At 46.9% G+C, this 60948-nt stretch overlaps 1 long non-coding RNA gene across 1 annotated transcript; it reads right to left on the bottom strand.

The window, feature by feature from the left end:
* Positions 1–8793: 8793 nt before the first annotated feature.
* On the bottom strand, positions 8794–25159 carry LOC129385916 (uncharacterized). The gene is made up of 3 exons (XR_011895384.1): positions 24976–25159; positions 20599–20739; positions 8794–9089 (listed from the first exon to the last, which is right to left on the bottom strand). It is a non-coding gene; the product is annotated as an uncharacterized lncRNA (long non-coding RNA).
* Between the last annotated feature and the right edge of the window lie 35789 nt (positions 25160–60948).

Below are 60948 nucleotides of genomic sequence, written 5' to 3'. Positions count from 1 at the left end.
TAAGGCGACCACGAAACATCTAAGCGGCAGGCTCTGTGAAATATTTGTGATACACAGGCATCGCTCTCGCGCATTTGAAGTCTAGCAGGCTTGAAATCACTATCTACGTCTACGCTAGCCTCCTGCATGAGGCCGATGGCACTGCTCAACACAGCCATCATTGCGGTTGGTGAACTAGCATGATGCACATATAAGCTATGTGCTTCGGCATTGCCTTTTTGCCCTGTAAAGCCATAATATAGAAAGGATACGATGGCTATTTTTGAGGACAAAATTTTCCTAATACGTGTGAGTGCGTCGTAGATAAGGGAACGAACACAACCGCAAAAAAATTCGGTTATCATCCTTCTTTCTCGAAAAAGAAAGAGAAAATGAGCTAACTCCGCAATACGACTTCGCATAGTCACGCCGCACAACGTCTATAGATCTATAAACGTAGACGCCGTATGCTTGAACCATGCGCTATCTGTAGAGGATATATATCTGTAATCCAGTACCTACCACTGCTTATAGGACGCTCGCGCAGTTCGTAAACAGTCGCTTTGCTGGACAAGCTTAATCCACACTGTAAGGTGTGCTGTTATTACTAACCAAAACTGTTTTATTCGTGTGTGGAAACCTCATCCACCGAACCAAATATTCACGCAATGTAATCTGCAGCTAACAGTTTGAACGCTTACCAATCTATAACAGCACAGCTCCTATCGTAGCGGAATGGTACCTGCGCGCTGTTACGATCGTCGCGTATGTTTCATTGCTCTTAAACCGCGGCTTAGAACTAGAGGAGACTACTGCAATAAGGTCACATTAGTGAATGGAGCACTCAGAAATACACAATTGATCTCCGAGGCTGAATGTAGGCTCGAATATGCGCGCACACATCGCGCTGCGTGCTCCGTCCGCCTCAAATCCAGCAGAAAGTTAGGCATTACCGACTTAAACCGCTCCAGTACGCCTCACAGAAACGTTTTCCACCTAGAAGACGCCACGTCATACTAAATAGACCGCACGAGTGCGAAAACGAACGCCAGAGAATACTGTCGAGCGTACACCTGCCATGCAAGACGGAGCGCTCGCCCAAGTCAGCATGCCGACACTGCCCATATAGATGGCGCCACTGCATAGCAATATGGTGGCGCCCATGAAAGAACGGCCTATAGATCCGCCAAAGCGCATTAGATGGATATAGCGTGCGCAAGGTTTGTTTCTATTGCTAAAAGGAACAAATGGAACATACGTTCCGGGCGCACCTATCTACAGAATAAAAGTGCGCAAAATTACAGTTCCATGTGCACCGTCAGGGTTTCCCGGCTTCGAAATCCCCCCTTCCCGCTCCTACAGCCCCGCTACGTTTATCAATGCGTCAGCGGCGTGTTCTCATGATGCCGCGACCATCACACAGCGTGAAGCCCTGTGACGAGCTGCCCCCGCTAGGTAAACACGTGTATGCGTGGTTATTCGATTGGGAGCGCATGAGTAGCGGCGCGCGAGCGCGTATCTATTTCGTATTTCGGATGTCTCACGCGTTTTTGTTTTTTTTCTCGGAAAAACCAACGAGGCAAAGCTGAGCACGAAACAAGTGCTTGATTCGGAGGTTATTTGAGGTGCTCTACAACTTTGTAATCGATATGTTTGCGATTCAAGCAATGATTAGAAAGTTCACAAATTAAAAGCAATTAATACTTCGTGATGAAAATATACTGGCTGTAAGTACACACGACTGCGGTGACTATGCAGTCGGTATGATTTCTCTAGAGCTTTTGGGTTTTTAAGAAATCTTGGTACAAGTTAACGGGGATACTTGGTATAACCCTGTTCATTTGTTTATTTATCAACACTGCAATTATTGGGGATTTTAGCAGGGTGGGAAACAATACGTATGTAAAGAACACTATAGCATAGGCAACGAAAACAATACAAATCAGCTTAAGAGAGCTTGAAGATAGCAGTGGCACAGCAAGATAACAAATTGTTACTCAATACTTGAAACAAACGCCAAAAGTGATGATTTTAAAACTTGGTCATTGGTTAGATGATTCCATTCAAGCACTGATCGGGGAAAGAAGGAATACCTAAAACAGTTATTACGTGTACTAAATGCGGTTATTCTTTGGCTATGTCGCTGCCTAGTAGCATAACCAGATGAAAAAGTAATTATTCCCGTGAGATCTGTCTTATAATGACCGTTAATAAGTTGAAAAAGGAATCTTAGTCGTGATACACGATTTCTTTGCATTAATGACGGAAGGTTTGCTTTTGTTAAGAGGTCTGTCACTGAAGTGCGCCCGAAGCAGTTATAAATGAAACGAGCTGCTTTTCTTTGCACCATTTCTATCTTGTTAGTGCAAGTATTCGTAAAAGGGTCCCAAATTACACATGCATAGTCTAGCATCGGCAAAATTACAGCTTTATATACGAGTAGGCGTACAGTGGGAGTAGAAAGTTTCAAAGCCCTCCTTAAAAAATAAAGCGTGAGGTTAGCATTAGCTACTACATATTCAAGGTGCTTAGCCCAAGTGAGGTCATTTGTGATCCAGAGTCCTAGATACTTATAATGTGGTACTTCGGAAATAATTATGTTATTAAGACCGTACGGAAACGTTAGTTTATGCTTCTTATGTGAAATGGACATAAAAACTGTTTTCTGAAAATTAATTGACATTTGCCAGGCATCGCACCAGTCGACAATTTGTCGAAAATCATCGTTCAGCAACTGCTGGTCAGTAATATTGTCTATCTCTGAGTACAGTACACAGATATCAGCATAAAGCTTAACCATAACTGGAACACCATGCAGAATATCATTAATCAATAAAAGGAACAAGAGAGGTCCAAGGACCGAACCCTGGGGAACACCAGAGTCTACCGGAAGTCGTTCAGAAGAATGATTATTAAAAACAACAAATTGTTCTCTGCCATCAAGGTATGCTGTGAGCCAATTAATGAGTCTGGAGTTTTTCAGTATCTTGCTCAATTTGTAAAGTAGTTTTTTGTGAGAGACCCTGTCGAAAGCCTTTGAAAAGTCCATGAAAACAGCATCTATTTGTTTCCCATTGTTAATTGCTTTCGCAAAGTCGTGCACTGTTGAAACTAATTGGGTAATTGTAGAGTAGCCTTCTCTGAATCCGTGTTGATGCTTTGTTAATACATTATTGTTTTCCGAGAATTCTGAGATATGATAATGGATTATGTGTTCCAAAAGTTTACATACCGTAGATGTTAAAGAAATAGGACGGTGGTTTTGAATGCGGTGCTTTTTTTTCTGTTTTATACAGTGGCTTCACTCTGGCTGTCCTCCAGTCACTCGGTACTTGTTCCTCGCACAATGACCCTGTGAACAGAACGTGCAAGTACTTTGATGTACATTCTGCATACCGTTTTAAAAATGTGTTTGTAATGTTGTCCGGACCACAAGATTTTTTAGTGTTGAGTTGTAAAAGCATGTTTAGTATACCTGGTTCGCTAATTTGAGCATCGGGTATAGGCGGCACAGACATTTCGAAAGGTGGCATTACATCATTGTCATTTGTATAGACGGACTTAAAGTGTTTGTTAAACGCATTTGCTATTTCTTTGCTTTCGTGAACTGCCTTACCATCAGCATGAAAAAAATCACATTCCTTGGAGGTTGGAGAAATAGAACGCCAAAATTTCTCTGGAGCCGTGGTTATGAAACTTGGTAGTAGCGATTCACCATAGTAGCGTTGTTTATCGGAATGCACTTGACTTTTGAGCTGAGAAGAAATGTCGTCGATCTTTTGTTTTACCGACTGAACGTTTTCAATTTAAATTTTTTTTCTTTACACGTTTCAGTTTCCTTTGGAGCCGCAATGTCTCGCGGGAGATCCAGGGATTATTGCGATTTTTCTTTTTAGTCGACAACGGGACAAAGCGATCAATGCACTCTTTAACTATTTTTTTAAACCGGCACCACAGCGACACTACGTCTTCCGTGCTACTTGAAATGTCGTCGAAATTAAACGAAAGTATATCAATAATTGATACATCATTGACTCGAGAGAAGTTTCGGTAAGATGAACATTCAGATTTCTTATCTAACACGGTGTCTTTAACGGTGAGTAGTACAGCCTCGTGATCCGATATGCCAGGTACTATCTCGCAATTCGTTTTGGCACTAATTGATCCGCTGACAAAAAAAAAAAGGCAAGCATTGACTGAGAACTGCCTTCAATTCGTGTATTTTTTTCCACAATTTGCAATAAGTCAAAGGCAAAAGCAATGTCCAGCATAGCTTCCCCTAGAGGGTCATGTTGTTTAAGTGAGAATGTTTGCAAGTCGACATTAGGCAAATTAAAATCTCTTGATAATACGATTGCCGGGTTTTACATTCGCATACACAAATTGCCTAAGCTCGTCACATACGGCAGTGGTTGAATTAGGGGGTCGGTATATTGCTGCAATAACATGTTTAACATTTGCATAGTAAGCTGTACAGAAAATACGCTCTACATTGGGTATTTCAGGCATTAAAAAGAAAGGTAATGTAAACACTCGTCTTTTTAGTTTTTGTTTGTAATTGCTGTATGTCTGGTAATCGCTTTTTTTCTAGTTTTATATTTATCGTATTCCATTCCCGCTTGGGCCTGCAGCATTGTGAAATAAATCACATAAATAAAGACAGTATCTGGATGAACAGGTAGCAGCCAGTGAAAACTTACGCTTAACAACTTGGTGGCCGGGATTTCACTCATCCCTATGGATGTGCGAATGTTCAAAATTTGGATTATTTCAACAGTACTAGTTCAAGTATATGTACTATTCCATACTCCAATATTCGCTTCTGCTCCAATATGAACACCCACTCTTCTTTGATCTGCTGTTGTAGCCTAGTGGCTATGCCGTTGCGCTCCTGAGCCAGAGGTCGTAGTTTCGATCCTGGGCATGGCGGCCTCATTTTTACAAAGACAATAAGCAAGGCACTCATGTACGTTTTACGTATACGTTAGAGAAACCCAGGTAATCAAAATCGATGCGGAGTCCCTACTACAGCGTACCTCATGATCTGATTGCACTGGCACGCAAAACACCACTTGTCATTAATAAAATTTGTTTGAGCCCGCTTGATACTCTTCTGTGCAGTCATACAGTAAATATTCCTCACCTGTAGACGGGGGACCTAGAAATTCGCAGTGTTGAACAAAACAACTGTTTAGCCAGTCTTGCTAAGTTTGCTTGTTTTTACAACTATGTGCAGGGCTATATTAAAACACTTAGCCTTTTCAGTGAACATCTGGCGATGTGCTGTTCCTTTGTTTCACTGATGCTATTGGCATGGTGCAGCAGATACGGTCACTTACTTTTCCGATTTCCTTACAAGCTTGTCACTTGACCGGACCCCCCGTTATCAACAGCGGTACACTTATCTAATCAGGCACGTACCCAGGATTTCTTTTCGGGGGGGGGGGGGGCACCACCTCCATCATCATCATCATCGTCATCATTATCATCATCATCATCATCCTGTTTTATGTCCACTGCAGGACGAAGGCCTCTCCCTGCGATCTCCAATTACCCCTGTCCTGCGCCAACCGATTCCAACTAGCGCCCGCGAATTTCCTAATTTCATCGTTCCACCTAGTATTTTGTTGTCCTCGACTGCGTTTCCCTTCTCTTGGTACCCATTCTGTAACCCTAATGGTCCTACGGTTATCTAACCGGCGCATTACATGACCTGGCCAGCTACATTTTTTCCTCTTGATGTCAATTAGAATAACGTCTATACCCGTTCGCTCTCTGATCCAAACCGCTCTCTTTCTCTCTCTTGACGTTATGCCTAGCAATCTTCGTTCGATCGCTCTTTGCGCGGTCCTTAACTTGCTCTCAAGTCTCTGCCCCATATGTCAGCACTGGCAAAATGCACACATTGCACACCTTACTTTTCAATAATAACGGTAAGCTTCCAGTCAGGAGCTGGCAATGTCTGCCGTATGCGATCCAACCTATTTTTATACTTCTGTGAATTTCCTTCTCATGATCAGCTTTCCCTGTGATTAACTGACCTAGGTAAACGTACTCCCTCACAGTCTTTAGTGGCCAACTGGCGATCCTGATCTCGTGTTCCTTTGGGCGGCTACATTAACCTCATCTTCTGCATATTAATATTCAACCCCACTCTTACACTCTCTCTGTTAAGGTCTCCAATCATTTGTTTTAACTCGTCTGCATTGTTGTTGAATAGAACAATGTCATCGGCAAACCGAAGGTTGCTGAGATATTTGCCGTCGATCTTTACTCCTAAGCCTTCCCAGTTTAATAGCTTGAATTATTGTAAGCGCGCAGTGAATAGCTTTGGAGAAATTGTCTCTCCCTGTCTGACCCCTTTCTCTATAGGTATCTCCCTGCTTTTCTTGTGTAGAATTAAGGTAGCTGTAGAACCTCTGTAGATATTCTTACGCGAAGGACGAGTCAGTAAGACGAGAAACTATTTACAGGTTATATTTACAACAACGGTTGCAGCGCTGACCGGTTAGATTCACAGTGCGAGCCCAGTTCGTTCTTCCTCCTCTTTTCTGGAGTGATGGCGCCCACGCGCCTCGTTCAAACAAACAAATACCACACGCATGTAGCAATATTTTCCAAGCTTTTTACGTAAGCGTTCTGTACTCCTTGATTACGTAGTGCCTCTATGACTGCTGGTAGCTCTACTGAATCAAATGCATTTTCGTTCTCTACATAAGCCACATGTAGAGGCTTATTGTACTCTGCAGATTTCGCGATAACCTGATTGATGACATGGATGTCATCCATTGTAAATTATCTCTTCCTGAAGCCAGCCTGTTCCCTTGGTTGACAAAATCCAGTGTTGCCCTTATTCCATTAGAGATTATTTTGGTAAATATGTTATATAATACTGGGAGCAAGCTAATGGTTCTATAATTTTTCAATTCTTTAACGTCTCCTTTTTTGGGGATTAGTATAATGTCTGCATTCTTCCAGTTTTCTGGGACCCTTGCAGTCGATAGACACTTGGTATAAAGAACCGCCAGTTTTCCAAGCATTATGTCGCCTCAATCATTGATTAAATCAACTGTTATTCCACCTTCTCCTCCCGCTCTTCATCGTTTCATGTCTTGCAAGGCACTTCTGACCTCATCGCTAGTTATAGGAGAGTTTCTGTATCCTGTTCATTACTGTTTCTAAGTGAGGTATCGTGACTCCTCTGGGTACTGTATACAGGTCAGCTTGGAATTTTTCCGCCGCTTTTACTATATCTTCGAGATTGCTGATGATATTATCCTTCTTATCTTTTAGTGCATACATCATGGTTTGTCCTATGCCAGGTTTCTTTTTTACTGATTTCAGGCTGCGTTAATTTTTTACGGCTTCTTCAGTCTTTCTCATGTTATAGTTTCGAATATCAGTTATTTTCGCCTTGCTGATCAGTTTTGACAGTTCCGCGAATTGCGTAACGCTGTGCGGCCGCCAGTCCCATACAACCGCGTAGAGCGCAGGACTCTGCGATTCTAGACGTACTGCGCTCACCGCGAAAGGTTCGAAAAACACCCACATAAGCAGAGCAGAGAAGTGGTTACGTGAGGCGGTTCGACCGATAACTGTAGAAGAGTCATTCAAAACAAGTAATTGTTCTCCACTTCCGGCGGCGTTTTCTCTACTTCGTTTTTAAATAAAAAGATGTTGATCCATAAATATTCTCATAAATAACGGTTAACTTTTTTATTATTCGCTTTTGCTTGCAGTTTGGTTGTTGCATTGGCTCTCTCCCTTAGTAGATCGCTTAATTTCTCAACTCCTTGCGATTTTTTGTTCCCAGTTGCCAATTTTGCACGAGAAGTGCTATACAATTAGGGAAAAACAGACGAGGTAACGGGTGACAGTCATCTTGCTTATGGGTTTAAGGGTCATTGCAGGGTTTCATGATGGACGCTCTTTCACATTATTTTATTTCCCACCTTATCTAACCCATATCACGTGTGTATGGTTCCTGGCATCTGCCAGCGTCGCGGCGAGCCGTAACTTAAGGAAATAATGAAGCAAAGGGAAAATTTAAACGCAATTGGCGTTTTCTCCGGCAGCAACTCGTTCCATGAGAGTACAGACCAGCTGAGTAACAGCCGCATCCATCTCCTGGTCCCAGGATCAGCCTAAATAAAGAAGGTTGAACTAACAAAAGCAACATCTATGCGCGTGACTATTGAATAGATGGTGACAACTGAACGCATCTCGAGTTAATCTCGCGGCTGCGGAATCTATGAGAAAACTGTCCTTCACATTACAAGAGATGCCGATAACTACCGCCATCTAAAAGGAGTGAAAAAGGCAGCATAATGCTGACCGATGAACAGCTGCCAAGTCTCAACATTGATCTGGCGGCGCTTTAGGAATATGTGAGGAGAGGTGGCGTGGGTGGGGAGGGGGGTATGCCACTTGATTTCGGGGGGGGGGGGGGGGCGGCCCCCCCCCCTGGGTACGTGCCTGTATCTAATAATGAAAATATAGCTTTATACCAAACAAGGTCTATGTACCCTGATCATCAATGCATATATAAAACTGACCATAATTATGAAAGTATCCAAAGGTTATCTTTCTTGGTTGTATGCACCACATTTGAGAAATATTTTTGCTTGAGCACCCCTATTCATTTCCCAGTCACCCTGGAGACTGTGTTTTTGACTGCATGCAATTATGCGTCATTTTCAGATTTACGTAACAACGTCTGCACACCATATGCACTTGCCGAGGCTTCATAATAAAACAATACAAGCTGGGAGATTCACTCACATACATTTTTCAGCACGAAAACAATCCTGGCAAGCATAGGTACCCCCTCTGCCATTAATAACCACGATACGCAACCCGGGACATCGTTAATATATACTGTTTACAGCATTTTGCGAACATTCAAGACATATTTCACACTATGTTAGGTTAATCAAGGAGTCAGACATATTGATGAGCAAATGTAAAGTAGTAGCACAGTGAGGTCGTTCACGGTATGTCCATCATGAGCTCCATGCAGACACACGTATTCTGGTTGCAGAAGAGGCCAGGCCCACATTCTCGGACATCGTGAAGGTCTGAAGGCCTGTTGGAGCAGTCCGAGTTCTTCCCTACGTGTGGGACGACACAGTTTGACAATTTAGATTTCACAAAGCCTAGACTCTAGGGTACTATCTAGTTCAGGTCACGGAATGTAGGTTGAAAAGCAGTTGGAAGTTTGTCACTCCCCAGATAATCATTTATGTTCCATAGATGTCCATAGAAAATAACGTTTTAGACACTGTACACATCCTATAGATATGTAGATTTGTCCAAACAGCATTAGAAATACATGCCATCGATACTCTAAAGTCCCATTCAAATCACGTTTCTGTAACATTGCAAGGGTATCACAGCTGGACATATAGGACCTCTAACAAATGCTCACTTTAGTCATGCAGATGTCTATAGAGCGTCTAGTGGGCATTTTCCAGTGCACGCTAATGAGCTATACTTGCAGGTGCCACAGCAGATGTACTGTCAAGAACAAATTCAATATTAGATTCGCAGCAGACGCGGCGTGACCAGAGCTTAAAGTCAGGGAGAGCACGGGGAGGGGCGCATTTCTTAAGGATGGGCTCGGCCCCCCTCCCTCTCGGCAAGTCAACTGTAGCACTGCGGCCCCCATTCGACATGCTCTGGAGGTGATGTTTTTTTTACCAGCGTTGCCTTGCAAAGGACAATTCTAATACTCCAATTTATCGATTTATGGCCTAATCGCGATTAATCGGTTGATGTGTCATGATTAAAAACAGGAAAGCAGGTATCATCGCACACACCTGAATCCATTTTCTCGAGGCACTGCACATGGCGGTCGCCACCTTTGTACGACTAAAATTCTTGGCACAGCTCGCATACTGTTTCATGAGCCACCTGAACGTGAACCTATCTGCTCGTGAATTAGTGAAGGCTCATCTTGTTTCTTTGGGTTACCAGTTAATTTTCATTCGTTTAGTTGTGCATTACGAGCGCTGTGTTATACCAAAGCTGCATGCATTTTGTCCACTTTTGTAGGTAAGTAGGTGTGAAACCATAAAATATATTGTTTTAGTGCCTGATATTTTCAGTGAAGCAAGGCATGTAATGGTCTGTGTTGCAGCTCGATTCTCGTATTTGCTTCGAGTTCACGTATGTTTACGTGTTAACGTCCTTGAAAAACATGAAAAGAATGTATGTTGCAATAGTGTTCATTCTTTGTCATTTTTGTCTCCTCTACTGCCGCAATCCCTTGATGATGGGCTTCACTTTATATATATATATATATATATATATATATATATATATATATATATATATATATATATATATATATATATATATATATACACACGCCGGCCGTCGGCTCTAGTACGGCTTTTCGCCGCCACGCGCCGCTGCCGAAGTAGGGTCTCGTCGCTCACAAGAACGCCGGGCGCGACTGTATTCGCAGCTGTTAAACAGTTGAGCTTTCGGCTGTATTCGCGTTGTTTCAAGTACAATCCAAACTTTTGTAAACGCGAACCCTGAAGCACTTGTCGCTCTGGGCAACCAGCACGTTTAAGAGGCATGCGTCCCTCGCGGCTATTGCTGTTCGATGTGATCGCGCGTCGTCTGCTACGCCGATACGAGATTGCGCGCCAGTTGGAATCCAAAGCGTGGAAAATTGTTCTGTCACGTTATGTTCGCTTATCTGAAAGTCGATTCTTGAAAGCAGTGTTCGCCAGCATATGATCGGAACGCTTGGGCGCTGAAAGAGCCCCGTTGCGTGCTACCGTCTACTCGTGTAGCAGACTACACGCAAGCCGGGAGTGCATGCGCTAAACAGAAAGTTTTAGTTACACGTACGTAGAGGCTTCACGTACGCAAACGTGAAAACCCTACGTACCTTACGTGCACGCCATCTGAAACGCTTTTAGATATATGTACACGTATGCGACACACGCGAAGAGGGACCCCGTAGCTCCATCTATCGGGAAATGTGAACACGGCGGTAGCCAATTCAATCCTGTCGCCGTGTTTCGATGCGAGCCGTCCGCGCACGCGCGGCCCGCTATCGCTTGTTCGTGATCTTGCGGAACTCCCGCGCGAAGCTGTCTACGTGCGCAAGAAACGCACGCAAAGAATTGAATCTCACGTACGTCCGTGAGACGCGCGCGCGCCCGCTACGTTCTACGCATGCGCACTGCTCACACGTAGATGCTCTACGTACGCAAAGCCTCTACGTACGTGTAACTAAAACTGTCTAATGTCCTTAGACTGCTTCTAAAGCGGTACGTGATGCTGCGTTCCCTTCGTAACGTTTTGGGAATTACATTTGTTGCCACCGCAAGAAAGCCACAGCTGGCGCCAGAAAATGAGGAGCTATGGCGTGTGATTCCGTCATTTAGGAACTCAAAGCCGTTAAACAGTGTTTGTGCAAAAACTAAGAAAGACAGCGCGGTATGCCGCGCGCTTCCTGCAACAAACGAAGCTCTGCAGAACCATCATTCAGACATTACTCCGCAAATAGAGAGGTTCATGTTTTTTCAAGATCAATGCGTTGCGAGTCATGGCTTACATTGATTCTTACCATTTCAATGGCGGAAAGAAAAGCATTTATTGCGGATGCAAACTACCACATGTCATTGAAGCGTGTGCCACTCTCCCAGTTTCGCGTACTTTCACGAAAGGGGCTTTCTTGCAAGATATTTAACTGCGTCGTGCCTATCAGCAACATTGAATGCGTAGTTGCAGAGGAGCAGCCTCAGGAAACGAACCGATATGAGGGTCATGAGCCTGTGCTCGTTGCTGTCATTGCTCTTACACTTAGCAACATTGAAGCACAAAGAGCGTAGTTTCAAGCTGTATTAGGCGACCGATTACCCCGCCTAATTGCTGCAAGCCACCTCTCTGGTACGCCAGCGGCAGCTGGTATTTCATAGAATGACAGCCCGGCAGTCTTTTTCTTTCCGTTCGATTTGTGCAATGGTACACCAGAGTAAGAAAAGAAAGCCTCAGAAAAAGAGTGAATACTATCAAATACGAATGCAAGTTTCGCACCGGCAGCGCGGCCGGACAGACTGCGTGCGGAATACGCACCTGCAAAAGCCTGAGAAAAACAGGAATGCAATCAAACATGCAGACAAACACGAATTCGTTAGCTTCGCACTGCGGGCGGCTGGTCAGGGCCAGCTTCCTGTGGATGGATGGATGGATGGAACGGAGGTTCTTTCCCAATGTCTCCTGTGGAACGGGGCTGGGTTGCGCCACCAATGGATGAATGGATGTTATGAGCGTCCCCTTTCGAACGGGCCTGTGGGTTGCGCCACCAAGCGCTTGCTATTATACGGCCTAATGTCCCACCTCGGTAAAAAAAAAAAGAAGAAAAAAAGAGAAAGAACTCTATGAACTTCCAGAACCAAATTTTCTGATCCCCGATTGCGAACTTTGCTTTTGTGCGTCTCCGTTTTTTGTCATGTCCCTACTTTTCTTCCTCCAGTCATCCAATCGCCTCTTACTAATCCTTATTGCAGACATGTTTACTTTCCCCCTGCTCTCGCTGAACCTAAGGGCTTCAAGGAGTCCAGTGTTATCTAAATCGACCGCTGAACAGATATCTTCAGCTTCTAATAAAACATCCTCCATCCTTTCCCTAGCCTTACCGCAGCAAGCACACGCTTCTTCTTCCTTCTTATATCTCGCTTCATAGGTGCGTGTTCTAAGGCATCCTGATCTCGCTTCGAAAAGTAATGAGCTTACCTTTGAGTTATCATAAAATGTTTCTTTCCTGATTTCGTTTTTTCCTCTAAAGTAGTTACTCATGGCAGGTTTCTTTTCCACTGCCGCCACCCATGAGATTACTTCGGCCTCTCTGACTTTCCGCTTGACGTTCTTTGTTGCTGTGTTGCTCACCCTACTGACCGCATATTTGGTGGTAAGCTTCCTAGTTATTTTCCTCCACTGTGAATCAATGTTCTTTCTGTACAAATACCTCAACACTCTCCCAGCCCATTTACTTTCTTCCATATTCCTCAGCCTTTATTCATAATCAATTTTACTGTGAGCTTCCCTTACTTCAAAACTTGTCCAGCCCATATCACCCTGCACAGCTTTATTTGTAGTATTCTCTTGAGCGCCCAATGCGAGGCGTCCCACTGACCTTTGGTTGCCACCGAGTCCTGATTGTACCCCTGATTTCAAGCAAACAATCGCATTTCGAAAAGTAAGTCCTGGAATCATTACACTTTTCCACATACCGCAGAGCAGCTCGTACCTATTGTATCCTCATAGCGCTCTGTGTTTTATTATGGCTACATTTCGCTTCCCCTTTGCTGTTATTGTTTTTTCCTGTGTTTCCATACATCTATTGCCTTCGTTTATCCATATAACAAGATATTTATATTCTTTTACCTGAGGTATTTCCTGGCCCTGTATTGCCACTCTCTGTTCACTGCTTTCATTGAATACCATGACACCTGATTTCTTAACGCTAAATTTCAGACCTAACTTATCGCCTTCCTCTCCACAGATGGGCCAGACGTTGGACATCACTTCGCTTGTTAGCCAGCAACACAATGTCGTCCGCGTAAAATAAACCTGGAAGCTGTTGCTCTACTACTGTACCCGTCTGAATGTATGAGAGATTAAACCCGATATTACTTCCTTTTAGCGCCCTCTCCATCCTCACCACGTACATAATAAACACCAGTGAGGAGAAAGGGCATCCCCGCCTCAGGTCCTAGCTTGTTGATATCAACTTCGTCCTCGCTCCTCATCTCTTCCCATTCAACGGAAACGGTATTTTTTTTAGGTAAATTTCTCTCAAAAGCTGTAGACAATCATCGCCTAAGCCTTCTCTTTCCAGAATATCCCGCAAAATGTTGCGGTCTACGTTGTCATACGCTCCGGTAATGTCTAAAAAGGCCACGTAGAACGGTCTGCTTTCTACTCTTGATATTTCGATAGATTGAGTAAGAACAAATAATTTATCATCCAAACTCCTACCTATACTGAAGCCATTCTTAAATTCTTCCAAAATGGTATTAAACTCTGCCCATGCTTGCACCTTTAACTTGATTGCCTCCATTGCTAACCTGTATATTACCGATGTAATGGTCAACGGTCTATACGAGGTCTATACCTTTATAAATTAAATTCATTCTACTTTGCGCCAACTGTCTGGTATTCGTCTATCTTTCAAACTTGTTTTTGCTGTTTTCAACAGAGCTTCCTTACTTTTTGGTCCTAGTTGAATAATCAAACTAACAGGAACTCAGTCCGGCCCTGTAACTGTGCGCTTAGGAATTTTCTCTTCGGCTCTCTTCCAGTTGAAATTTGTAAGCGTCACCTCTATTGCCATCTGGTTCTCCGTGCTCCTTTTTTGCTCAAATAGAACCTCGTCATTGCCTTGGAAAGATTTGGCTGTTATTTCGCGGATGTAATTTAGTGACGCATCCCCTTCCAGTTTGTTTCCATCTTCGTCTAGGATATGTTGTTGTATTGTTGTTGACTTCCTGCCTAATAATCTTACGTGGTTCCAAAATATTCTAGGTGCGGCCTTCTTTTCTCACGTATTTCTGACAACCAGCGTTCACTTTCACCTTTTATCTTTGCTTGCACCAGTATTTGAACCGTAGACTTTTTCTTCCGGTATATTTCCCATTTACTGGCCACTTCATCCTGCGGCAACTGCGCCATTGCCTGCCTGTGCTTTCGGGATGCTTTCTGTCGTTCGGCGATCGCTTCTCGTATCTCGCTGTTCCACCAGCTTTTCAGTTTCTTTTTGCGGAAAGAGAAACATGTTGTTTCTGTTTCCGTATTTCTGTCCTTATTACACTTAGAAGCTCACTATATTCCTACTCTTGGCCATTTGCAAAGTTCTTCCTCGACTCTTGTGACTACATTTGTTATTTGTTCAGCGTTCAAATTTGGACTAGCGATTCTGCACTCTTCGCTTTCTTTCCCAACTACATATCCCATTTTCTAAATGATGCGTTTATGGTCACTCCCTATGCTGCTAGACCCTTCCTCGTCAATGACCATTTCTCTCAACTTATCATGAATTCCTTCTGTCATCCGACTATAACCAATGGTTGATTGCCGGTTTCCCACTTCCCACGTGGTCTGCCCTTCACGCTTACGCTCTGTATTCCCGATAAGCTCCAAACTCCACAAAGCTCTACTCACATGGCGCCGCCACGCGGCAGCTGCGAGCGGCGACGACACGGGAGCCCGACGCCCTGGGGAGAAGCGTTCGCCCAGGCAGTGGCGGCTCTTGCCAGTTGATTTGTCTGTCTGCACCCATGTTGAGTGCGCATCGATTGTGCGTTTCGTGGATCGCTATTAATTAATAATGGCTTCTCCGGGGCAGCTTGTCGTTCTGTGAAGCCATGTAGCACTCACCGGCTACTGGGTGAGCAGTCTTGATAGAGTTCACTGTTGTGCTAACAGAGCGTCCGATAGGGGCAGCCGAGTTCCGTTTGCTGCCTTGGATCGTGTTGTCGCTGATTTCCGCACTTGCGCCTCACTTCTTGTATTCCCTTTGCATTGTTTGGCCATTTCGCATATTCAACAAGTCTTCCAGTGCAGCTATCCGCGTCGGTTTGCCAAAGCGGGGCATTTGCTTACATCGACATCTACAGCCATAGATCGCTGTTAGCTTCAAATGTTGTGGGAAAGGCGCATCGCTGATAGTAAATAATGTCAAAACGTAGCAAAACCTACATATCTGCGCGTATGAGCCGTACTGTTCCACCCTGCTTGAGACGAGTCAATAAGAGAGGCTGAGCCACTTTAAACTGCAACTGTGATCAAGATACATGTATGTTAGAGGCTCCTCTCGCTTTTCTTTAACTTGATCACAGTTACAGTTTGCGCGTGCCATCAAGTATTACCGAAAACTATGCTCCCATAAGCGCTCATTTGTAAGCCGCCTAGTTCTCTCGCGAAAAACGCGGAAGCCATCGCTGACACCGTTGGTATAACTGAGCCTCGTTGTTTATGCTACTGTACCGAATGCACAGTTTCTTGTTTCCAGTTTGACGCAGAGGTAATCAGTGCCCCTCTGGAATTAGGAAATGCGCCAGCATAACAATACGTACAGAGCCACCTATCTACGTAGCCAATGCGACCGGTAGCGATCGGGAACAGTGACCTATACAGGTGTTGGCAGAGTGCGGTGTCGTCGCTTGCCGCTTATTGTGTACGTGCCGTGCGAAATAAAGATTAATGTGTATTTCAAATTGCTCAGGCCAGAACTGAATTGTATAATTCATGTGACTGGACTTTGGGTTTACTTTAGTGCACATGTGTGACTGGACTTGGTGTTGTATTTCTGAGTTGACTTTCAGTTTTAGTAGGGCATTAATGTACTTATTTGACTGGACTTGCTATGTTTATTATTGGGAGTTGACTTTCAATTATAGTGTCGCGTTAGTGCACTTGATTATGATTTCATTATTTTTTATTATGATTCATTTTTTTTCAATCCCTATGTGAAAAGGAGTAGCTGGTGCCACTTAAAGGCGACAACATCTCCTAAATGTCATATAATTAAAAAAATCCATAATCAAGAATGGGGCTGACAGATGGAGTAGCACACTGTGGTATAAAGGCTATAAACATGGATAAGATGCCTCAGAAATGCTGGCCGACGTTTCGGTAGGAGGGTCTATCTTCGTTAAAGGCGGCCTCGTCAGCCTCGGCATCATAGTTTCAAAGGGTTAGTAGAGTGACGTCACGTGCGGTTGTTGTCGTTGGCGGCTGGTTGTAAAAAGAAAATGAGCGCTGTCCCTGACGTCTGAAAGCGTGGTTCCTAAGACGAGAGGACAAGAGCGGGAGAGTGGCGAAGCGAGGAGAAAAAAAAAGTAACAAAGGCAGAAAAAGACCAAGATGAGAAAACAACAACAAAAAAGAAATTGGCCGACGATTACGCTTCTTGATAATGCGATCTTTGAGCGCAGCTGCTGCCTTATTTAAACAACTGGCAACCTCATTCAGAAGACGCAGCGCCGAACGGAGGTGATTCTGCGTTTAGGATTGGGCAGCACTTACCGCAATCCACCGCTATCGGGTCGGCGCTCCGACGACGCGCCATCTTATAGTGGGTCACCGCCAAGGACAAGGGGGGGGGGGGGGATCAGCAACTAATATTTAATGTTTCTTCTGAGGTGGGAAGAGGAAACGGGTGGAGAACAGGGGTATTGAGTAGAGGTCACGCACTCATTCACTCACAGACAGGCCTCAGTGGGTCCGCATAAAGTTGGGGCGTGAAGTAGAAGTAAGGGGACGAAACGTTATAACTGTCTTTCGAGTCACCGCCAAAGCACTGTGCCAGGTAAGGGGAAGTAAAGGGTAAGAGTGGAGGCGGGAGAAGGACAGCCAGGCGCAAGCGCTGCCAGAGGCGACAAATGCCACTGAGGAACGCGCCTCGCAAACGGGGAAGCGAGAGACACGGCTGAGAGCCGTGCAGCCACGCGACGCGGAGAGCCGTGGAACACGCGTGAGGCGGCAAGGAGCACCCGCCGCCGACACCGCGGCAGTGCCGCGACAGCGGGATAAGGTAAAGCGCGGGCTACATGGAGCGAATTGTCACGGCGAACGCGGTGCGGCGAACAGGGGCGCGGCGGCAAGACGTCGAAGATGCGCTGCATAGCAATACATGAGGCGAACAGCGGGCGGACGCCGCCGCGAGTTCGCCGTGTTGGCCCCAGCGTTATCAGACTTAGCATACGCGTTGTAATAAATGATGAAACAAATATAAGCGCTGCTTAAGGTGGCATATACCGCTTTTATAACTGAAAAATACATCAACACTAGCGCAGACACCAACGTGGTTGCAGAAGACGAGAAAAGGCCCGCACGCGAAAAACCAGCATGCCTAGCGACCGGAACTGGCGCCTCCCGATTGGCTGTCGTCCGCCGCTGCGCGCTCGACGCTTCCGGCGGCCCGACGAAAATATTTGGACAGGCAGGTCGGCGGCGGCCGTCAAATTTTTGGACGCCGGCCGTCGGGCATTCGCCGCCCAAGGAAGTTCGTCGCTCGGACGCCGGTTATTCGTTCCATGTATTCCGGGCTTTAAAAGGCGAGGGCGGAGTGGACGGCAGCGGCGAGACTTACCGCAACGGAGCTGCGAGGAGAAAGGGGGCGAGAGGATAGGCGAGAACACGTGATCCAGCTTTAGAGGACAAGGGGAGAGCAAGACTCGCGCCGCGCGCGAGAAATGGCAGCAGGAGTGCGCGCGGATCATGACCTTGGTTACGGCGAGGCCGACAGCGAAGCGCGGGAACGGGCGCCAAAGAGTTGCGCTCTAAGAGAAGGGCATAGGAGGGTGTTGGGGGAGCGAGAGGTTAGGGAGCATTCAGGGGTGTCGTTGGCGGCATGCTTTTGTAGCTTTAGAAGAGCCGGTCAGCCGGTCACTGCGTGAGTAACAAAAAAGACCAAAGAAAACATCACTTGTAAGAATGACCTGAGTAGCGTAGCAGCAACGCGTCGGGTAATTTGAAGGAGTTAAGACGGCGACAAAGAGTCCGGGTGCAATGCATGGGATAGCTGGAAGGCAGTGGCTTGGTCTTTCAAGGAACTTTAGCCCCAGTAGCTCAACGTAGGCGTCGTCACGGCGGTATACAAAAGGTCGCGACACCCTCTGTGGCTGAGGCGCTGAAGAAGGTATCCTGGCGCCTGGGACTTTTGGATGTGTTTATGAGGGTGTTTAAAAAATAAAATGAAAAACAAACACAGAAAAGGAAAAACAAGGGGGGAACCGAAACCGGAATAAGAAATAGAAGGGTGGCATAGTAAAAGCGGGAAGGGGCAGGTGTATATGAGAAAAGTGGTCGTACAGTTGATATATGGGTAAAAACGCGAAACAGTATATTAAATTGCAGGGGAAATTTGGAAATGGAGGAATAGGTGAGGTTAAGAATTAAGGTTAGCTGGTGGCACAATGTGTTTTGTTCCTTGGTTGATGATATGAGAAATTCAGATTTAAGTTACAGCTTTTAGCGATTCTAAGTTGCCACGTGCCAAGCTCCCGCAGGGTGTAGGCATTTAAACTTGTGTATGAGGTGTGATTTCGTATACTTCCTCCCGCGAGGTGAACGGGAATTTGTTTGTAGTAGATAGAGCCTTGCTTTGTCGAATACATGACCATGTTCACTGAAGCGGCTGGTCACTGCTTTAGGTATATTGTGTTTTGTATCGGCGCAGTGACCGTTGAGTCTTGTACGAATTTGTTGCCGAGTCTCACCTATGTATTGTTTGCTACAAGCGGCACGTTCTAGACAGTAGACTACGTTACTTGATGTGCAGGTGAAACCCGAAGTTACGTTGTGTGAGTAATTCGACGCTGTAATTATTACTGTAGTTGTAGATTGAATATGTTTGCATGTAGAGCACCTTGGGCGACCACAGAGACCGGTTCCCAACTTCGTCTTTGTCCTTAGTTTGGCATGCGCAAGAATATCTGTAAAATAAGTGTTGCGTCTGTAGGCTACTCTGGCTCCGCTATATATCGGCCATTTGCTGAGCAGGATAAACGTCGGCTCAAACTTCATGTGCACGATTCGAGAGGGCTGAAGCTTGTGCTATCGACGCATTGTCGGTTCAACGGCCGATCGGCCGGCACGCTGATTCTGTCCGGTGCCTTCGACAAGAAAGCCCGTCGCACTACAACTCGCGCTTGTCGGTTGCGTCCTTGTCGTGGTACGATAAAATGGTCTCAGCGACAAATTGTGCTCAATGGTCGGCCAATCGTTGGCGTCAGCGTTTTGTCGGTGTCGTATCGACGAGTATTACCGCGCCTTATGCCGGTGTGCACGGCCACTTTTAATCGCGATCGTGTAAGTTCAAAAGGGATCGAAATTCTCAGCTTGCGCGAAGGAGCCAGTTGCGACCGAAAAATTCGATTCCGATCTGGCTCGATCGCCACCGAAAGTGCGTCGCGTGACAACCGTGATAAATGAGTACGTGAAGTGAAGCTTGTGCTGCCACCACCAGCAAGCGAGGGCCGATGGTATACAATAAGACTTCGTCAGCGACGTGATGTTCTTGAGGTGGAGCTACACGGTTCACGGTGCAGTCCGGATGAAGCCCTGGTCGCTTCCTGTTTTAATGTGGACTTGGCACGTTTTCAGCACCGCATCGATGTACCAGTGCTACCAGCGGAGTTGCAAATCGGTACCCGGCACGAGTGTTTGCGGTAGTGCGCGTCTGTGCGCTTTATTTTTTTCGGGGTACCTTCCGCCAAAATCTTGCAGGCTCACCAGCTACGATTTGTAAATTGCAATATGTGCTTTAAACTGAATAAGAAGTTGATTAGTTGCTTGTTTGTTAATTAGTTGAGTATGTGTTTCGATTTCTCATGCTAGTAACATCCACGTCTTTAAATAATCCAGCTAAAGAGCAAGAATCACGCTATATGCCACAGGCTATTTTTAGGAAAGTACGCAAAACTTAAAAATAATCACCCCTTATAGTGGTAACGTGCAATTCTGTAGCTTAATTTACCTCTAAACAAAGTGAAGACTAAAACACAACTGTGCGAGAAAGTTCCCCGACGCATTGCTGCTCTGCGTCGGGGAATCGCGCATGTTTGAGTTCCCATCCGGCCACGGCTGTCTCACCCAGGTGCAGAACGCAGGCCTCGCAGCAGCGGCACCTGTCGGCGTACGCTCGCACCACACCGCGGCAGGTGTCGTTGTTCACCTGGTCATGGACGCACTGGGACGCCGTGCATATCTCGCCCGTGCACTGGTCCACGCGCTCTGTTGTAAAGAGACAGGGAAATTGTAGTCGAAAATGTTATCGTTGAAGACGGCACTGCCGCTTGGCATATACAGGATGTTTCAAGGAAGACTTTAAGTAACATTAAATAATCGGCTTTCGGAGGTCAAATTGTTGTTCTTGCGCGAAGGGATCAGGGGCCGTGGCGGGCGCTATCAAACGGGCCGCCAGTGCTATTTAGGGGAATTTGTTTTATTCTGGTTCCCTATTTAGGGAACTAGAATTTGTTAATGAGCTTTTCAATTATTCTAGTTACGTGCTTCATTGTAATGAGGAAGTTTTAGTGAATCATGAGTCCAATCCGTATCGATTAATTGTTAAATGTGCGAAATTGTAATTGTGCGCAGAGCTATAGCGCTCAGAACCTTAGCTCTCCCGACGTGCGCAACGGGCTCCGTGCGGCCGCTGAGCGCCGCGAAGCCACGCCCAGGCTTTGACGTCACTCGGAGCGGTGCGCTTCACAAACATCGCGCTCTTCCTTCCACTGCCCGAACAGCGGAAGGAATGAGGTGTCCTGCAGCTGTACGGATTTGAGGGCAGTCGCATGCAGGCTTGACTTCCATCAGCTTGGCGGCGAAGGGACCGCTGATTACGGAGCCGTAGGCTTCTCTGTCTACTAGAGCGGTTGCGGTGTGGCCGTCGAGGAGCACGTCCAGGTCGGTGGTTCTTCGGCTTCAATTGCGATTGGGTCGTGACGTTGCATCACGGCTGCATTGCGTTGCTGTGTAGCTGGTACGTCTCGTCGTCAGGACATCTTTTTTGTCGGCGTATCCTTGGCTTCGAGGCTTCGTCAGGATGGCGGCCTGTCCTCTCTAGGTCGTCGAGATATTTCTTGAAGCGCCGTTGTCGTTGGCGGAGGAACTTCGGTATTTCGACGTACAGCAGCCGCACCTCGATCGGTTTCCGCTTTTAGTTTTTCGGATATAGGCTTGCAGACCGTCCACGAGCTGGTCCTGTGTACGGTCAGTGCTGCGGCGACAGGCAGCGTGACGGCGAACGCGAAGAACGTCGGAGTCTTCACTTTGTTGCGGTGACGCATCGGCGATATCACGAGGTTGTTCACCAAGCTGTGGGCGCGGCGCGTTGACGGCGAAGCCTCGCAGTTCCAAGTCGCGGTATGGGCACTGGCGGCAGGCTTGACCAGCTTCTCCGCAGTTGTAGCAGAGTGGGCGGTGGTCCGGAGTGCACCATACATCTGTTTTTTGGGTAGCTGCGCTGGGCGACGGGATGGCGAGCTGGCGGCTGCGGCGGCGAACGACGGAACCGCGGCCGGGCCTTGGCGCGGGCGCGGAGAGGGAGCGTGATGGCGGACTGCTGAAGTGATCCGTCCGTCCGTCCGTCCGTCTGTCCGTCCGTCCGCCCGTCCGTCCGTCCTTCCTTCCATTCGTCCGTCCGCCCGTCCGTCCGTCCTTCCGTCCGTCCGTCCGTCCGTCCTTCCTTCCTTCCATTCGTCCGTCCGTCCGTCCATCCATCCATCCATCCATCCATCCATCCATCCATCCATCCATCCATCCATCCATCCATCCATCCATCCATCCATCCATCCATCCATCCATCCGCATCAGAGGCGGCACAGGCCGCGCGGAGGAACGAAAGGAAGTCATAAAGCTTGCCTTCGCGCATTCGCGGCTAATGAGGAAGTAAACGCTTCTTGCAGAAACAATTGATTCGAATTGCGCTACGTACGTATGCGCAGGCTGCCTCTGAAACCATGATGCAGTCAAGGCGTCCGTCGTATTCGCTAGTAGTCAGAAACTCCGCTTAACAAAATACGCGTTATAACTGGTGTGCGCCCAGGTTTGCGTGTGTGTGCAAGTTCGTGTGTACTTGTGTTCTTGCATGCACTCGTGTTTTGACTGCTTATGTGCTCACACAAAGCTTCGCTGTATATAAGTTCCAACTGCTGGATCTGCTACATTTTTGAACTTGTTAGGATCTCATGAGAGCAGATGTTATAAAATACTCGCTCGCCAGCTGCTCAGAGTCGCTTTGTTCACTCCTCCCGCCTTTCGCGAGGAGTCCCCCTGGCAGCATAAGTAGGCATGCTAAACCATCAATACAGTGACCCATGGTCGGCACAGAGATTTCACAACCGTGGGAGAGATTTTGAGGAGCTGCGATCGGACGTAGGTAAGTACTGGAATGAGTGCCGGTGAGTTTGAATGGACGTGTGAACGAGTACCAGTGACTGTCGGCCATTGTGTGCGAACGTGAGCACGAACGTGAGTAAGTGTTGGCGAGGGCACAAGTAAATAGTAACACGTAAAGTAGGTAAAGAGTTAAAATAGGAGTAGCATACTGCTGTCAGCCTTCAATGTCTGTTCGTTCCTTTTAATTGCTTCCGCTTTCTTGCAGTGAATAAAATTTGCCGACAATTACGATACTCCCTAATGAGAATTTTGAGTGCAGCTGTTGAGGCCTTTTGAATTCGCGATATATTGTGGCAAAGAATCTGATTCTGAACGACAGGGTCCTCTCGCCGGCGGAGCGGAGCCTTTGCTCGGGCAGCTCGTTTAGCAGCAGTGGCAGACGAAGAATTTCCACAGGTTGCGTGGCTCATTCCCCAGACAGAAAGCGTGAACACGGGAACGCGTAGCTCGCGCGGCGCGCATTCTCTAGCGGCAGCGGTGCAGGCGAAGTATTGCGTGTGCAATGAGTCCCAAGCCCATGACATCACTTTATTTCCATATATGATATCGGTAGACGCAGTCGCCGCATGCCTGGCCGTGGAGCACGTATCATGCGGCACTCCGCTGTCCTCCTCACCATTTTGTCATATTCTCCTCCTCCGCTTTCCTCCTCGCGCTCTCTTCGCTCTCACCCATCTTTCATCTCTCGCCGCGCTCAGCATTCGCTCTTTCACCCTTCGTGGTGCTCGTTCTCTTGGTTACGCCGAGCGACGCCGACGCTCAACGCAGGAACGGGTGCCTAAGAGCTGCGGTCTAAAATAAGTTTTAGGGGGTGCCAGGAAGTCTTGCCAGGTATGTGTGGGTGCCAGTAGGAGCTTAAATGAATGCCGATAACTGTCAGTTGACGTGTCAATTAGCATATATAAAAATACTGTGTAGTCAGTATGCGCGAGTAAACACTTAGTGTGCTAACGTATGCCCGGCAGCTCATCCTGGTCAAGTTGTAAATTTGAGAAGCGTCTCCGAGTTTACCAAAAAATTCTCAGCGGAGGGAAGCTCATCCCCTTTTCTTTTGTAGAACGTATGTTGTCTATCTGCTAACTATACAAATAATGAAAAAAAAGCATGGTTGCGCACAGAAGTTCTGAACAGACGACATACGGTAAAAGAGCAGTCAGAAAAAATGCAGAGAATAGAGTAACGGTTGCCCTAAGTGATGTGGCAAGAATTTATCTCTTAGCCATATACACGATTAGCAGCACTGTTTGTAAAATTCAAGCATCAGCGACGCATAAGAAGTGAACTGCCCAGTGCTTGAAATCGCCCTTTGCTCTAGGGGGCGGGGCTTCTACGTATACATGCGTAGATTGCTACCATGTATGTATGTATGTATGTATGTATGTATGTATGTATGTATGTATGTATGTATGTATGTATGTATGTATGTATGTATGTATGTATGTATGTATGTATGTATGTATGTATGTATGTATGTATGTATGTATTAATTACTGACCGCCAGGCGAAGGGGCCGGGATAACCGAGAACCCCCCCCCCCCCCCCAGCTCTTCCTCCTCTGGTTTTAAGCGCTGGTCGTGCCATTTGTTCCTTGTCACATGGTTTTTATCTGCGTACTGCTGTTAATGAAATGTTTTGTTTACGAGCGTACTGCTGTGCGCACCCCGCGTTACGCACTCAAACATATATTTACAATGTTTGTGCTATTTATCGTTACGTAAATTGAAGCTTTAAAGTTTGGGTTCTCAACAATACGTAAGCTTAGGAGGTACTGGTTCCCTGTTTCTCTCTCCGGTTATGGTGAAACCAGAGCGTAGGAACTGGAGGACAGGACACACGACAAAAGGCGAACAAACGGTCAAAGTCCAAGATACTGGCTATCTGCGAGTAGTTCGCAAAATTTTGATTCTAAGTGGATAAATAAATAATGTTCCCCCGTAAAGAAAAGGAGTAACTTCTTTTTTTTAATGTTGAAAACCTAGGCAAAGAGAACTGGGGCGGAGCTTTTTTACAAAGGCGAACGAAATCGAAGATTGGCCGAAATTGAAGCTTTTGTTCTCGAGTCCTGACCCTTGGGGTCGACGTGCGCGCTCCAGTCGGGCGGCTGTCCGCAGCCAACGTTGTCGTCCTGCGCCACAACCACGAGCAGCAGGGCGCACGAGGCCACGAGCACCCCGGTTAGGCTGACGACCAACACCAGGAGGCGCGTGCCCTGCGACACACGGTATGCGGCCTATGACTTTCCACGGACGATGCCGCAACCGGAGGAAATGTAGTTACGGCCACTTCTTACAACACGGGAGCTTACCCTGCGTCGGCGCGTGAGTTTAATGCCACGCAATGCTCGTAGAGTAATCGTCAGCATGCAGAGCGTGTGCCTATATCTGTGCTTATTTAAATAAATATATGATTCGCTTCTGGGATGCAATGTTTCACTTTGGCAGCGGATGGACGCACTGCACTATCTTCTAACGTTCCAACTGCTCTGCAGTAATGCCTATAGTGACATTACCTGCATATAGAAACACTCATTATCATAAATACGTTTGAGCGCAATGCATAAGACTTTATAAATACTTTCTCCTTTACTTTCTGTCTCTCTCTATATATATACATATATATTGAAAAGAGTGCAGGCGCGCGAAAAAAAATTTCGACATTTTGGTCGGGGTCCGGCCTTCATCAAGAGTGCGATTGCAGGCACACAGAGTTCAATTTATGCATTTTTCTGTGTAAGGGTGAAAGAAAAGTCGGCAGAGACACTTAAAGCTGCTTGCTTGTGGGAATGCGAAAGCATTGTACCGTTTGTAGACCGCGGAAAGGCGCTCGTGTTATACACTGATGACGTGGCACCACCTCCTTCCCATTGGCTGGGCCGTCGCGTGCCCTATGACGTACGCACTATGCACACCTTCAGTCAGCTAGAACCGTGGAGCAGCTGTGGCGTCGGGGAAGTGTGCCTACCTCACTCTCCGAACGCCCGAGTTAGATTCTCACCCACACCGAGATTTACAAAATTTTGCTTTCTAAGCGAACAATTTGCTCTGTTTACAGGAGCCTAATTGAGAAATTTGCTGTCAATGCAAGGATTTTTGACGTCCTTTTACTCCTTGCGCCGTCCGCCAGTTTTGGTACAGTGTTTTGGTCACGCCAACTATACGCCGAAGAATTTTCGCGTAATGGTGCGTATAATGCTTTCGCATTAAAAAATTTTTTTTCAGCGCACATGAAAACAAGCGTGTACATTCAGACCCCTCAACAAGAGAGCGGCGTGCGAAATATAAGATAGAAAGGCGCAGCTAGCGGATTGCAGAAGAGAAGGGAGGAATGTTTCCATGGGGTATGGAAGGGGCCGCAGGTGCCAGGCGATTGTTTCTTTGTGTGACCACGAAGATTGTCCGTACAGTTGGTTATATGACATCGAACTTTTGTGATTGCAGGCAGACTGCTTCTTAAACAGTGTACACGTGTACAAAAATATAACAGAATAAATCAATAAAGAAAGCGGGCAAATTAACTAATAGGCATCAATATAACAGAATGGCGAGGAGAATATCGAATAACTGATGTGGAAAATATACATTCAGCTTAATAAATATGGTATAATATATTATACATAACCGTTAGTAAATGCATAAATATGACAGAAAGATTGTTCATTGGTGCACCCAACATGTCGGCAGTCTTGGTAACATGTCTCTTGTCAGTTTGGCATACTCGTCAGCCGACCTGTAATTTCATTACTTACCTTGAAATTGTGCTGAACTTGTGTATTGGAAATGACTCGCAAGCTTCGTTGTCGTAGTGAGTGGAGAATCTTGATTTCAAAGTAGTGGCCTCACATTTTTCGAGAGGGTGGCCTAGTGGGTTCTCATGTTTGGAGAGGGGTCTATAGCTGCAGTATAGGTTTTGTACATGTGATTTGTGATTACTCAAGCGTAGCCTAAAGGGGGTTTCCGTATTTCCTATATATTGCGCGTGGCAAATCGTACATTCGAGGAGATATACAACGTTTCAAGTGTCGCAGTTGTTCTCCCCTTGAATTTTCAATGAAAGTAAAGACGCAGTTTGTGTCGATGCTTTCCGCATGGTGCGCAGCCTTTCAAGCTAGCTGAGTTCATTTTGGAGGACGTGACAACATAACTGAGGCTGGTGGCCCGTCTGTATACCACCCGCGGAAGTGCGGGAACAATTTGGCGCATTTTCTCGCTCTCGTAAGAGTACGGTACGATGTTTCCGGATGACGCGATTCATGTTAGAAGTTGGTGCTGGACAGCTGAGGATAGGTTAGTCCGTAAATATGGAGGAGCTGGTTTGCAGTTGATGAGCGCATGACGGTGAAGGTTTATGCTCTTTGAATCGCGTCGCTTCTAACAGAGGTAGTAGTAAGTCGTTACGGAGTTGTTCACAGCTGGGTCCAAATTATTCTTTTCTAGGCCATATCCGCTTTAAACGAACAACTTTTCGCTTTACGGAATTGCGAATTTTCAGAGTTCTAGTGATTGAGCTGATTATTCAGAGAGGCGAACATTAGCTGCACGAGAAAGCGAACCATGTATTCAACTAATTACAAAAAATTCACAGATTGACTTGGTACGTATTGCAATTTACGAATTGTAGCCGGTGAGTTTCCAAGGCGTATACACTTCGAATGAATTTCCAGAATGACACCAGCTTGAAGATATGCGCCATTAAACTCGCAATAAAGATGCACTGTCGTTCCACTTTTTAAACAAAACACTCTTTTATGCCTTAAAGCACAAAAGTAACTAGAACGTCCATTTATTTCGTCCCACGGTTTAGGAAATAATATCTCGAAACTGGCGTCGTCTCCTGGAGATGCATTTCAAGTGGGTGCGTCTCGCATGGTCACCGTGTACAATTCATAAATGACAATATGTGCCGTAAGGTAATAGATCAAAACGTTAATTACTGTTTTTTAAATGTACTGAATATGTGTTTCGATTATCATGCTAGTAGTGTCCGCCTCTTCGAACAGTCCGGCTCAAGGACGAGAATAATTCTATCTGCGACAGACGATATTTTGAAATTTTGGAAAACTAAGATATGATCACCCCGTTTATGCGTTGCTAGCTTTGCTGCCGTAAATGTATGCACAGGTTCACTTTCGAAGCTGATGTAAGGTTCAGTTTGCTACACCATTGCTTGACATTGTAAACAACCTACAGCAATAAGTGAACATCTCTGCTAATCACTCGTTATGTTATTTATAGCTGATCGCCAATGCATAAGACTCAGGAACGCCTAACTCACCTTTGGTGCTCCGATGGCGTCCTCAGTGCGAATGTGTCCAGTGCGGCTAAAGAAGGTAATAATGCGAATCCTTTCGTCAGCCCGCACGTCCAGTACACTCGAACTCATGTAATAATTCCACTTAGAGCGATAGTTAGGCTACAACGAACAATTTAATATCCGCCAAAATTTGTCTCAAGGAGTCCGTGAGGGAAACGGCCGCCTATAACGGCGTGGAGCCCTGATCAATTACAATTAGAAGGAGATAAACCGTAGCGCTGCGTCGCCTCCACAAGCCGACATAAGAGCTGGTGATTATTTCTGCGGTTTCGGTGCGGTCTGCCTTAAGCTCTACCACTCGCTCAAGCAGTTTGTACATGCTAGGCTCTTTACTTACAGATGCAGCAAGAGTTAGACCAACATTTAGCATACCATTGTTGGGTGGAACTACGGAAACTGAGCTCAATCATAAATTCCTGCTGGTAAGTGTAGTGCGCATCGTTTCTTTCAATAAGGTGACTCGTATGCGCCTTTCAGAGTTTTGTATCGTTAGTTTTGAGGATAATTAAGTTAAGCTATTACGACGAACTTCTGATGCAGCGGACACATTTTGTGCAATCAGGCTGTTCGTTCGCATCTGCATGCGTTCGAAGGTTTACACTTTTTGCATTTAGAAACTAGTGTATTGACATATTTTATCAGTTTCCACTGCATGATGTCTACATGCGACCAGCAATAGCACGACGCACGGAGAAGTTGTGAGTTCAAGTATCACCTTGTCTGCCTCTTCTAATATCAACAGGAAGTGGAGCGGCAGCGCATCAACTTCTGGCCACGCTGTTACATTATAAATGGCGATGCTATTTTATAGCTATGTTGCATAAGCCGGAATTTGTAGGCACTTATAAGGGGCAAACGTATGCGCAGCCAACAGCAGAAAAAGTTACAGAGCCACTTAAGTGTATCCTTGCGTGCACTGAATGCGAAAGTTTTCTGACTCTTCCGCGCGGTACTTTTCACTTGGTCATGTGCTCGAATTCGGCAAATTCTGAGGGTTGACCAGCCCAATTTTGGGGCATGGTCAAGTGAGTTTTGGAAGTGGGCCAGGTCGGTTTTGAACGTGGGTAAACAGAATTTTCGAATCGGACAAAGTCAGTTTATTAGGTGTGGGCCACGGCGTCCGTCCGACGCCGTGGCTGTTCGCCGTGGGATGTCGCAGTGCGAGCCGCAGCAGGTCCAGTGCCGGGAACGGCACGTAATCACTCGGTCACGTGGGTTTTGGTACCATCGAATCTTAACGCCGGACGGACGCCGAATTTCCCGCTTCATGGGGCATATAATGGTGTCGCATTAAAATGTCACAGTTTTGCCCGAAATGCAAAGCAATCATTGCGATAGCAAGGTATTAGACATTTACACGAACATATTCGTAGTATTATGGACAGCTTAAATGGCAGTAAATATTGGCTTGGTGACTAATGATGCGTAGCGTAACGCATCCAAAGATGAATAGATTTCACTCGATAATCGCTAGCCGTCGCTGTAGCGGGATCAGGATTGACCGCCGGCAGCAGGGAGCGTGCGTGCGTGTCCCGATGAGAACGTTTCGTGCTGCCGTTCACTTCACCGTTTCAGCTGTTCCTCATCTCCAACGCTCAGATCACATGACCTGCAACACTATAAGTGCGCGGGAAGACGGCGTGCACTTATAGCAAGGAGGATACACCGTGGCATCAAACATGCGTCAAGCCTTCTCGGCTTGCCCGCGCTTGCTCGCGCTCGCATCCGCGGCAGACAACGTGATCACCAATACATGGCCCGCGGGCTGCTCATTCTCCTCGCACTTGAACTTCACTTGGGAGAGCACGGCGGCGACGACCGCTGAAATGCACCTCGAGTATCCGTGTAATTGCTATCGCAATAATAGAAGTGGCATGCGCAGCGTTTACTGACAGGAATACACAAATACGGCGAAGGCATTGCAGGTATGCTCTTGTGTCATGAACTGGTCTAATGGGCAAACAAAGTAAATGTCAATTCCAATAGTGTTGCTAACTCGGACTTCGTTCATAATAAAATCTTCAGTGCGTGACTTGTAAAACAAAAATGAAGCAGATTTTACGCACTGAGGGCATCAACGTCATGTGAAGCATTTTGCAAGTAGCTGGCAATCCAGCACGGCCTGCAGTTCTTCAGAGAGCTGCCGGATGGACCAATGTGTTTGCGCAAGGGAAGCAGTCGTGTGCTTCTTTTCAGTCTGTATGTGACAACAGAAGCAAAATGACGGCGATGACGTCAATTATTTTTCGCTTCTGGGAAGAAACATTCCAATCTACTTTCGTTACGACCTGGGCCGATTTCGAAGGTCACAAGTCGCACAACGTGTTCGTTGCAGTACCGGCTACGAGGAAAGGACTAGGGAACGTGGGCCCGTCCCGAAGTCTCACACAGCATCTCGAAGCGCTAGTTGCCACGAAGCAAGAATGGTAGAAACTGGCACGTTCCCGTTCGCAACGCAAGGAATAGAATGTAAACTGGCGTGCGCGCGCATTCTCTAGCTCGGGATGTGTCCCGCGACGCACGTGCCAGTTGCCTCAAAGAACAGCTGGCATCGGCACGGGCAGAACATGCGCTCACTCGTGGACTAACGGTGAGAGCATCGGCCTGCTGTACTCAGTCAGAGGGTGACCATCGTACACGCTTGAATTTTCTTTTTATCGAAGCGAGGCGAGACAGGAATCCACCTACCGCAATACGAGTGGAATGAGCTAAATGTTGTTTCACATTAAAGGTGGCTGACCAAATGTCCGCGTTTTCTTTTGATGCCAAAGCGTCAAATGGCTCACCGAGTGCAAAAGCTGGCGTCCGGCATAGGTAGCGGCTTAAATTCGCATGGCCTGCGACGCCACGGCACAAGTGCGCATCGACGCGTGCGTCTATTTGTTGTACAAAAATCCCTCACGTGACCTAATCCTAGGTGCCTAAAGACAGCATCGTTTAGGGATTTTTGAGAAGGCGCGATGCTGGCGCCAAGCCGCCGAGCGGCGCCGTGGCGTGTTCGTCCTAGGCGTGATCGTTCTCTGGACCGCGCGTTGTTCAATATTGCTCATGTGATTGTACGTGCGTTGCTTGTGTGTTGGTTGTAGGTTCTGCGTTACTTGGCGGAAAGCCGTGAGTAGTGGCGGTGCGGCAGTGCGGATTTGGCCTCGGTGAGCTCTGGCAGTACAGAATGTGTGTTGTGTGACCCGTGCTTTCTTGAGAACCCGGTGGTGGTGACACTTGAAATATCGAAGTGGCCTAGCGCCTCGGCAGCGAAGTTTTGCGAACCGCGATGTGGCGTCGCCGTGTCCGACTTTGCTTAACGGACATCGATGGATGTGCTGCTCGCTGCAAGTCATGTAAATGCAACTGCGTCGACCGCCCACTGTTCAGCGCTGAATGTGTGTTTGGTGTGCTGCGCTTGAAACGAGTGGTGCAGCCGTGCAGCGGGGGTGGCGGAGGAGCAGAGTGGCTCGGTTTGCGCGTTCACAGACATGCGCTCCCGTCTTGGTCTCATTAGCGGCTGTCGTGGGATTGTGGTGTGCTAGCTCATTGCCTAGTATGAAGTTTACGACGCTAACACACAGCATGTTCACGTTTTTCCGCGCTATATGTCATTTGCATGACGGCCGAGTTGAAAACGAGACTTGTCTGTGTTCTTTGCGTTTTGTGTGTTGTAAATTACTTTCTATTGTGGAAGTTCTGGGAGTCTTATTACGCAAGGAGTGCGAACGTAAACATAAACACATATGTGTGTCTGAAATTTTGAATTACCCATAACACCTTTTACGACTGATAAGTGGGCTACACGGCCTGTGTGAATCAGCTACCTTATGTTGCGACGCTCTTCCGTGTGGTAGACTGATGCATGGTGCGCGTTTATTTCTGTACTGGTCTAAAAACCATTTGTTTATTCACTCAATACAAATGTACGGCTTCTTCGCCGCAGTACATTTTAGTTAGGCGGTGAAGCATACTAAAAGTGGGAGGGGGCCGCTATCAGCCAGCATAGTATGTCCACTTAGGCGACCTGAGAGGCGGCGGGTGCGCGAGTGTATAATTAAAGAACTCTTATTATGTCCAGTGACAGTGGCCCCTTTTCACTTTTAGTATGCTTCACCGCAGCAGTTTGCTTAGGCTTCACCGCGAAATATTAGTATTTTGCGAGAAAGATAATCGTAAAAAGCCTGATTATGCAACGTTTCTCTTGTAGCTTCCTACACCGCAATACAGGGGTGTGAATAAGCATCGTGCAGTAAAGCATACTAAGAGTGGAAAGGGCACATAGGTTTACACTGTGCTCATTATTTTCAATTGTGACATAATTTGCAAGTGCATCTGTGCTCGTGGTAAGCTTCATTGACAATTTTTACGACGTGGCAATTATGAACAGCTGGTGTCACAAATCAACGAAACCTGCCATTGCGCTTTTGAAAGAGGACATGATATCATATTTCAGTGGCTGCCGGGACACTGTGGCATCGTTGGTAATCACCTCGCCGATGACGCTGCCCGACGTGCGCAGGCTGGCTCACCGACACTCCTTATACCTTTATCCAGAGTCGACGCTGCAAGAGAGCTTCGCAGTCTCGCTCGTACAATCACGTTAGGTTACTGGCATACACCACAGAACTCTAAGTGTAGTTTACACAGCCTCGACCCATCACTAAAACTTACATTACCAGCGAACCTTCCACGACGTGACGCAACACTGCTGTGTCGGCTGTGGGTAGGAGTAGCATTCACCAACTCCTACAGCTATCGTATTGGAATGGCGAATTCACCAATGTGCGCTAAGTGCAAGTGTGAAGAGACCATCAGTCACCTTCTGTGCCACTGTTCTCGCTTCGATAATCAACGCGAGACTCTCCAGTGTGCCTTAAATAGACTGGATGACAGACCATTTACGGAAGCGAAGATCTTGGGAGCCTGGCCTCACAGTTCATTGGCCCAGAAAGCAGTTCGAGCGCTTTTTTGCTACCTGAGGGCAACAAACTTGAGTGGCAGACTATAGACATCCTACACCTAAGTTCTCTCTCCCTCTTTCACTCCCCATTCCCCTCCCCACGTGTAGGGTAGCAAACTGGACTCAGTCTGGTTAACCTCCCTGCCTTTCCGTCTTCCCTTCTCTCTCTCTCTCTCTTTGCACATTACAAATTCATACAGCAGGGAAGCTTACTAAAGCTCATTCGCCATTATGGTACATGTTATTCACCTTCAATACAGGAGCACAATGCGGATTCTTGCCCCTGCTTTCGGCTGGACTGCACATGCTCTTTGAGAATTGATTCATTTCATTGATTCATTCTTTGATTAAGCGCGAGACCTAGCAATGGGTAGCCCAAATATAGATTTGAGAAAACCAAAACGAATTCAGCAGTAAGAAGCTAAAGGGTTGTTTTGGTGTAGACCAGTGGCCAAGTCCGGATATGAAAGAGGAGGAAGAAAAGCCTAGTCTTTCCACTTCAACACTGGGAGGCACAACTCCTACAAATAATAACGACTCTTACTTATTTGACTTTTTTAAGGAGATTACCGACTTGCATTGGCAAGTGTTTACTTTAACAAACACTGCATGAAGTAAGCTTCCTGCGCATATTTCACCAGCTACTGCATCATTGTTTCACATTATGAGTGAAACTGCAATTTTCCTTATGCCACAACTTGCCCAATTTTGTGTTTTGCAGTAGGATGTTAGCAGCGCTATTAAGGCACTTAAATACTTATGAATAGTAGTAGAGAGAAAAAATATAAAAGTAAGAAAGCAGTGGCTTTTTGTGCGTAGACTATGCATACACCTGGTGCTCTTATAGTCATTTTTGCCCTATCCGCTAAACCATTCTAAACAAGAAAAGTTTATGCACAATTAATTTATACAGAGACCACAACTAAACCACAAGTATCATTGGTAAGCAAAGTATATTTATTCGGTGACATTTCCTGCAGCCCTGCTATTGGGCTTTCCTTCCTTTTCAGCTGTGCAGGTTCATTAAGAAGGAATGAGACAGTTTGACAATTTTAATCGTTGAAAGACTTAGCGAAACCTTTTTCGGGTTGTTTTTTCTTGTTTTCAGACTCTGCACATTGCATTTTAAGGCGTGTTTTCTGTGTTTGTTGCTTTTTCTTTATGGGTAGGGCATGTCAACATTTTTCACACCATGTCAAGTATGTGGTGCCATAGATTGTTCTTAGATGGAGTCTTGCCCTTTCTTTCTGTGCAATATGATGTCGGTTTTTTGTGTCCAAGGCTGTTTTACATTTGAGTGTGATTGTAGCATTTTGCTGTTTTGCCTCTGTCACCCAAGCTTGAAAGATTGCTACCCACTGCTGGTGGCATGACAGATGTGACATTTGCAATATACGGCCATCATAAATATAATAAATAGAAGTTAATTCAAGAATAGTGCCTTTGCGTGGTGGTGCAGCCATAAATTGTGGCTATAAGGTACCAGCGGTGCAGGTAGCACTGCTTGTGCGGAATATAGTGCAACTCTACTACTTTCAAACATCGTTATCTGCATTTGTATAGCTCCAGTTCTTGTGAACAACACCCACCTGGTGGAAGAGCAGCTTGCACCTGCAGTTGGGGCCAATGAATAGCCAAACTTCTGCCTGTTTTCATGTTATTAGCATGTTAGTAAAGGCAGTCATTTTTATAGGGACCTGTTTGCCAAGTGTAGAAGCTGCTGCAGGGTGTCAGGATCTTGTACACATCTTCAGCTTTGCAGGGGACACAGCATCTGGCACATAGTTTGTCACAGGCCACGTCTTTGGGGCAAGTTGAGTTGACCCACTTGCAGAGGGAGAACCAAGCTTGTTGGATATGATGCAAACCGCCTGTACACTTAGTGCCCTTCTTTCATTTTGTGTGACATATGTGGTTATAGCGACCCTTGTTTTATGCACTTCTTGTCCGGCAGCAGCCTTTTGCATTTGAAACACTCGACATAGCTTTCAGCAAATTGGACAGGAATAACACTGAAAACCAGCAGATGTTAATCATTGCACTTATCATGCGAACCTTCGTACAGTATGATGAGGGCGTAAATAAATGAGGGTGTTCCTCAAGGCCTTGTAGCATATGTCACGAGTTTGGAGCAACATGATGTATAACACTTTTTTGGTCGCATGCTATAGGTTTAGCAGGTGTGGCCATGGTTGAAGTGCAGTACAAGGTCAAGAAAACAGATATCTATGAGCAGCACCCTGGTAAAGGAGACTCTGGGAAAACTAGTGGGAAGCCTGTTGCAAATCTGGTTGACCCACTTGCTGGCTCCATCAGGCAAAGTATGATAAAAAGAAGGAAGTCATCAACACATCAGAAGGTTTTTACATATAAACACTGTGCTAAGGTCATAACATGCCAACAAGTCTTAGTGAGCAGGCTATGCACGACCAACTACATATGCCTTCTCTTTGGACATTGCTCATTGTAACTAACAAGGATGGAGTGGACAAAAAAAGACCAGCAGCTCCATTAATTTGGTTTCACTGGTATCAACAGTGTTTTGTAAGTGTACATTGCCATACTCCCGAATGCCTTCTTGGGTGACATCACCAAGGACCAGCTTGAGGCAAGGGATAATAGACGTTTTTACAAGCTAAAAATGCATGCATGCATGGAGAGCACATTGTGTCCAAAAAGTAGGCCCTTCACAGGGGCACTGGAGAAGGAACGGGTTATTAACATTGGGCAAAGACAAGCTACTAAACACCCAACACTGTTGCCATGTAACGACCTCTGAAACAATCCCCCTTAAAGAGGAAATCATCTTTGTGTATCCATAAAGAGGGCAGATGGGCAAAGCCCCTTCAGTAATGATGCCAGCTTCAAAAGCCCACTTTGCACGTCCTGAATACTTCCTTCTTACGACTTTGCTGGGTGCAAGCATTCTACTGTCCAAAAGCTGTCATTGAGAGCACTGTTGGTTTGGTGGCAATACAGTTCAGAAGCAATTGCTACAAACCTTCCTTCCTAGTCGGCCTGGATGCTCATGGTGCTTATGAAGCAGCACCACGAGGCAAGCAAGGTGAACGGATGCGTCCAAGGTCTTGTTCCTTTATCGCAATGTTCTGTTAGTGACAACCATGAGACTTGAAACCAACAAGCTCAAGTTCGGCACTCGCGTGTGGACTGCGGAGGATCCATAAAAAGCACAAAAACAGAAAACTCAAAGGAAAGGATAAAGCACCATTTAACACTTTGTATTGCTGCAGCCCACCCCCTTCTTTTATTTTGTCTAGTCGTGCTACATCCTTTTACTATAGATAGGCATGAACTTAGGTGATGTCCCCAATCAGTGTCCAATTTTTATATATACACTATGTGCTGGTTCAAAGAGGCTCGAAACACTGCAATGGAAGCTTCAAGTAGAAAAGGTGCCTGGAAGAAGAAAAAAAAAGATGTGCTGCAACCATCTCGGCAACATCGTGTCCCCTTAATAAAAATTGTGCTTCCATATCAACTTGAGCCCTCCAGTTTACAGTAAAGTACCAGTGCACTTATGAACAACTAATCAATTCTCAAAGTGCATGTGCAGTCGAGCCAAATCATGGGCATGAATCCACATTGTGCTCCTTCATTGAAGGTGAATAATGTTACAAAGTGGTGAATGTGCTTTAGTAAGCTTCCCTGCAATATGAATTTGTAATGTGCAAAGGATTGTCAATGAAGCTTACTACGAGCACAGATGCACTTGCAAATTATGTCACAATTGAAAATAATGAGCGCAGTGTAAACCTATGTGCCCTTTCCACTCTTAGTATGCTTTACTGCACGATGCTTATTTACACCCCTGTATTGCGGTGTAGCAAGCTACGAAAGAAACGTTGCATAATCAGGCTTTTTACGATTATCTTTCTCGCAAAACACTAATATTTCGCGGTGAAGCGTACTAAAAGTGAAAAGGGGCCACTGTCACTGGACATAATAACGGTTCTTTATTTATACACTCGCGCACCCGCCGCCTCTCAGGTCGCCTAAGTGGACATACTATGCTGGCTGATAGCCGCCCCCTCCCACTTTTAGTATGCTTCACCGCCTAACTAAAATGTACTGCGGCGAAGAAGCCGTACATTTGTATTGAGTGAGAAAACAAATGGTTTTTACAACAGCACAGAAATAAACGCGCACCATGCATCAGTCTACCACACGGAAGAGCGTCGTAACATACGGTAGCTGATTCACACAGGCCGTGTAGCCCACTTATCAGTCGTAAAAGGTATTATGGGTAATTCAAAATTTCAGACACACGTGTTTATGTTTACGTTCGCATTCCTTGCGTAATAAGACTTCCAGAACTTCCACAATAGAAAGTAATTTACAACACACAAAACGCAAAGAACACAGACAAGTCTCGTTTTCAACTCGGCCGTCTTGCAAATGACATATAGCGCGGAAAAACGTGAACATGCTGTGTGGTAGCGTCGTAAACTTCATACTAGGCAAGGAGCTAGCACACCACAATCCCACGACAGCTGCTAATGAGACCAAGACGGGAGCGCATGTCTGTGAACGCGCAAACCGAGCCACTCTGCTCCTCCGCCACCCCCGCTGCACGGCTGCACCACTCGTTTCAAGCACAGCACACCAAACACACATTCAGCGCTGAACAGTGGGTGGTCGACGCAGTTGCATTTACATGACTTGCAGCGAGCAGCACAGCACATCCCTCGATGTCCGTTAAGCAAAGTCGGACACGGCGACGCCACATCGCGGTTCGCAAAACTTTGCTGCCGAGGCGCTAGGCCACTTCGATATTTCAATTGTCACCACCGCCGGGTTCTCAAGAAAGCACGGGTCACACAACGCAGATTCTGTACTGCCAGAGCTCACCGAGGCCAAATCCGCACTGCCGCACCGCCACTACTCACGGCTTTCCGCCAAGTAACACAGAACCTACAACCAACACACAAGCAACGCACGTAAAATCACATAAAATCAATGTTGAACAACGCGCGGTCCAGAGAACGATAACGCCAAGGCCTCGCTCGGCGCCAGCATCGCGCCTTCTCAAAAATCCCTAAACGATGCTGTCCCTAGGCACCTAGGATCAGGTCACGTGAGGGATTTTTGTACGACAAATAGGCGCACGCCGCATCGATTGGGCAGAGCGGGCGAAACCGCACACCAGCGCGCCTGGTGTTGCGCGAGGGGAGAGGGCGTCGCCGCAATGCTACGTCACACTCATTCTTTGTGCGCGTAAGCTTTCGACGCTGCGCAGTGCTCCCTGTTGGGCTGCAGAAATACGCGGCATTTCCCGCATTAAACCACCACTACTACTAAGCTTTCGCTTACGTTGGTGGTCTGCTCTTACAGCGCAGGCACGCGAGCCACCGAAACAGTCATGCGTGAAACTGCGCTCACCGAGACACCACTTCCCCGGGCTAGCATTCGAGACCGGGTGCCACGTAGGGCGAAGCGGTGGCGTTCTAACTGCTTACGTATTCCTACGTTTCCAGCTCTTCCTTGCCTCTTCCATACCACTCAATTTAATACTTTCTTTATGGTTAAATCAAAACAAACCAAGCGTCTCAACGCGCTTGTTTGCCCGCGAGTAGTTCATCACTCGAAGGACTGCTCAGCGGCGTTCATTTGGACATTAATGCTGTCGCATTCCCAACTCATAAAAAGTTCTTAGGTGTCCTCGGATTCCCCCCCCCCCCCCCCCTTTCGTTTCCGTGAGCGAAACCCGGTCCAGTGTTTCAAACGTTCTTCAAAACTAAAAATTATTCTTATTATATATAAAAATATTGCGCAAATTTACTCACGTTTCTTCTCGATGAACCACGTACGTGCTTAACTTCATTTGCTTGCCTCTCGAAGGTCTTCACAGCTTTCGTGAAAGCACCGAAGAGCGCTGCAAAATAAAAGCATGTTTTCTTGCTGTTGCCACATTGTTACAAAAACATGGGACTGTGCAAAAGCACTATACTGCGTTTCACGTCGTCCTAAACTACTTGCAAAGTAGTTTAGGATACTCGTGCTTTAGGGTGGCCCGTTACTTTCACGGATAAAGCTCACCTTTCGTTTGGGTAACAACACGTATTCATTAACGGCGTAAACTTGAATACTTGCATAGTTCAGTCCGGCATATCTCCGAGATCAGTACAATTCAGCCTATTTTGTGTTTAATGTTCATTAATGATATAGTGAACGAAGTCTCCGTTAAAATTTATTGATACACAAATGATTGTAATCTTAATCATAAAATTATTAACCTAAATGACCAAGCTGCTTTAAAGGGTGCACTAGCGAATGTTCAGGCCTGGTACACGAAGTGGAAAATGAGAATTTATGCATGGATGCTGTTGCGATGACAATAACGCATAAGCGAAATCCACTTAGAGATTGCGCATGTGCTGGTGGGCTAGTTGGTTAAGCATGATTACAAAGACGGCGCCGTTGGCGACTCGGTTGTTAGTGCGCCTACGTGCTTGTCTCGTGTCTCCTTTCTTCGTGTGTTGTTTTATTCGGCGCCGTCTTTGTAATCACTTAGAGACATATTCCGTCGGTGGCGATACTTAGTCTCATATTAGTGTAGGTAATTGTTCACCATGATAACATCACAAATAAAATGGAACTAGCATATTTCCTACGTTGAATATAAAGAAATCCTGTAATTAGGGTACTTGAGAAGAACCCTTCGAAATTTGACTCGCGAAGTGAAGTTATTGGCTTATAAATATTTCATACGCTCCGTCTTACAATAAGCATCACTGATTTGGAAGCCCTACACCGAAGTTAATATTAGAGAGATTGAAATGGTGCAGAGAAAGGTCATAAGGTTCGTCTACAGCTCTTATAATAATTACATATGCCTAGCGCACTCCTAGGGGATGCCCAGCTCGAAACTTTGTGATTACGTCGGGAATAGGAGAGGCTACAATATTTATACTTGCTCTAGTATGTCGAACGAGACATATCGAAAACCGATTACATAGAATCGCTAGCTCGACGTCCCACTACATAAAGCTGTCCAAAATTAGCTTAACGAATATTTATGCCAAAACTGGGCTACTTGGAAATTAGTTTTCCCCTAAAGATATCCGCCAGTGAATTCCGCTGCAATAATTCCAGTACAATAATTCAAGTCTGCGAATTAACAACAGCCTTGCCAGTTGTCTGCGTTCCAGTGGCTGCACCCGCTGCGTTTGACGCCACTGTGGAGCCCATTTGTTTGGCATGTGGAACAAAGAACATCGAGTTCCCGCAGTGGCTTGTGCCAGTGGAGCACGGGCGTGCTGGTTTGCGGAGCGTGAATTGCTCCACGTAGCCCGCGGTTGGCGGCTTGAAACTCGTCGCCTTCCGAGAAGACGCGCATTTGAGACTGACAGCTAGATGCAGATGCACCAGGCGTGGCGACAAGCCTTAGATCTGCGGACTACTGTGTTCCTTGCATGGTCAACGAGTCACTCAGTACCAATGAGCGCCGTGCCTTGGTCAAACTTTTTCACCTGCCTGTGCTCGACCCTTCGCAGGATACATGTCAAAACGCTTTCGACCTCTGCGTCACGCACACGTCACAGCATCAACAAAGGTACGGCGTATCCCATAATACAAAACCCTTACCTAGTCTCCCCAGTAAAATTCAAGATAATCGATGCACAAGTTCATGAAATGCTTAAAAAGGAAGAAGTTCAGGAGTCGTGCAGTGCTTGGTACTTGGGCGGCTCCAGTGATATTCGTCAAAAAGAAAGACGGAACATGCCGATTTTACGTGGATTATCGACGCTTGAATGCGGTCACTAGAAAAGACGCTTATCCCCTTCCGCGGACTGACGATGCCATTGACTGCCTCCATTCAGCCTCGTACTTTAGTTGAAGTTAGCTTAGGTTAATTGGCAGGTACCAATGGACCCGGCACACAAACAGAAACCTGCATTCGTGACTCCTGATGGACTCTAGGATTTTAACGTAGTGCCGTTCGGGCTGTGCAACGCCCCCGCAACCTTTGAGCGCTTTATGGATAAATTCTGCATAGCTTGAAATGGGAGATTTGCATGTGCTACTTCGATGACGTTGTGAATTTTGGTCACGCTATGAACGCTTGTTACAGTTGACATTCCTCTGCGACTGACTCTGAATGACTGACTATTATTTTTCTTTTCTCTCCTTATCTGTTCTCTTTTCCCGCTGCAACCGGTAGCCAACCGGGCACGTCCTTGGTTAACCTATCTTTCCCAATTCGTTTCTCTCTCTCTCTCTCTTTGGTCACACACTTAATGAATGCAACACGCACCTTCATGTTTTACTTAGCTGTATCGAGAGCGCTGAGCTAATCCTGACCTCAAAGAAGTTTAATTTCGGTTAGTGGCAAGCATTAATGTTGTGGATAAACGTGGCAGCCAACCAGACCCACAGAGGACTGAAGCCAACGAAGCGTTGCAAGCACCACGGTCTGTGAAGGAGTCGAACACATTCTTGGGATTGTGTTCGTACTTTCGCCGCTTTATTCATCGGTTAGATGCTCCATTTTCCGGCCGACCTCTCTACATTTTCCAATCATTAAACTACTACTTCTTATTCATCGGTTTGTTGACGTTGCTTATCCGTTTACATGTCTTCTACGAAAGGACGTAGCCTTCTATTGGACTGCCGAGTGCGACGCCTCTTTTCGACAGCTTAAGTTTCTTTTGACGTCACAACCTATTCTCCGGCACTTTGACCCTTCCGCACCAGCAGAAATTCACCCAGATGCTAGGCGCTGTACTGGCCCAATACTTCGGTGGCAAAGAACATGTTGTTTCTTACGCCAGCCACTCACTAAGCAAGGCAGAGTGTAATTACCCGTCACCGAACAGGAATGTCTTGCAGTAATCTTTGCAGTTCACAGGTTTCGTTCATACTTGTACAGCGGACACTCCACAGTTATCACGGACCGCCACTCACTCTGTTGATTTTTCAACCTGCGTGATTCGTCTGGTCGACTTGCGCTAGGCCATTTTAGACTTCAATAATATGATTTCATGTTATCGTACAAGACCGGCGGGCGCCAGGCTGATGTGGACTGCTTTTCAACGATGCCACTTGGTTTCATGGACTGTGACGCTTACAACATTGACCACTACCTCGCTTCTCCGGCACCTGCCCTCCCCGACAGCGATGCGTTCAAGGCTGGGCATCTGAAGGACCGGATTTTGCTGGCGTGCTTTCCCGCCACACGAAATTCTACGCCAGCAGGCCGTTTTTTTTTGTGTTCACGATTGATGGCTTACTGTACAAAAAGAACTACATTGAAGCTGGTGCACTTCCACTATTCGTGGTTCCAGAGAGCTTCCGTTCTTGTGTACTACGCATCATGCACGAGGACCCCACCTCAGGCCACTTGGGATCAGTGCGGGCTCTGTACCGGGCTAAAGAACGTTTTTATTGACCGAAAATGCGTCAGGCTACTCAAGAATATGTTGCCGGCAGTACGACTTCTCAGCGTCATAAACGTCCAAATAAAGCTCCCGCCGGTCAATTTCAGTCAACTTCAGTCTACGTTGCCTCCAAGCTCCCCTTTTTGGCAGGTTGGCATTGATATTCTGGACCCTTTTCCGCGATCCTCCGCGGGTAACCGCTGTATAGTCGTGTGCGTCGTCTACCATACTGCGAGACGCCAGCCATACCCCCCGGGCTCTTTTCTTGCATCACTCCATCATCCTCCGGCATGGGCCGCCTCGAGTGATAATCAGCGACCGTGGGCGCCAGTTGCGGAAGAACTACTACTCTTGTGCGCTTCTACCTTCTGACATTCGACGCCATACCATACCCAAACAAATGGATTTACAGAGCGTGCCAACCGAACGCTAACCAACGTGCTTACAATGTAGTCGCGTCGGGTCATCGGAACTGGGATAAGATTCTACCGTTTATGACGTACGCTCTCAACACTGCGAGGCACAGGATGACTTGCTACAGCCCACTGTTTCCCCTGTATGCACGCCCGCCTCGTACTCGAGACACCATCCACCCTTAGACGACTACTGACGATGATTCTATAGCTGCGACAATGTCGTGACAAAGAGGCTCGTGGGCTCGCTCGTCTACGCACGCTAACTTCGCAGGATACATCAAAGGCAAGATACGACAGCTGCCACCGTTACCTGTGCCGCTCGTGACTTGGGCTCAGCCCAGCCCGAAAGCGCGGTCGGTGCATAAATGTTTTGGCACAGTATGATGTCCCTTTTATGATAGTTTACCGCCTCAGCGCGGTGAAGTATATACCATAGCGCGCCTCACCTTCAATGGCCGGTGTTCCACCCGGACTTAAGCAACGCATGTCGAGAGGCTCAAGTCAGGCACCCAGCGCACTGACTCGCCCAGCGGGCTTAGTATGCGCGAGGAGCAATGTAACGGCATGATTGTAGACGCGAAGAAGAGAAGAAAAAGGATGACTTTGCTTTTGGTCTGGCGGCCTCGCCCCAGCCGCTGCTTTAGTGCCGATACTCCTAAATAAATGCCTCCCGACTTGTAATGATATCTACATTAGTAGGTGCACACCAAACCTGTGGAGTAAAAGGAAGGGGAATTTTCGCGAATATACATGCAGCATGAAGCATAGCAAAATGCAGTGATCCGGACTTAAGCCGAGTTGCGATGTTACTAATTAGTTTAGAGAAAGGTTTTGATCAATCTTGTCAAAACAGATCTTGGGACATATTGACGTGGCACCGGTGATTTCTTAAGGAATAAAAAACTTATAACAATTGTTCAACCTAGTTTGTTGTAAACTGCCAATTAACAGAAAGAATACAGGTATATGTGCGTCTGTAAGGCAAAGCTTCGTGCTTTTGCCGTTATTATTTGTGTTGTAGTTGGAACTTCTTTGTGTTTCAATAGCTAACAATTCAAGTGTTCAATGTTGTTAGTTAGGAGCATGTGAGGTTAAGATTCTAATTTATCCTGGTGACGTTGTCATTTTTTGCAGTGATCAGGTTAGCATCAGTCATGCTATGAACGTAGCGCCAAGGTTTTCCGCTGTTACTGGTTGTATTGTAAACTTGGATAAATGTGCAGGCCTGTGCCAAAGACATTGGACAATGTCTCAAGCAGTTTACGAAAGAGTGAAGTGGTTAAGCAAGCCCGGCAAATACCTTGGCCTTGGCATCCCACTAAATAACTATGACAAAACTGATGATCCATGGCGTGTAAAAACCAGAAGCTATCTGAGCAGACGCCGAAATAATTTGTCATTATTTTCACGCAGGACAATGTGTGACGCCTTTGTAGTTTTGCGTTTGTAGTATTTGTTACAGATACTTCGGGCTCTAGGATCAATATTCAGAAGATTCATAGTCTTCTGGCCGTTTACATATGGCAGTCCCAGAATGAAGGAACCAGTCGCAACAACCTCCTCTTGCGTATAAAGAGGTATAACTCTGTCCCATGAGGCAAGTTGTGGCAATAGTTTTGTTTCTACGCGGACACCATGTGACGCATCTTTAAGAAACTTCCTTCCAAATTCCAGCAGCAGCAGCAATGTCCGCTGCAGGACGAAGGCAGCGGACATGCGATCTCCCTGCGATCTCCAATTACCCGTGTCCTGCGTCAATCGATTACAACTAGCACCCGCGAATTATCTAATTTCATTGCATCACCTAGTCTATTGCTCTTCCCTTCTCTTGGTACGCATTCTATAGCCCTAATGGTCCAACGGTTATCTAACTTGCGCATTACATGAGCTACCCAGCGCCATTTTTTTCTCTTAATGTCAATTAGGATGTCGGCCATGCCCGTTTGCTCTTTGATCTAAACCCCTCTATTTCTGTTTCTCAAGGTTATGCCTAGCATTCCTCGTGCCATTGCTTTTTGTTCTCAAGCTTGTTCTCAAGCTTTATCAGTCTCCAAGTCACTGCCCCATATGTCAGCACCTGTAAAATGCACTGATTATACACCTTCCTTTTAAATGGTAATGGTAAGCTTCCAGTCAGGAGTGCACCTCGTAATTTGTCCGCGTTTCGGACGGCAGGAGGCAGGCATACAAGACAGCGAGCGGACGATACGAGACTCGGGGCTTCTCGGTAAGCGCTGAAAACTTTTTCCTTTGCTTACTTTTAAACACAATCTTTAAGCGCTGTTCAAATTAACCGGAAATATATCGTGTACCTAGGCACGTTCAAGGCCGCGTGCGTGCGTGAGATTCGGGAAACACGAGGTTGGGACCACTGTGAATTGACACTATATCGTGCAACCTATGACGATCGACAAAACCCGCAGAGGGTGGATAAATCAACGGATCTCTTAGGCATGAAAGCTTTGCGAAAAGGGCTTTGCAATACGCTACTGACATACCTTGCACATACTTTCTAGTGAAAACACTAGAAAATATAACGCGAACAAATTCCTAACAACTGCATAAGCCGCAATTCTCTCTTTATGAGCCTACATAAATAGAAGCTAGCTTACACAGATCTTGTAAACGTATTCGGGGCACATAATACGTGAATAGATGTTAACAATGTACACTCCATACCGCTACAATGTTCAGGAATTTATCCGCATTCAAAATTGCCTGGCATCAAACTTTCTTACCATAAATGGCGAATTTCGCTATGGTGTTCGTGGCTTCCTGAGAGAAGCTCTTTCGTCTTTTCGCTTCTTTAACGCCACATTTAGTCTAGAGTATCTCACTAATGTCCCTCGTAAATGTTTTGTAAGAATAAACGTTTGAAAGTGTTTTCCCGCTACCTCTATATCGACATATGCATACTGGAGGCCAAGGAGAAGATGTTCTGAAGAGAGTTAAAAAAATACTCTATCAGCCGTAGTTAAAACGTTTTTCTTTAGTTACGCACTGGCACGTTGCCTGTAAAAATGTAGTCGGAACAGAGAGGTGCCTTTTTTTACCATGGAGCACGAATTGTTTACTCTGTCGAAAACCAGAATCAGTTGAGCATATCTTTGTTGGGTGCTGGGCTGCGTTCCTTCTCTAGGATGTTAAATATTCTTTCTGACTTACACTACAGGGAATTCGCTTCTTAGCCATAGAAACGGAACAATTAAAACATCGCATGTTCTTTCTCCTTGGTCTTCACAGCATATGGCGAAGTCGCATGGAAGTTAGAAATTGTGCTTTACATGTTCGACCAATCCGTATTTACTTTATTGAACAAATGTGCAAATTGCGCGAAGTGTTTAAAAGGTAGTTCTACTACGATGAATTACTCAAGATTATGGACGTATTGTGTCAACCGAAGCCGTTTTAAACGTATGGCAGAAACGTGATAATTATTACAGGAAGATGCAACATTAAGCTTGAAGCTTAGTGTTGTATGTTGTTGCTGAGTAGCCGAATGCTTCAGTAAAAGTCCCCCCAAAAATGTGCTCGCAGTCTAGTGGTTAGAGCATCGGGCTGTTGTGCTGGGGTCCTCTATGCGAATGTTGCAGTTGGACCATTTTGTGTCTTTGTTAGGAACATCACGGCTACAAGTGGTCCATAAGGGCACATATCGGCCCACAAAAGGCTAGAAACGTACGCGGTACGGCAAAGTAATGGTAATTCGCTAAGAACAACTTCGCCATTAAAAAAAAGAAAGACAACGCGTGGTATCTGCAGGTATACTAATTATATCTGGACATGATCGGGCTACGTCAGCATCAGAGAAAAAACGCGTGTAATTGATATTATAGTTGCGGAAAAATGGCAGAAGTTGGGCCGGTCAAATATAACCAGTGGTCCGTTAGCGTAACACGATGGGTGCTAAGCAGGGGTGTGTGAATAGCTGTTTTGAGAACGAATAGAATACGAATCGAATAGTGGTACAAACTCGAACACTCGAGTCGAATGGAACATTGAATGTTTTTCAAATAGTTCTCGAATAAAAAATCTGAGGACACCTAAGCATTTCTTATTAGTTTTGAATGCGAAAGCATTACTGCCCAATTGAATGCCGCTGAGTGGTCCTTCGAGTTTTGCGTTGCGAGTAACCTTTGTGATTTTTGCTGCAGGGAAAGTTATCGAGTTTTGCTATTAAATTGGTGCGGGTTATTCTTTTGTACAGTTTCTACGTTGGCATGTTGGCCGTAGATCGCAATCATTTGGACGATATTGGTGAGAAATCAAAGACGCCGTATGCCACCGATGTCATGCGCGACGAGAGACCGAGGAAGCAGCAGCGGCCTCCAATGCCGACAGGCGCGCGAAGCAGCTAAGCCCACTGGAGGTGAGAGAGAAAGAGAGAGAGAGAAAGATAGGGAGCGCGCACGTCACGCAACTGCTTCGCCGAAGACAACCCGTCAAGCCCCGCGGCATCGCATCGCAGTATCTGTTCCGTCCAGGTGCGCTGCTGACGTGGCGTCGCGGAGGTGCTCTCTCCCCTCCCGCAACACAAGTGCGCTAGCGCGGCAGCAAATATTCCTACTCGCCCGCTGTGCTGCGTTGAGGCGCGCCTGTGACGCAGCGTGGCAGCCAATGGGTATGTAGGTGTAGGTGACGTTTCGCTGCTACAGACGCCGGATTTTTCGCTCAGTGGGCCATTTGATGCTTTCGCAACAATGTACAGGCTGAGCACCATTACTATGAAACAATTTTAAAATCGTGGTGTTCATCAATATAAAGTTTTTGCCATTACACTCCATGTTTACACATGCTTTATTAAAAGCACAAAGGGAGAATTAGGAACAACTAAGCAGATTATTCGCACAATGAGGAATTTTGAGGGAATCCGGGGTCGTGCATTATCAGTTTGTAGATATAAGCATATGGACCTAATAATATACATGTACAGTTAATAGTTGCGCGTCCGCAACCACCCACGTACGCAGCGTGAGAGAGTGTGCCTACGTAGCGAAGCTCCCGGACGGACGCAAGAGTTGATAGATGGATTGCTCACTGGAACGCGAGGTCGCGTAGGTGCTCTAGGTCGCGTGCTGTTCAGTGCCGCCATACGACAGCTTCATAAACTGTTATAGACAACTCACGCGCCTTCCTTCGTTCGGAGAAATCAATTGGTGCGATCATGGAAAATGTGCTCTCGTGGGCGGTACGCGAAAACGCGCGAGAACGTCACGCAGTGCCAGCAGCGGTTGCAGCGGCCGCTACGTTGCGCCCGGAAAGCTGCGGGCACGCGCAAGACGCGTGCTCCTGCGTACTGGCATGGTAGTTAGTCCATTGGGAGGATCCATGCAAATATATCGTTCACAAGCACTTGAAAGTCCCCCTTTGACGTTCCGGAATGAACGTATGCGGTGGCGACAGCAATTCCGCCCCCAGTCTGTACGGTGACAGCACTAGCTTGAACCACAGGAAACTGCCTTCGTCCGCAACTCAGTTCAGTCATTCTATCCAGGATGAGGATGAAGGTACACACAGCTCGATGGGCACCTAATCGGCCATGCCTTGATTCCCGGTCTCCGAGCAGCATGCAGGAGACGGGGAAACAATAATGGTCAATAATATCAATATCAAGTCAATAATGGCTTTGATCTGAGCCAGGCTGGCACATCAAATTTCACCCAAACTCGAACTGCATCGCGCGTGTCGCCATCCCTGCACTCGATCTCTCAAAGTACACCGAGGGCATTGTTCACGAGTTCGTCCTTCACGTCGATGTTGAACGCGACCATGTAGGCCTTGCCCCGAGCGAGCAGTATTGTATGGGGTAAATTCCTCATTTCTACGTGCGTAAAACCGGCCACCTTGGCCTGTGCGCGAACAATTTTGCCGTCAGACCTGTATCCGAGGTACACATCAACTGCTCCAGCCTCGTGTATGTCTCCCACACACTGAAGGGGAACATCGCTGTTGAACGTATCGACGTTCTTATTTGAGTAGAACGCTCGCACAGCACCGGGCGCCATGACCAAGGCTCTATCGGCGCTGACGAATCGACTCTCGATAACGCGCACCACATCCGGTTGGAGGGTCCTTCCGTCCGCAATTTTCGTGAGGATTGCAGAGAACGCGGCATCCTTTTGACGCACAACCTGCCGCAACGGCAAGTAGGGGAGATGATGCCACTTCGGTTTGATCAGAAGTTTTTGACCGATCTCGGAGGGCTGATTTCGGGATTGGAATAGAAAATTTTGGAATAGCTTTACGCTATAGCGCCTTTGCATTCAGTATCCTGCAATAAAACGTATTCTGATTTAATGCGATAAGAGGACACAGGCGCGGCATCTATACAAACAATACCCGCTGCCGAATGCTGTGCCTGTACAACATTTTATTAAGGGTGACCACGTTTAGCCTGAAAAGTACGGCTGACTGCAGCGACTACGTTATGTCCACTGAAGATGGGATGAGCAATGTAGCATTTTCGCTGCAATTTCATGCTTTACCGTGTAACGTAGACGGTGCAAAGTATTCGAAAAGTATACGAAGAGTATTCGTATTTTGAAATAGTGACTATTGGATTGGGAGCCTAATACAATTATTCGTTATTTAAGTTCCGACTATTCGCACATTCTAGTGCTAAGGAAAGGGAAACGCAGCCAATTACGGCGCAGAGATTTAAGTGCTGCGATGAAATTTGCCTTAACACATGACGGAAGGCAGTGGTTGCTAGGGGTTGGAGGAAAATACTTTTGAGTGGCATTTGACATGAAATACACTGATGATGAAACTACGAGCATCTAATCAATAATAATACTTATGACTGTAATGCTATGAGTAGACATACCAATGTAGGTGTGCGCTTATACGAGCCTGTAGACCGTAAACTGTGCTGACAGCCTATGATAAGTATTGTCTGTGAACGTTGTAACACTTCCAGTATGCTAGAACAACACGTTTTAGAAAATTCTGAGGGTAGGTTTCCACCAACAACATGTTTTACTTTAAGAACGCTTTCACTTCACTGGCGATAAATATTAAAATAGAGGTCACGTATCCCCCTAAAACTATACTGCTGCAGGTCTCCGATGGCTTTATCGACCCGAACGAAAACGTCACCGTTAACGCCGCCGTGATCCGAAAATTCTTCATATGCCTAGACGTACGAGCAGCGATTGATGACGTGGGACGACTGAAATCGACACCTTTGTAAGTGGCGTGCTCTGACACTGCAACAGATAACTCTGGCACCAAGTTGAGCTATGTGCTGATCGGGGAAATCAAGAATAACGGCGGCTGTACTCAGTCGTAAATATGCACAAAAGTTTGGTCAGTCACTTTATGTCGGATATTTCGAGCCTACCAGATATTTCAGCGAGCACGTAGTACTCACCTGAAGCGTCTTCTTCTTCTTCCTTCCTTTGGAAGGCTTGATTGAACAGAATTCGGGGGCCTTCCGTGCCGAAACCACTATTTGATTATGAGACATGCCGTAGTGGGATCTACGGATTAATTTGGACCATCAGGAGATCTTTAAAGCGTCCCCAATGCGCAGTACGTGTGCGTTTTCGCATTTTGCCCTCGCTGCCATGGGAGACGCGACTTGCGGACTGCGGTACAAAATATACACACACACACACACGTCGAAATGCGGCAGCCGCTGCCGGAATTTGTTCCCGCGACTTCGTCCTTGGCAGCGCAACGCCATAGCCAGCGAGGCGGGTATTGGAGGATTTTCGGCGTCACGAATAATGAAAAAACATTCAGAGCCCTTCCCCTATGTGAAGATGGAAGACAAGCGAAGCTGCATTGCTCAATAGCTATATTAAGTTCTATATGGTAGCTATGGTATATTGATTGAATAAAGGCACAAACACATAACTTCGTTGTTTGTTTCGTCTTTTCATTTTTTCTTTTGTTTCTTTATTTCTTCTCATTTTCTTGCTTTTCATTATCATTACTTTTTTACTTTGTACATATACACCGACGTTTCGACACGTGGGTCCCACGTGTGACAAGGGTAGTGAAGGACACGTTAGAGGTCCTCGGGCCCACAGGGGTATGTTCCATTGAGAGTGGACCCTGTCTGCACTATCACCAGGATCGGCCCACATGATTTTTTCTTTGTCAACATCTCGAACACATTTTTTTCCAGATCCTAGCCAAAGACAGCTTTACAGTAAAAATATTTCAATATGTAAGCTTTTAAGTAAGTGCAAGACTGCGTGCAAGATTACCACGCAAAGGGTTTAGTTATTTGGCACGCCTGGCTTCAATCTCACGCTCTTCTTAGCATTCTGATTTTGTTGACACGCCCCACGAGTGGGTGTCTAGCATGCCACAGAAGCCGGGTACCGCATTGTTCACCTATATTTATCAGTGCCTGTAATTATGTTTTTAGGGGCCTCTACTGTATGCGGTCCGCGCCGCAGAGATTTTCACGGGATAGTTTAAAGGGGCCCTCACCAGGCCATATAGAAAATTTCGGTTATACGCTGGAAGTTGTTACGTGCCCTCTAGAGAGCGTTCTGCCGCAATAGTTTTTCAGATTGGTTCATTAATAGCGGAGAAGGTGGAATAAACTTTATTTGTAAAAAATGGGCTGAGGGTGGAGTCGTCCGAGCTGGGCGGTGTGCCTAGTCTAGGATGGCGGGGGCCTGAGCCGACAGCTTGGCCATGCTCACCAGACAGTGCTGGTCTTCAGGGCTCGGGCATGTCAGCTGGGCCTCCCACTGCTTGAGAGTTGGTCCGGTTATGTGTGGTGTCGATGGGCTGTGCCAACACTCCCACACCATGTGGTAGGGGGTATTGGGCGCAGAGCAGAAGGCGCACTGGCAAGTGTAGATCGCCGGATACACGGCGTGCCGTGTGGAAGAGAGAAATAATTTGGTGCCCCGAACCCATGATTTCAGAAGGCAAGCGTCACCGTCAACATAACGCTCTCTTCATTTGCTCCGTCTAGCTGAAATTCCTTCCCTGCGTTCTCCTTGGCAGACGTCGTATTTCACAACTCTCCCGTCTATGGCGGGGTTTCGGCGCCGCTACCTTCAGCGACGTCACACGTCACGGTGCGGCAGCCTTTTTTTTCGTTTATTTGTCTTACGACGAGTGTTTCCCGGGCGCAGCTTCATGGGTAGGCTGTTCGCTTTGCTCTACGTGCGATCTGTTTGCTTATTAGCTTAGTGCAAGTGGCATCAGCGTGTCCACAGTGAGCGATACTATTGATGTTCACGCACCCATTCTTACAACGCACTTGCATAACCTAAAACATGACGATGACATTTATGACTGCTTAAAATCGGACGCCGAGCTGAAACAACTATAACGATCACTGGCTGCTGCCTACGTGCAATTCGCGTTTCGTTCATCACGAAGAAAGTCGGGCGAGTGCACTAATCGGGGAAGGTGATTCATACCGCTCTCAAGAGGGCACTTTCGATCGCGGACTACGTCGATCCAGATAGAACTAATTTCTGACAGATCGCTGGCCACAAAGCCATTTTCTATCACATGTTTGACTTTGAACGCCCTTATCCCAAATATGATTAAACGTTTGATTCGGATTGACTTCAATCGCTACCCGCCGTGGCTGCTCAGTGGCTATAGTGTTGGGCTGTTGAGCACGAGGTCACGGGCTCGAATCCCGGCCGTGGCGGCCGCATTTCGATGGAGGCGAAATACGAAAACACCTGTGTACTTAGATTTAGGTGCACCTTGAAGAACCCCAGGAGGTCCGAATTTCCGGAGTCCCCCACTAAAAACCGACAGTTTTTTTTTACTTCAATCGCTAGTGAGAGTAGAGATGCCTGAAGGCCGTGAACGCTGGAGCTTTAGTCGTTGAACATCGACACTACTTGGGCGTGACTCGCTGTGACTGCTTCTGTGGACGGCGCGATTAATTTTGGCACATGTAGTGACACCGCGCAGAGCGTGTCAATTTGTTCACTATCAGTTATTATTTTCATGGTATAGAAACTACGGAATTTCACATTCTTATCTAAAGCAAAAGCGTGCTTCTGTCATGACGGGTAAATCGACAACATAATTCACTTGATACACTTTTTTAACGCTCCCGCTGTGTTAACTTTTGAAAATCAATTACTCGAGCCGAGATTTGCCCACTCCGCATAGACGACGAACCAATCGTTGCATGACATATTGAGTATACGTTGCAACGGACAGAATAATTAAATTTGAGCACTACAGAGGATGCACTTAACCGTGCCACAATACGAATACAGACCGAAGCTCTTTAGGCGTCGCGCACAAGAAGAAGAATAAAAAAAGTGGCTGGGGTTCAACGTGGCTTAGCCCTAGTTATAAGAGCAAAAGATCTGTTAAGGATGGTTAGACACCGTTTTGCTTCTTTAGATGTTTTATTACTATTCAAAGGCTTCATCACTGTCTTGCTGTGGCTTGAGTAAGGTAAAGACAGATTTATGGTCTGTGAAGTAGTTGCTTGCAGCCAGAAGTTAGGTTACTGTATTGTTCAGACTCAGCCTGGAGACTGCGGCGAAGAGTTGACACACTCGCACCGGCGCGTACTTCATCCATGGCGAGACTGAGTGACCAAGTGCCGACGAAGCAGTATTTAAACCGTCGCCTAGTCACGTGGTACGCAGCGGCGAGGCCCGAGCCAGTGCAGCTGCGACGCCTCCCCGCAGAGGATCACGAGACGTGACGTCACACCTTCATACTTGCGCGCCGGCAGCTGAAGGTCAAACGCGCGCCGAGATTGACCTTGGGAGTTGTACCTCGAGAAGCAGAGCTTTCGTTCTAAAAAAAAAAAAAAAAAAACAAGAGCAGTGCGATTGTTCTACACCAAATGACTTCATGCTAGTAAGTGCCTTCTAGGGATGGGGGCGCCCGATTCATGTATCGCGGCGGGGTAATCAAAAGTTTGTGCTTCGCCTCATCTGATGGTAAGTACAAAAAAAAAAAAAAACGAAAAGAAAACGTGCTTGTCTGTTCCCGAAGCGTCTCTTCGAGGCGCTTTAGGAACAGTCAAGCACGATTCCGAAGGGACGCGGGCATCGAGGCACGCTTTAAAGGAACTTTAAACAACGCCATCTAGGGGACCTTGCACAAGCAATAACAGCTGAACAAAATCTAAACTACCGTGCACGTGACGTGTGACATTGCTGAAGGTGGCGGTGGCGCTCCTTAGATGGGCCAGTTGTGAAAACAACGTCTTCTACGCGCTAGCGTCTTCCCTCTAACAGTGGACCCACCCGTAGAAGGTAAGGATGGAAATGGCACTAGAAAGAATCGATATCGCGTTTAATCTCTCCTACAGACACGCGGGCACGATAGTAGAACAGCAGCTTGCAGGTTTGTCTTATGCGGACTACATTGTGTTACTTGCTAACAGGCAAAGTGATAGGCAACGTTTGGCTAATACCTGTGGACGGGAAAGTGACAAATAAGGATTGAAATTTAGCTTTCAGGAATGAGGTATTCGACCAGGCATCCAATAAAACAGTGAATAAGCAGTGTCAATACAGGGTCAGGAAATATCTCGGATAAAAGAATACAAATTCCTTGTTGTATGGATAGACGAAGGTAATATATATTCAAAAACACAGAGGAAAAAGCAATAATAGCAAAGGGGAAGAGAATTGCGCCCATAATGAAACACACAGCGCTATGGGGATACATAGGTATGAGGTGATCCGGGGTATGTGGAAAGGTGTAGTGGTTTCATTACTTACATTTGGAAATGCGATTGTTTGCTTGAAATAAGAGGCGCAATCAGGACTCAATGGCAACCAAAGGTCAGTGGCACGCCTCGCAGTGGGCGCTCACGGGAAGGCTACAAATGAAGCCTGACAGGGTATTAGGGGCTGAACAAGTTTTGGGGCGAGAGAGGCTCAGAGAAAAATTGATTTCGAAGAACGACTGATGAATATGAAAGAAAGCAAACGAGTTGCAAAAGTGTTCACATATCTGTATAAGAAAAACATTGACTCACATTAGAGAAAAAGAAGTAGGAAGCTTACCAGCAAGTATGCGACCAGTATGGTAGGAAATATGGCAACAAAGAACGTCAAATCCAATGTCAGAGTGGCTGAGACAATCTACTAGTGGCGGCAAGGTGAAGGAACTTGCTATGAGTAACTACCTAAGAGGTAAAGAGAAAGTCAGGGAAGAAGAAATTTATCATAAGTCAAGGAGGAGCGCCTTATTTTTGAGGCGAGATCAGAAGGCTTTAGAACGATTGTACCCACCCCCTCTGTAACCCCCTTCTGGCCCCTTAGGGTACTGTAAATAAATAAATAAACGCGTAGTTTTAAAGCGAGGTACACCAAGAAAGAAAAAAACATGTGCTTGCTGTGGCGAAGCTAGGAAAATAATATTTCATCATAATGTGACGATATCTCCCCAGCTTTCTATTTAGGCTCCGCTGGCTTCCTTAAAGCACTTTTCAGAGGCAGCAGGGCGAAATGAACATGTCCGCAATAGAGATTAGAAAAAGGCGATTGGAGATTTGGTTGAAAAAAAAAAGGAAGATCACAAACAACAGAGGCGTAGAAAAACAATACTCCCAATAGTGTTTCAGAAAGTTTGATGCTGTTAATTTCTTTTTGTCCGCAAAAGGATAGGTAGGACTTTAGCCAAAACAAGAAAAAGCGCTTGGTGGCTCAACCCCCCCTCCCCCCCGTTTCTAATCAAAGGGGATGCTCATAGCCTCGATACAGCCTTCCATACTCGTGCATGCGCCGTAGTTTTTGCAGATAGTCAATTACAAACTTTCGTTCCCTTCCCAGGCTATCGAACATTACCGTAGTTTATCGGACGTTAATCATCTTCAATGAGAAGCTCATCGAGTAGGCGAGCTTCACAATTAAGGTAACTTTTGTATTAAGGAACTTTTGAATTATACTTGAATCAGTAAAAAAATATGTATACGCCTCGTGCACCGCCTATAGAGGCGCCACTGATGGCCACCTAGCGGGCGCTTCCAACAGTACGTGCGGGAGCAGTAGCAGACGACAACCCTTTTGCAGCAAGGATGGCTGAAGTTCGCGGCTGCGATTTCTCCTTTCTTCGGGTGCCAGACTGCTTTTTCTGCGGTGACAGCTGTAGGGAAGACGCTGACCTCTGTGGGAGCGGGTATGAACACGATGTTACCGGTGTTTGGGACAACATAGTTCACATACGTGCCAGGTGCGTCCGGCAGGCAAACGCCATGAACCACATTTACATGAAGTGGAGCTCATGTTAACTAGCCAATCAATTCCTTTGAGTGATGCGATGTCTGGATCGTTTTTCTTAAATTCTACCCTTGCTGTAATGCTACTTCTGTACCTCAATAATAATAAGCACCCGTCGTTAGTGCAGACTTATATCAAACATATCCGCACGGTGCGATGTCTGCAAATGCCGTTGTGATTTTTCTGGCGATGAATAGATGCGACATCGCCGAATAAGTGCAGTCAAAGTCGCCCCAAGAAGAGTAATAGCGAATTTATTGATGGGAACGCGTCCACTAGTCAACGAAGTCACTAAGCAAAAGGGTTATTAAAACCGTGTGTTAGCGCTGTACCGCCGATGCAATTCTGCTGCATACGCCGATGAATAGCATACGCTGCTGTTTTTGCACTTTTAAATTCCCCAAGGGAGCTGCTTGGAAGCGTACAAAGATAAAGTCTGGCTAACTTCTCAGTACTTTTTTTTAATGTTACGGGAGAGAGGTGCCAATAATTTTTATGCATGCTGTAAAAAAAAATTCTGTTTTCTCTGTTTTTAAACTGCTAATTTGTTCCAATCATCATTTGTATTGATCTCGCTATGCTTGGCCCGAATGACTAATATATTTCGCGTCCGGACCCATCTTCTAGCCCGCGGCCGTCGGGTCCAACAGACTTTTGCGTGTGCACTGTAACACCTATGATGGTAATAAAAAAATTAAAGAAATGATAAAATAATGGAAAAGTGGATTATATATATATATATATATATATATATATATATATATATATATGTATATATAAAATATGTGTGTGGGGGGGGTCCGGAAAGCTGGTAGGGTCCGAGCCCTCCCTTCCCCCCTCCCTGGGAAAAATTAAAGCTTTCCGCCAACGGCCGGTGGTGCTCTCATAGAGGATGAAAGGCGCTAGAAGTAGCGGGCTGTGGCAACTGGGGTGGTCACCCACAGCGGGTGCAGGTAGACAGCGCTCTCGATCACGGCGTACTCGTCCTCAGTCTCGTACGTGGTCGTCCACGACAGTGGAGATATGGCTGACACCAGCGATGTGGTTGGCATTGCGGGTTCTACCAACGATACGGTAACGCTCGCTGGTATAACCCACGTTGCATTTATCCCGACCGGTGGGTATGCCATCACCGGTGGTGCTCGCACAAGCACACCTGGGGCCACCGGTGATGGGACAGGAGGTACCAGTACTGCCCACGTTCCCGGTGCACCAAGGGCAGATGACACCAACACAGGGGCTGGGAACACCGTTGGGGCCCACATAGGCGCGACGAGGTTTACCGACAGTGTGGACCACAGTGGTGGAGCCGGAAACGCCAGTGGTGCTTGTGCCGCGGAAGCGGGCGTCAGCACCGCATCTCCAAACTCCGGGGGTGGAACTCGTGCCCACTGTACGATTGGCGGCCCGCTCACGCGCAGCGGCCTCCGCCTCGACGCGGGTGCTGGCAGGTGGAGCGTTCCCGCTGGCTGCGCATGTGGCCGCCGGTTTCCCTGGTTGCTCTGGCACCGTATGGCTTGACGATTCCGGTTGGCCATGGAAACGTAGTTCTTCAAACAGGGGGATTCTGTGCAGAAATGAGGAGCACGAAATCGCGGAGTTTAGGGGCATGGTCCTTTTCTGATGTTACGATGCAACAGACGCGAGACGATATTAACTGCAAGGCAGGATAGCGCTGATAGTCATGCAAAAGTCGGAACACACGCGTCACCGTTGTAGCTTCCAGTTTAAGTGTTGCATCTTAACAAACTTGGCTGCTAAAAACATAGCATGTAAGTGAAAACAGAGGAGTAATCATCCGAACTAGCCACGGTGTGACAGACAGGCACCAAGCCCACTGGATATCTGGCATTCAGTGCGAAATGGCCCCGAGGGTAAGCGGGAACTACATAATTTCTGCTGGCTTTGCTGTCGTTGCGTATTACGAACGTTGCGGATGCGCTTCTTTCTTTGCCCATTGCTTTTGCATAATGGGTGCACCAGCTACGGCACACGCTCTTCCACGACGTATCTCTCCAGGGCAAGTTTGTGCCCGTGTTCACTTCGGCTTACAATGGCTTCAGCGTCGTGTGATTTCGCCTCTGGTATACTGTTCGTCGATATTTAGGCTATCCTAGCACTACTACTACAACCCCTGAGATCAGCTCATCCTATGATATTCGTATGTGTTCTCGTCGACGACTCGGGAATTTGGGCAGTTACCGAACTGAAAGGTTATTAGTGTTTACTTCCACAAAGAATGCTTATTTTGGAGGCTTATGAGGACCTGTCTGAAAGAAACAACAGACATGTCAGTCTTGATATTGCGCACAAATGTATATATTGCAAGGGTGGAAGCTTGGGCGAGTTGCTAATAGTTCATAGCGGCCCATACGGATGTATGTATTACGATCATAAACAATGTGTATGTAAAAGAGACATTTAATTTGTATTGTATATAAATTTAGGTGCAAGAACTTGTCACCGCTCTCAATCAGCGAATGCCCTTTCCCACCCTCTTTTATAAACGTTACTTCAGGAGAATGTCTTTCATTGGAAATGGCGCATGAAGTTTCCGTGGCGTGAATCTTGCCAACGGCACATAGAGCTGGTGGTGTGGCGAAAAACCTGCAACTGCCAAACGGAGGCAGCTTAGAACAAATTCGTCTTCGTCCAAGAAAAATTCGGCGATGACTCGCGCGCGGAACACACACACACAGACACACACACACACACACACACACACACACACACACACACACACACACACACACACACACACACACACACACACACACACACACACACACACACACACACACACACACACACACACACACACACACACACACGCATACACACACACACGCACACACACACACGCGTACACACAGACGCGCGCGCACATGCACAGACACGCACACACACACACACGCATACGTACGCACACACGCACACGCACACACACACAGACGCACACACACAGACACACACACGCATACACACACACACGCACACACACACACACGCGTACACACAGACGCGCGCGCACATGCACAGACACGCACACACACACACGCATACGTACGCACACACGCACACGCACACACACACAGACGCACACGCACACACACACGCACACACACAGACGCGCGCGCACATACACAGACACACACGCGCATACACACGCACACACACACACGCGCATACACACACACACGTACGCACACACACACGCACAGACACAAGCACGCACACATACACACGCATACACACACACACACACGCATACACACAGACGCACACGCACACACACAGACGCGCGCGCACATGCACTGACACGCGCACACACACACATATGCACACGCACATACACACACGCATACATACACGCACGCGCACACAGACGCACACGCACACACACACACACGCACACACAGACGCGCGCGCACATACGCAGACACGCACACACACACACGCATACACACACACGCGTACGCACACACAGACGCGCACACACACACACACGCACACACGCGCACATACACAGAGACGCACACACACACGTATACACACGCACACACACACATGCATACACACGCACGCACACACACGCATACACACGCATACACACACACGCACGCACACAGACGCACACACACACACGCGCACACACAGACGCGCGCACACATGCACTGACACGCACACACGCACAGACACACACATAGACACGCACACACACACACACACACGCGCATACACACACACACACACACACACATAGACGCACACGCACACACACACGCGCGCACACACTGACGCGCGCGCACATGCACATACACGCACACACACACACATACGCACGCACACACACACGCACACACACACGCGCACGCACACACGGACGCACACGCACACACTCACACACACAGACGCGCGCGCACACACACGCACACACACACATGCACACACACAGACGCACGCACATACGCACACACACGCACACACAGACGCGCGCGCACATGCACAGACACACACACACACACGCATACACGCACACGCACGCACACAGAGACCCACACACACACAGACGCGCACACACAGACGCGCGCGCACATACACAGACACACACACACACACGTATACACATGCACACACACACACGCATACACACGCACGCACACACGCGCATACACACGCGCACACACAGACGCGCGCGCACATGCACAGACGCGCGCGCACACACACACACACACACACATAGACACGCACACACACACGCACACACACATAGACACGCACACACACGCATACGCACACACACACGCATACGCACACACACACACGCACACACACACGCATACACGCACACGCACGCACACACAGACACACACACGCGCACACACAGACGCGCACACGCACACACGCGCGCACACAGACGCGCGCGCACATACACAGACACGCACACGCACACACGTATACACACGCACGCACACACACGCATACACACACACGCACACAAGCAGACGCACACGCACACACACATGCGCACACACAGACACGCGCGCACATGCACGGACACGCACACTCACACACACACATAGAGACGCACACACACACGCGCACACACACACACACACACACACACACGCACACACAGACGCGCGCGCACATACACAGACACGCACACACGCACACGCATACACACTCATGCACACACAGACGCACATGCACTCACACACGCACACACACACGCACGCACACACACAGACACGCACACACACACGCACATACACACA

This window comes from Dermacentor andersoni, chromosome 7 (assembly GCF_023375885.2).
Source record: "Dermacentor andersoni chromosome 7, qqDerAnde1_hic_scaffold, whole genome shotgun sequence".
Classification (NCBI taxonomy): Eukaryota; Metazoa; Arthropoda; class Arachnida; order Ixodida; family Ixodidae; genus Dermacentor; species Dermacentor andersoni.
This window is presented reverse-complemented; position numbering and strand designations above follow the sequence as displayed.